The sequence below is a fragment of the Sphaerodactylus townsendi genome, linkage group LG05 (assembly GCF_021028975.2).
Source record: "Sphaerodactylus townsendi isolate TG3544 linkage group LG05, MPM_Stown_v2.3, whole genome shotgun sequence".
Classification (NCBI taxonomy): domain Eukaryota; kingdom Metazoa; phylum Chordata; class Lepidosauria; order Squamata; family Sphaerodactylidae; genus Sphaerodactylus; species Sphaerodactylus townsendi.
In genome coordinates, this window is record NC_059429.1 from 8,024,345 (window position 1) to 8,094,911 (window position 70,567).

The following is a 70,567-nucleotide window of genomic DNA, read 5'->3' on the forward strand; positions in this document are numbered from 1 at the left end:
AGGAGCGGGGAAATAAATCCAGTTTACCAGATGAGAGTCTGCCGCTCATGCGGAGGAGTGGGGGATCGTACCTGGTTTTCCAGATTACAATCCACCTGCTCTTAACCACTACACCAGGTTGGCTCTGCCGCTCCGTGACTAGCTTTTTCACTCGAGCTCATCCACAATCCCATTTTCTAAGACTTTTACCCCCTCGGTTTACCAGTCCAAAATGACACCACCACCCCCTACTGCAGGGGAATCGCCAGACAAAAGGGGAAAACAGGTGGCATTTAAAAATCGCCCAGTTCCACGGGCATCGGAACGCCTGACAAAGGATTCCTCTCTGTGCCAGTTGAAGGGCACCGGCCCCCGCTTGGGGAGAATAAAGGAAGCGTTTCTCCCAGCCACGAAGGAAACAGCCCGGGCATTGTGGGTGCCAAAGAACTCCGTGGTACAGGGCTAGAGTGGGCAGAAGACGGCATAGCAATTACGTGGCGTACTCGGAGGGCAAGTGAGGCCGTGCCATGGTAGATGAAAGGCCGGGCACGGGGGCATCTTGTGTGTTTATCAGTGGAGCATTCACACACGATCTGCAGGATCCTTTCTATCCCGAATCTATTACTGATCAACTTCACTGGGCGCCCCAGGGAGAAAAAGTTGTCTGGGGGGCTTTCCCCACTACAGAAGGGAGCTAAGGTCGACTTGGTTCCCTTCAGTGGGGGGCGATTCCAGGCTGTCTGCACAGCAATTTACTTGGCCCCCTGGAACCAAGCTAAGTGGCCGGGATCATCTTGGTGCCTGTCTCGCTCCTCGATTGTGACTGGAGCTTGTGTTACCACGGGATGCGGGAGCGTTCTTTGCTTTTTTTTTACAGTTTTTACAGTTTACAGTGACATGCCCGCCACGGCTCTCCCATTCTGCGCATGCCACAAAAGCGGCTCCTGATTGGTTGAACGGATGAGCGGCTCCTGATTGGTTGAACGTTTCGATGCGTCCGCACTTCGAAGCTTCGAAGCGGTATCGACCTGGTTCCAGCCAAAAGGTGCAGTTCATAACTGCGACAGGGATGTCGCAGTTCTGAGGGGGGGGGGGGGGAACTGAGACAAAACAACGTTGAGCTCAGTTGCAGTGCAGATACACTGAGGGTTCACTGCGTAATGTTATAAGCCCCTCCCTTCTTAAACATATTTCCCCCCGACCTACCCTACACCTTGCCTCATAGGAAAGGATCTCCAACCCTTTGGACATTTCAGATGCCCACCTCTGTATTTTTTTCCAGCATTGCATTATCTTTTGAGATACAGCAATCAGAACTATACATCGGATTCTGACTAGAGCTTCGCCGCAGATCTACACAAGGGTGTCACGATACTGGCCGTTTTATTTCCCGTCCCTTTCCCGATGATCCCCTTTGGGCCCTCGCCCCAACCCGAGTAGCCGTTCCCATCAGTCTTTCCACTACAGCTCCAAGACCTCTTTCCCTCGCAGTCTCAACCAATTCCAGACTCCGTCAGCATATATTCAATATTAGGATTTTTGTTCTAATGTGTGTCTCAGTGGCGTAGGAGGTTAAGAGCTCGTGTATCTAATCTGGAGGAACCGGGTTTGATTCCCAGCTCTGCCGCCTGAGCTGTGGAGGCTTATCTGGGGATTTCAGATTAGCCTGAACACTCCCACACACGCCAGCTGGGTGATTCTTAGCTAGCTGCCAAGCAGCTCTCGGAGGGAGCAGCAGTGGCGAGGGAGGTTAAGAGCTTATGTATCTAATCTGGAGGAACCGGGTTTGATTCCCAGCTCTGCCGCCTGAGCTGTGGAGGCTTATCTGGGGAATTCAGATTAGCCTGTACACTGCCACACACGCCAGCTGGGTGACCTTGGGCTAGTCACAGCTTCTCAGAGGGAGCAGCAGTGGGGTAGGAGGTTAAGAGCTCATGTATCTAATCTGGAGGAACCGCCTTGATTCCCAGCTCCTGTCCGCTTGAGCTTGGTGGAAGTTTCTCTGGGGGAATTCAGATTAGCCTGTACACTCCTCTACACACGCCTCAGCTGGGAAGTGATCTTTTACTGGGTCACAGCTTCCTTTGGAGGGGAGTAAAGCAGTATGAGGGGAGGTTAAGGAGTCATGTATCTAATCTTGGAGGAACTGGGTTTGATTCCCAGCCTCTGAGCTGTGGAGGCTTATCTGGGAATTCAGATTAGCCTGTACACCTTCTACACACACGCTTGGGGCTGGGTGATCTTGGGCTTGGGGCCACAGCCTCGGAGGGGAGCAGCAGTGGCGTAGGAGGTTAAGAGCTTATGTATCTAATCTGGAGGAACCGGGTTTGATTCCCAGCTCTGCCGCCTGAGCTGTGGAGGCTTATCTGGGGAATTCAGATTAGCCTGTACACTCCCACACACGCCAGCTGGGTGACCTTGGGCTAGTCACAGCTTCTCGGAGGGAGCAGCAGTGGCGTAGGAGGTTAAGAGCTTATGTATCTAATCTGGAGGAACCGGGTTTGATTCCCAGCTCTGCCGCCTGAGCTGTGGAGGCTTATCTGGGGAATTCAGATTAGCCTGTACACTGCCACACACGCCAGCTGGGTGACCTTGGGCTAGTCACAGCTTCTCAGAGGGAGCAGCAGTGGGGTAGGAGGTTAAGAGCTCATGTATCTAATCTGAGGAACTGGTTTGATTCCTGCGCCTCACGCTTTGAGCTGTGGGAGGCTTATCTGGGGAATTCAGATTAGCCTTGGTAGCACCTCCCACACATGCCAGCTGGGTGACCTTTGGGCTAGCTCACAGCCGAGGGAGCAGCAGTGGGCGAGAGGTTAAGAGTCTTCATGTATCTAATCTTGGAGGAACCGGGTTTGATTCCCAGCTCCTGTCATTGAGCTGTGGAGGCTTCTCTGGGGAATTCAGATTAGCCTGTACACTCCCACACATGCCAGCTGGGTGACCTTGGGCTAGTCACAGCTTCTCGGAGCTCTCTCAGCCCCACCTACTTCACAGGGTGTTTGTTGTGAGGGGGGAAGGGCAAGGAGATTGTCAGCCCCTTTGAGTCTCCTGCAGGAGAGAAAGGGGGGATAGAAATCCAAACTCTTCTTCTTCTTCTTTGCATTTGCCTACACTGAAATTTACCGGGGACAGAGGTTAGGATAACTGTCCTGTAGTTTCCTGAACACCATTTTAAAAACTGGTGCAACGTTTGCTATTTCCCAGTCCTCCACAATAGAGGCTGATTTTAGCAGCCAGCTAGATAAACAGCTAAAGCACTCTCGAGTATATTAATTCCAGACTTGGGGGCTAATTTGTTTTCAATTCCCTAGATCTTTCAGAGCTGTATCTCTAGTTACCTCCGCTTGACTTGGCTCTTCGGACACCCTCCCAAAAGCAGCATCTCTGGGGTGGGTTTGCCCCCCACCTTTTCTACAGTAACAACAGGCACACAGAAGTCACACAGCTCCTCTGCCATCTCCCCATCTTCCTTTAGCAATCCTTTTGTTCAATTGTCATTCAGCGGCTAGCTGCTTCTCTGGCCAGTTTCCTACTTCAGATACATTGGAAGGATTATTTGTCTCAAGCGTTTTTAGCAAATCCTCTTTTCACTCGCGTTATCGCCCATTTTTGCATTCCTCCCTGTTCAGCCGAGCTTCACAGCATCGTGTTCGCTGTCCCCCACGGAGTCGAGGATCACTATGCCTCTGGTTTGCCCTCCAACCAAGAGGAGCAGCAGTGGCGTAGTGGCTAAGAGCAGTGGCTAAGAGCAGGTGCCCTCTGATCTGGAGGAACCGGGTTTGATTCCCAGCTCTGCCGCTTGAGTTACGGAGGCTTATCTGGGGAATTCAGATTAGCCGGTGCACTCCCACACACGCCAGCTGGGTGACCTTGGGCTAGTCACAGCTTTTTGGAGTTCTCTCAGCCCCACCCACCTCACAGGGTGTTTGTTGTGAGGGGGGAAGGGCAAGGAGATTGTAAGCCCCTTTGAGTCTCCTGCAGGAGAGAAAGGGGGGATATAAATCCAAACTACTACTCCTCCTCCTCCTCCCCCTCCCCCTCCCCCTCCTCCTCCCCCTCCCGCTCCTCCCCCTCCCGCTCCTCCTCCTCCTCCTCCTCCTCCTTCTTCCAACACACAGTCATTCACAAAATCTAGGAACCTCAGTTGTACAGCACGACTCCAGTGCCTATTTCACCGATCAATATGAGGTTAGCTGAAGTCATTACATTTCTGAAGTATTACGTTTCTGACCTTAATCACTTTATGTTCCTCTCCAGCTCAAGATCAGCCTCCTGGTTTTGATCAACGAGGCGATAAGACACCCCATGTTACAGTAAGCACTAAGGCCCAGTATCTCCAAGAGGAGCAGTTATTTGGGGGAGTTTCTTCCTCATATGCTTCCTACCATTGCAGGGGGTTGGACTTGATGGCCCTTGTGGTCTCTGTTAATGCAGGCCAGCGCCAACCCGCAACACATCCTGTCCTGTCTTGTTTATAGAATTTGTATCCTGGGATAACAATGTCCCAGGCACTGACGTTCCCCATACCGCCAGCTTTCTGAAATGCCCACTATATCTACATCACTGTTCAGCACCAAGCTCTCTAGCTCCCTGACCGTGGGTCAGAGACTTTGGGCCCTGGCATTCAGAACCCTGTTCCTCATTTCTCTTGCTAAGGATCCCCACTTAAGAACATAAGAACAAGCCAGCTGGATCAGACCAGAGTCCATCTAGTCCAGCTCTCTGCTACTCGCAGTGGCCCACCAGGTGCCTTTGGGAGCTCACCTGCCGGATGTGAAAGCAATGGCCTTCTGCGGCTGTTGCTCCCGATCACCTGGTCTGTTAAGGCATTTGCAATCTGAGATCAAGGAGGATCAAGATTGGTAGCCAGAGATCGACTTCTCCTCCATCAATCTGCCCAAGCCCCTTTTAAAGCTATCCAGGTTAGTGGCCATCACCATCTCCTGTGGTTAGTGGCCATCACCACCTCCTGTGGCAGCATATTCCAAACACCAATCACACGTTGCGTGAAGAAGTGTTTCCTTTTATTAGTCCTAATTCTTCCCCCCAGCATTTTCAATGGATGCCCCCTGGTTCTAGTATTGTGAGAAAGAGAGAAAAATGTCTCTCTGTCGGCTACATTTTCTACCCCAAGTGGCATAATTTTATATAGACTTCAATCATAATCCCCCTCAGCCATCTCCTCTCCAAACTAAAGAGTCCCAAACGCTGCAGCCTCTCCTCATAGGGAAGGTGCTCCAGTCCCTCAATCATCCTCGTTGCCCTTCTCTGCACTTTTTCTATCTCTTCAATATCCTTTTTGAGATGTGGCGACCAGAACTGAACACAGGATTCCAAGTGCGGTCGCACCACGGCTTTATAGAAGGGCATGACAATCTTTGCAGTTTTATTCTCAACTCCTTTCCTAATGATCCCCAGCATAGAGTTTGCCTTTTTCACAGCTTCCATGCATTGAGCTGACATTCCCATGGAACTATCAACTGAGACGCCCAAATCCCTTTCCTGGTCTGTGACTGATAGCACTGACCCCTGTAAAGTGTATGTGTCCTTTAAAAGGGGCTTGCACAGATACTTCCCTCAGCCAGTGGCATAGGGGGGCAAAATGGTGCCTCCCCCGCACACTTACCTTAGTTCAGCCAGCTACCAAGAGCAGCCAGCTGAAAAGGCAGTCTGGCTGAGCGAGGCTGGCCCGGCAGTGGCTTCTGCCGAGCCTGGCGGGGCGGGGTGAGGGGGAAAGGGGTATAGGGCCAATTTTCCAGCCCCACATGACCCCAATGACATGTACCCGGGGTGACTTCACCTCAGCCGCCTCCTCCCGCCCTAAGCATGTAGAAGCAATACTTGAGACTGCCCTCAGCCTCCTTCACTCTTTTGTACTGTTTTGCTTTCTTTCTCAGGTTCTACCCTCTTCTCCATTGAAAGATTAAAGTGGGATCAGTTGTGATGCATCGTAACAGGAAATAGTATGCTTCCGCATTAGAAAATAGTCCCGATGGAATATGAGAATGATCGTTCCCTTTTAAACGCTGCCTTTGTCGAAACCATTATTTTGTGCATATTTAAATATGGCTCGGCGGGCAGGGGGAGCAGGAACCCGCTGGGAGGGGAGAATCTTCAGGCGGTCTTGCAGAGGAGGCGGAAGGCAGGGGCAGTGAAGTTCGGCAGGCGGAGAGCAGGAGGACAAGAGGGAGCGCCCAGGAGGTCACGGATGGTCCAATTTGCCCACAGGACAGCAGAGCTGGGCCACACCCCATGCCCAGACTCTTAACGGGGAAGGAGGGAAGGCAAAGGGCAAACAGAGGGGGGAGGGCAGAACGAGGCAGGCACTAGGACTCGAGCGGAGCCTTCTACGACAAAGAAGGTCCGAGCATGAGTGGACGAGTATAAAACTGTACTTTAATCTTTCCGTGGAAAAGAGCATAGTATGATCCTATCACCCTAAGCCAGTGGTGGCGAACCTATGGCACGGGTGCCAGAGTTGGCACTCAGAGCCCTCTCTGTGGGCACGCACAAACAGAGTGCCCCCCCCCGCCCCACATCTAGGCTGGCCTGGGCCGCTGAGCTCTTATTAGCATTAAACCTGAGACCTAGTTTTGGGGAAGTAGTGTAGGTAACCCTGATAAGCGCTGTTAAACCCCACTGATTTTCATGCGAAGAACAAAAGCGCAATCCTTTACCTGGGAGTAAGCTCGGTTGCTGGCAATGGGGCTTGCTTCTGAGCAAACCCTCCTAGGGTTTTGATTCACCCGTTGGAAGAGATGCACAGTTGCTTCAAAGCAAAGCCACCAACTACCCCCAAGCTTACTCCCGAGTAACGCACGCCTCGGAGCCAACCGTTTTTTCTAAACTAAAACCTCAGTATTCAGGTTAAATTGCCGTGTTGGCACTTTGCAATAAATAAGTGGGTTTGGGGTTGCAATTTGGGCACTTGGTTTCAAAAAGGTTCGCCATCACTGGTTTAGATAGAATCTCTTTTCCCGTGCTGTGAATCCGATATGAAGACCCTCAATCTACACAACACCACAGCAGCCTTTAGAACGGGAAGGGGTCTCTGAAGATCTCATCCACGTATCCCTGTCTTGCGGGCTCTCCGGCCGGCATCTCTACCCTCGAGCGGGAACACCTGCTCCCTGAGGGCTTCATGCATCCAGCACATATCTACAGCTTCGGTCCAGAGAGAAAACAAACAGTGGGCAGTCTTAAAAAACACCACTTAATCCCCCCCCCAGCCGCTGGCTTTCTATCCACATAGCTGGCTTGAAGAAGAAGAAGAAGAAGAAGAGTTTGGATTTATATGCCCCCTTTCTCTCCTGCAGGAGCCTCAAAGGGGCTGACAATCTCCTTGCCCTTCCCCCCTCACAACAAACACCCTGTGAGGTGGGTGGGGCTGAGAGAGCTCCGAGAAGCTGTGACTAGCCCAAGGTCACCCAGCTGGCGTGTTTGGGAGTGTACAGGCTAATCTGAATTCCCCAGATAAGCCTCCACAGCTCAGACGGCAGAGCTGGGAATCAAACCGGCTTCCTCCAGATTAGATACACGAGCTCTTAACCTCCTACGCCACTGGTGCTCCTTGGTTGTTCAAAGGGCAAGAAAGATGGTTACCTGGGCTATGCATAGTTTCGGTCAGCGGTTCCCAAATTGCGTGAGTCCAAAAGTGACTCAGGGCCGTTGCACGGAAGTTACAAGATCAGGAGAGAAGATCAGGTTGAGTTGAGAGAGGAAATGTTTGGGGCCCCGAAAGCCAATTTTGTATCATGTGCAAAATAAGATGTAAAAGACAGTTCAGTCATGCCATAAAGGTGTATAAAGACTAATCAGGTGTGATCAAAGGTAAGGTACTCGATGCTATATTACAGTGATGGCGAACCTTTTCGAGACCGAGTGCCCAAATTCCAACCCCAAACCCACTTATTTATCGCAAAGTGCCAACACGGCAATTTAACCTGAATACTGAGGTTTTAGTTTAGAAAAAGCAGTTGGCTCCGAGGCGTACGTTACTCGGGAGTAAGCTTGGTGGTAGTCGGTGGCTTTGCTTTGAAGCAACCATGCGACTCTTCCAACTGAATCACGACTCTAGGAGGGTTTACTCAGAAGCAAGCCCCATTGCCAGCAACCGAGCTTACTCCCAGGTAAACGATCGCGCTTTAGTTCTTCGCATGAAAATCAGTGGGGTTTAACAGTGCTTAACGGGGGTTTAACAGCGCATGAAAATCAGTGGGGTTTAACAGCGCTTAACTACACTGCTTCCCCAAAACTAGGTCTTAGGTTTAATGCTAATAATTGAGCCCAGCGGCCCAGGCCAGCCTAGATGTGGGGGGGGGGGGTGCACTCTGTTTGCATGTGCCCACAGAAAGGGCTCTGAGTGCCACCTCTGACACCCGAGCCATAGGTTCGCCACCACTGTTATATTAGGTGAGATCCCTGCATTTGATATTGGGGGAGGGATGTGAAAACGACACAGGGGTGCTTCACAATTTGATCTGGGAATCCAATAATACGTTTAGAACCACCGCCTTACACTAATGATCAGTGCAGTTCAATTCTATGCAGGTTTACTCAGGAGAAAGGACTGCTGAATTTTCTGAGACTTTCCCCCAAGTCAACAGAGAACAGAGGAATGCTTGCTGCATTTGTGAGCCTGCCTTATAAGATATACTGTTCCCGGGAAGTCCGCATCAGCCTAGCAGCTTGGCTCTGGCTCTGGCACATCTGAGCTCTTGCAAAGTTTACTGGATTGCCTCTGCATCTGAGCTCTTGCAAAGTTTACTGGATTGCCTCTGCATCTGAGCTCTTGCAAAGTTTACTTTTCTCCTCCGGCAGGCAGAAAAAACCCCGCTCAAGTTGGCAGGAGACATCGGATCACGTAGATGTGAAAACCAATCAGATGGCGCAGGGAAAGATGTCTTTCGCAGACCCGGCTGGGTTTCCACGGCCGGCGAAAGGCACAAAACCAGGCAGGGTTTACAAACGCTCCTGGAGGAAGCCGTGGTCCTTTCCTACCGCTTGGGTCCCGATCCTGCTGCATCCTTTACCGAATCCTCGCCGCCTAACCTTGGAGCGGTGGAGCTAAGGTCATCCTTGCTGCAGATCTCCTCTGGCTTTTGATGGGGGGCCGGCTCTGCGGAGCATCCCAGCCGGGCAAAGGGGGCTGGAGGGACCCCCCCCCCCTGCCTGCCCCCCATCCCTCCCCAGGCCCTGCGGTTTGCAGTCCTGCGGAATCCAGAGCTTGGATCAACCGGCGGGTCCTTTGGCTTTCTCAAGGCGCCCCCCCCCCCTTGCTTTGTGCAACCCCAATGCCAATGCCCGGAGGGGGGGGGCACAGCCTAGCCAGAAGGACCTCCCATCCATAGGGGCCCCACCGCCGGCTCTTCAGCCCTGCAATCTGCTAGCCCCCCCCCCTATAGCCCCAAGCCCGACTCTGCAGCCCCCCCCGCCCCCACCCCTTGGGGCATCCCCGGGTGGGGGGGGGCTCCGCAGTGGCGTGCAGGGCAGGCGCTCCCCCACCGCGCCTCCCCGGGCGCACAAACGGGGCACGGGCCGCTGCTGCTGCTGCTGCCGTCGAGCGTCCGAGGCGGGGGGGGGGGGTCCCGGGGCCGGCCCAGCGCCCCCTCCCGGAGACCCACTCGGGGACCCACTCACCCAGCATGCCGGGCGCCGCCGCCGCCTCGCCCTCCGCCGGCCCCGCCGCGCCGCTCTCGGGCATGGTGCGCCGCCGCCTCCGATCACGCCCGATGCTGCCGCTGCTGCCGCTGCTGTCGCCGGCCCCGCGCCCAGCACCGCAGCATTGCAGGCGGGGCCGCTCCCGCTCCTGGGCCGGGCCCGGACGCCCCCCGGCCAGCCGGCCAGCCAGGCCCCCCACCCACCCACCCCCGGCCGCAGCGGCAGCGGCTCACCAGGAGCCCGGGCGGAGCAGCGGCAGCGGCAGCAGCCGGGGAGCCATCGCGCCAGCCGCCGGGCCAGCCGCGCCTCCGGAGCCAGCGAGGGAGGGAGGGACAAAGCCGGGAGTGGCCTCCCCCCTCCCCCGACACCGGCGCCCGCCAGACCCTGGTTGCCGTCGCCGCCCCAGCGCCGCCGCCGCCCGGAAAGGGGGGAGGGGGGGTGCAGAGGGCTGGTCGGGGCCGTCATCACCATCCTTCTTCTTCTTCTTCTTCTTCTTCTTCTTCTTCTTCTTCTTCATTATTATTATTATTATTATTATTATTATTATTATTATTATTATTATTATTATTATTATTATTATTATTATTGATACAAAACAGTAATACACGGCAAATAAGATCCGTATGCTGGAGTTTGTATCAAATCACACGTCGGACACTTCCCAAGCGTCTAGGATATTATTATTATTATAATACACATAACAACACAGCACAAGTGTCTGGAATTCATCTCTGAATATCGAGTCCTTCCCAAGGACCTAGGATATTAGAGGTATTTGCGTAGAATGTGTGCAGTTCCCAGAAGTGCTGCTTTCTGCAGCAGGTGGACTGATGTTCTGTCCAAGTTTAGGCTTTCCAGATGTTTTTCAAGATTTCTTGGGATTCCTCCTAGAGCACCGACTACTAGTGGGATTACTGTTGTTCTTTTTTGCCACAATTATTATTATTATTATTATTATTATTATTATTATTATTATTATTATTATTATTATTATTATTATTATTATTCACATAACAACACAGCACAAGTGTCTGGAATTTATCTCTGAATATCGAGTCCTTCCCAAGGACCTAGGATATTAGAGGTATTTGCGTAGAATATGTGCAGTTACTAGAAGTGCTGCTTTCTGCAGCAGGTGGACTGATGTTCTGTCCAAGTTTAGGCTTTCCAGATGTTTTTCAAGATTTCTTGGGATTCCTCCTAGAGCACCGACTACTAGTGGGATTACTGTTGTTCTTTTTTGCCACAATTATTATTATTATTATTATTATTATTATTATTATTATTATTATTATTATCAATTGATACAAAATCAGTAATACACAGCAAACAAGATCAATATGCTGGAGTTTGTATCAAATCACACATCGGATACTTCCCAAGCATCTAGGATATTATTATTATTATTATTATTATTATTATTATTATTATTATTATTATTAAATATCACAGCTGCCGGTTCTTTATTTTTAACATCACCATCGTTATTATTATTATATTTTATTTAATATCACAGCTGCCAGTTCTTTATTTTTATCGTCACCATCATCATCATTATTATTATACAGTAGAAACTCGGTTTTCATTGCTTTCGGTTTTCATCGGTTTTGGTTTTCATCGATTTTTTCAGTGAAAAATTTATCTCGGTTTTCATCGATTTGCAGTAGGGTGCAGGGGTTTGTGGAGAAAAATCACCCGGACAAAGCTGTTGCAGGCCGTGTCTGCAACTTGTTTAATGACAATGTCTTGCCCCATTTCAGACAAATCTTAAAGAGGCGTCAGAAACAGACCTCTTTGGACAGCTTTCTGGTGCGACATTGGCCCACTGGCTCTAAAGCTGGTCCTAGTGTTATTGTTTGCTACTGTTTTCAGCATTAAACGTTATGTTTATTCCCCCAAAATGTGTTTTTGTTATGTTTTCTGGAGTGCCTAGAACGGATGAATTGGATTTACATTGATTCCTATGGAAAAGTTTGCCTCGGTTTTCATCGGTTTCGGTTTTCATTGATTCTTTTCGGACGGATTACCAACGAAAACCGTGGTTCCGCTGTATTTCATTTAATATCACAGCTGCCAGTTCTTTATTTTTATCGTCACCATCGTAATACTTGTTATTTAATTTTGTTTTAATATCACAGCCGCCAGTTCTTTGATTTTGATTTGATGTTGATTTGAGTTTTAATTTGTACCTCGCCCTGCCGCGAAGGGTGGTGAACAGCATCAAAAATCTAATACATCATAACATAATACAGTACATAACACTATAATGCAATAACAAAGCTAATTAACCCAACAACTGTAAACAGTTTCAGTGGATCCTTAACAGCATAGCAATGAAATTAACAAAATCAAATTAACAATACATAACATGTTTGTATCATCATCATTACCATTATTTAATTTTGTTTAATATCACAGCTGCCGGCTCTTTAACTGGTTGTTCATTGTTGTGGTTGTTATCATTATTATTATTATCATTATCTGCTAGCCACAGTCTTCACTTGCCCCTGCTCGATATTATCCAGCTTCAAAATGCCCAGATATTTATAGGCTTCCTTTTATTATTGTTGTTATCATTTATTATTATATATTATTTTTATTTGATTTATTTGATTTAATACCCTGCCCTCCGTGGCTAACACACATTTTTTAATTCGCCACCTTAAAACTCCACACCCATAAAATAAATAATTAAAAACATTCCCATATATTAATTACCCAGATTTGATCACGCACAACCCACATATCTATCCCAACTCTCACTCAAATGTTATAAAAACTTACATAAGAACATAAGAACAAGCCAGCTGGATCAGACCAGAGTCCATCTAGTCCAGCTCTCTGCTACTTGCAGTCGCCCACCAGGTGCCTTCGGGAGCTCACGTGCAGGATGTGAAAGCAATGGCCTTCTGTGGCTGTTGCTCCCGATCACCTGGACTGTTAAGGCATTTGCAATCTCAGATCAAAGAGGATCAAGATTGGTAACCATAAATCGACTTCTCCTCCATAAATCTGTCCAAGCCCCTTTTAAAGCTATCCAGGTTAGTGGCCATCACCACCTCCTGTGGCAGCATATTCCAAACACCAATCACACGTTGCGTGAAGAAGTGTTTCCTTTTATTAGTCCTAATTCTTCCCCCCAGCATTTTCAATGTATGCCCCCTGGTTCTAGTATTGTGAGGAAGAGAGAAAAATGTCTCTCTGTCAACATTTTCTACCCCATGCATAATTTTATAGACTTCGATCATATCCCCCCTCAGACGTCTCCTCTCCAAACTAAAGAGTCCTAAATGCTACAGCCTCTCCTCATAAGGAAGGTGCTCCAGTCCCTCAGTCATCCTCGTTGCCCTTCTCTGCACCTTTTCTATCTCTTCAATATCCTTTTTGAGATGTGGCGACCAGAACTGAACACAGAACTCCAAGTGCGGTCGCACCACTGCTTTATATAAGGGCATGACAATCTTTGCAGTTTTATTCTCAATTCCTTTCCTAATGATCCCCAGCATAGAGTTTGCCTTTTTCACAGCTAGTCCTAAAATTAGGACTAATAAAAGGAAACACTTCTTCACGCAACGTGTGATTGGTGTTTGGAATATGCTGCCACAGGAGGTGGTGATGGCCACTATCCTGGATAGCTTTAAAAGGGGCTTGGACAGATTTATGGAGAAGTCTGTTTATGGCTACCAGTCTTGATCCTCCTTGATCTGAGATTGCAAATGCCTTAGCAGACCAGGTGCTCGGGAGCAACAGCCGCAGAAGGCCCTTGCTTTCACATCCTGCAGGTGAGCTCCCAAAGGCACCTGGTGGGCCACTGCGAGTAGCAGAGAGCTGGACTAGATGGACTCTGGTCTGATCCAGCTGGCTTGTTCTTATGTTCTTAACTGGTCAAGAGCTATTGCAACAGAGAAGATCTGCTTTTCAAAAATATGTATACATTGATTTTGGGAAAATGGAGTGGGTAGTAATGGATGGGACAGTTCACCGCTAGGTTTGTCAGCAGCCCCAACGGAGGGCAGGTTCCCACAGCACAGGACAGAAGTGAACGGGTATCAGTTCTTAAATAAAAAGCCCCCCTCTTTCCAAAGCTTTGGGGGACAACGTCCGCCGCAGGAGCTCTGAGTTCCAGAAGGCCTCTATTAATTCCATGCCAGTTTTCAGACAGGGAGCCGTTTCATCCAGCCCCGTTTGCTTTGCAAAACCACTTCCGCCCCTCGAGAAGAGACCCCTTTCTTTCCTCCTACCGCAGAACAAGAAGCTTCTCTGGAACGGAGAGGCCAGCTTGGCTAGCTCTGGGCTCTGTGCTGCGCGCGGCACCAGGTGCGGCTCCATCTTTGCCCCGCCGCTGCCTTGACCTCAGATTCCTCCTTGGCCCCGAAGGTCAAGTTGTTATTTCTAGACCCAGGATGGGAGCAGAGATGCCAGCCTGTAATTTGACCCGGGAAACGGGCTCGCAAGCTCGTTGCCGGAGAGGGTCTGCGGTGCCTCCGAGCGGGGGTGGTGGATGCCAACTTCAGCGTGGGAAATTCCTGGAGTGTTGTGGGTGCAGCCCAAAGAGGGTGGGCTATTCGGAGAAGAGGGGGCTCGGCAGGGATTTGATACCCTACGGCTCACCCTTCAAAGGAGCCATTTTCTCCGAGGGAACTCTGACCTCTGGTCTGCAGATCGATTGTAACTCCGGGTTCTTCCTGGAGGTTGGCAGCCAGGGGTGGGATTCAGCCGGTTCGCACCACTTTGGCAGAACCAGTTGTTAAAATGGTGCTTGTAAAGAAGAAGAAGAAGAAGAAGAAGAAGAAGAAGAAGAAGAAGAAGAAGAAGAAGAAGAAGAAGAAGAAGAAGAAGAAGAGGCGGAGGAGGAGGAGGAGGAGGAGGAGCAGCTTGTATTTATATCCCCTCTTTCTCTCCTGTAGGAGACTCAAAGCCACTATGCCACTTAGCCACTATGCCACCAGTTGTTAAATTTTTTGAATCCCACCACCGGAACCAGGTGTTAAATTATTTGAATTCTATCACTGTTGGCAGCCCTGGTGTTTTCGGGTGGGGTTTGCAGCGTTGAAAGGAAGAAGCTTTTTGGCACGGACCTCCTTACAAAGATGGGGCAACATTATGCAGATTTTATTCAGGATTTTCTCCTTCACTGACAGGAGTAACTCAGCCTGTTTAGCTATGGGAGAGAGCTCTACTATGTACCTTCAACATCAAGAATATGAAACAAGGAACATTGGGAAGGGGTTTTTTGCAAAAAGAAAGAAAGAAAGAAAGAAAGAAAGAAAGAAAGAAAGAAAGAAAGAAAGAAAGAAAGAAAGAAAGAAAGAAAGAAAGAAAGAAAGAAAGAAAGAAAGAAAGAAAAAGGTTGAAGAATTCCTAATCAGTTCAGAGTGCTTTCAACTTAACAGAGAGCAGGTGCACTCTAATCTGGAGGAACTGGGTTTGATACCCCGCTCTACCACTTGAGCTGCGGAGGCTTATCTGGGGAATTCAGATTAGCCTGTGCACTCCCACACACGCCAGCTGGGTGACCTTGGGCTAGTCACAGAGCTTTGGAGCTCTTTCAGCCCCACCCACCTCACAGGGTGTTTGTTGTGCAGGGGGAAGGGCAAGGAGATTGTGAGCCCCTTTGAGTTTCCTACAGCAGAGAAAGGGGGGATATAAATCCAAACTCTTCCTCCTCCTCCTCCTCTCCAGGGCTTGTGACAAACCAAGATGCCAACTGTCCCCATATTCATGCTGACAACACAGACCCTTGACCTAAAAGCTCCAGCCAGGCCATTTTTGGCTTATTCTCTCATTCATCTTTCAACCTTATATACACCATCAAATATTAGCACTGCTTTTTTTTACTTGTCAGAGCCAGCGTGGCTTACTGGTTAAGAGCATGAACTCTAATCTGGAGAACTGGATTTGTTTCCCCGCTCCTCCACATGAGCAGCAGATTCTAATCCGGTGAACAGGGCTTGATTCCCCACTCCTTCATTTGAGCAGCGGACGTTTATCTGGTAAACTGGATTCGTTTCCCTGCTCCTTCACATTGTTACCGCAGACCAAGCTGCATTTCGTCGTCAACATGATGCCTGCTGGGTGACCTAGGCTAGTCACAGTCCTCTCAGAACTCTCTCAGCCCCACCTGCCTCACAAGATGTCTGTTGTGGGGAGAGGAAGGGAAAGGAGTTTGCAAACCACCCTTGAGATTCCATACAGGGGAGAAAGGTGGGGGTATAAATCCAAACTCCTCCTCCTCCTCTTTCTCCTCCTCCTCTTTTTCCCACCTCAAACAAACAGATCAGTCCCTAAGTAAGAGAATAAACAGACATAAATCCAGCGCTACAAACCACAACACTCAAAAACCAGTTGGAGAAATCTTAATCTTCCAGAAGTCCCCCTTGGTGGCAGTCCTCAAACACAGTAGCTTGAAGGAGAGTTTGCAACATAAGACAGCTGCACTTTGAGTTGTACCTGAGCACCCCAAGGTACTTCTCTGACACCCACCTCCCCCCTTTAGCTGAGGGATCTGCATTCTAGCTCTTTCTGACAGCTCACACCCAAAAAAGCTCGGTGTGTGTGTGTGTGTGTGTCTCAAATCTGATCATCCCTGCCAACTTCCTGCCGCTTTAAAATTGGGATCAGGTAAAAGGGTTTTCTTTTTGGATCCCAACCAAGTGACCCAAGACTTGCTGCTCAATATCTCACAATACTAGAACCAGGGGGCATCCATTGAAAATGCTGGGGGGAAGAATTAGGACTAATAAAAGGAAACACTTCTTCACGCAACGTGTGATTGGTGTTTGGAATATGCTGCCACAGGAGGTGGTGATGGCCGCTAACCTGGATAGCTTTAAAAGGGGCTTGGACAGATTTATGGAGGAGAAGTCGATTTATGGCTACCAATCTTGATCCTCTTTGATCTGAGGTGGCAAATGCCTTAACAGTCCAGGTGCTCGGGAGCAACAGCCGCAGAAGGCCATTGCTTTCACATCCTGCAGGTGAGCTCCCAAAGGCACCTGGTGGGCCACTGCGAGTAGCAGAGAGCTGGACTAGATGGACTCTGGTCTGATCCAGCTGGCGTGTTCTTGTGTTCTTAAGTTCTTATCCTAATTTTAAAAGAAGGATCTTTGTGCTGCAGCCTCCTAAACGAGCATCAGACAGGACGTCTCTGGCGTAAATGTCACTTCTGCCATGAATTGCACGCCCTAAGCCCGTCGCTTCAAGACCAGTCATTGCCTTTGTTTGCTTTCATGTACTGCCCTGGGGGTGACTTGGGTTCATCCTGTGAAACCTGTTGGCACTGCCAGCCACACCACATCGGAATATACATAGAGTGCAATTCCTTTGGGCCTCGAACAGGAGCTTGGGACCAGAGGTGCTCAAACAAACAAAAAACTTCAATTTGAAAAGCTCCGCATCTGCCACCAGCTCACTTTGTGTCCTGGGGTAAGCCACAGCGTCGCCTTTTTTCAATGGGGAGTGTGCTAGTGCTACCGCGACTTGCCAGGTAACAATAAGTGATTTCAGCTCAGCAACTTAATGAGGCGCAGGAAGCAGGCATTCTTCAAGCAAAAGGATTTTATTGCAGGTGGTGGTCACAGCTCGATCAGGAGAGAATCGCCCTCTTGCAACGCAGTGCAAGAACTTTTATTCCCAAACTTCAAAAGGGGGCAAAGGGGAGGTGAGGGGGCGAGTCCCTCACCCAAAACACCAATCATGAAACAAAACAGTTTACAAACCAGATACAGTTACATTTTTCTGAATGGGAAACCCAAATCTCGCTGTCAGGCGTCTTCCTGCGGGATCTTGCAATGGTCCTGAATGGAAAGCAGATAGTGTCTATTGTCCGCGAAATCCAGATGGGCTTACCGCCGCACCCAGCTATCTCCTATCAGGTGGCTGCACCTTTCATTTCAGTGATGCCCTAAGGCTCCCGCCTTGCTTTGCTGTAACAAAAGGAAAGTTCAAACTGTCCAATGGTGGTTCCTGCACGTCTTCCAACGGCTGGGTGACCCTTGGGTGCTGGCAGCAGATTCAATTTGTAACTCCAAAGAGGGTCGTTGTCCTTATCAAAAGGTCGGCTGGGCGTTGGTCTAAGCTGCATTCCAGAGCCAACTTCCTTGTTCCTTAATATCAGACCTGGACTGGCTATTGCTTTTACTGACAGACAGAAATTTCAAAAATAACATTTCGAACTTAAACATTAGGGAAACCTTAAAGGATAACTCATGTACCTATACTTATAGGCAAGACTTCACAAATACTTATTGGCATGGCTTTCTTAAATCTAACAAGAACAAAACCTTAAGCTAACTGAAGAACCTAACTAACACTAACATCCTAAGCTGCAGGCACATCCTAATTTCAACTTAAAAGAGGCATTTATTACATCCTAAATGACACAAACACAAGGGAAACCATATAGTATTGGCACAAACATACATATGTGTTCTCTGTGAACCTTATGGAGGCTTCTGAACTACACAGGTCTCCGCATCCGGACATGGAGCCAGTGTAGCCAGGCAACCTGACTTCAGGAAAATATTCTGTTTATTTTCCTGGCGGTAACACTAGTGACCTACCATGTAGGGCTATTGCCAGAATGTGTGGACTGGTGCACACCAACAGCATTGAAAACAGTGGCTCCCAAAAGCATGGGCCAGAGCACTGGGGGTATGCAAAAAAAAAAATACATAATGGGTTTGCTAATATTATTATTATTCTTTTATTATTTATTAAATTTAATAGACCGCCCTACCCCCGAAGGGCTCAGGGCGGTGTACAACAAAAACACCGGGGTACAGTTTTAGGGAATATGTAGCAAAGGGGGATGTGAGTGAAAAAAAAAGGTTGGGAACCATGGCTGTAAAAGATCAGTGTCCCACATATTTCCACATTTCTGCCCTGATTGGGCTGTTACTCAGCACGCTGCATATGTATATGCTTATTGGGGTGTGTGCGTGTGCATGCATTAATAAAGACACACACACACACACACAGAGATGCATTCCCCTCTTCCAATAGCTAATCGCCCTAGATTCCAGGGTATCACTATATATACGGGCAGGGACTCCAGGAGGGGCAACCAGCCCTCCCCAGACGCTGTTTCAGAAGAGCCCCAGTCTTCTACCAAGCACACAAAGAGAGAGAGAGAGGAGAGAGATGCCAGATAAATTCTGTGTTGCACAGACATATGTACGGTGCGGGAGGGAGATTTTGCCGGCTCCGTTTGCGCAGCAGAAAGGGATCCGGGCTGCCCAGGGCGCGAGCGTGGGTTGCTTCAAGGAAGGATCCAGACCCTAATGTCGGTTCAAGGAAAGGATTGCTGCTGCTGTTGTTCTTAAACACCCTCCAGAGTCGTCTTCACATCCTTGCTCCAAGGGCCAGCGGGTTCTTGTGTTAAGTCTGCCGGCGGGGGAGAATTTGACATCCCTCTTCCGTTTGGGCGGGCGAGCCTACCGCACCCTCCCCGCGGCATAACGTGCGCCGGGCTCAATCCCCCAACCGGTTTGCGCGACCAGCCACGGTGCCTCTGAGCATACGCCGAGTGCAACTCGCGCTTCCCGTTCCCGTGTTAGGTCAGGAACGGCCTTTAGCAAGTCAACGTGGTCAATTCAGCTTTGCTGTTGGGATGCTGGCCAGTCACCCCCGTGCCCTTCTCCTCCAGATGTGCTCCTGTCTGCATGCCCGGACCAAGAGGAGCAGCTGCGCGTGGAAAGCCAAGCCTCAGCTGGCAGACTGGCATTGCCGCCCACCCCTCCCCCCCGCTATGTCTGGCAAAAGGGGGGGGGAGCTTTTAACGGCACCTTCATTGCTTGTATTGCATTATTCATTATTATAGTATATGCATTACTATATTACATTCATCATTTCATAAGGCATATTATTATTTCATCATGTCCATACTTTCCTTGTTTCGTTCATTAGATCACTTATTATTATTGCTGTTTCATTGTTTGTACTACTGATTATTATTCATTATTGTTTATATTTATTAATATATTTACATTAGTTCACTATTTACTCACTACCCTCTGCAAACGGCCCTCCCCCCCACCCCCACCCCCACGGCATCTCCGGGGCTCACAGACGCACCCCCCCCCCCAAAACCGTTCTTCCCCGCCCCTTTCTTGTTTCGACCAATCCCATTGCACGACGGCACGTTGCCCACAGTTGAAGCCGAAAGTCTGCGTCACGGAGAACTGGCGAGAGAGTGGGCGGAGCTGAAGGACGTTCGCCTCTCCTGGTTCTTCCGGGGTCCATGTGGCTTCTTCGGGGGTTGGGGTTCCCGGCTGCCAGGAGTTGCTTGGCGGGAAGAACCTGGGCGCTTGGCAGGTGCGTGCATGGGCGGGGGTGCTGGGTGGTGGTTGGTGCTCGGTGATGGCTTCTTGGTGCTTGGTGGATGAACATATGTCGGGAGCGCTTTGATTGTATGTTCCTGCATTGCAGGGGGTTAGACTTGATGGCCCTTGGGGGTCTCTTCCAACTCTGTGATTCTATGGCGCTGGTTGGTTAGTCCTGGTTTTGCCTGTCTTGATCCCAAGGGACGGGAGGTTTCAGTAAACACATACAATAACACAAGACTATAAATATATGTAAGATAGCCCAAACTGACTATCTCGAACGTCACAACAGGCTAGCAGCAATGGTGCACTGGAACCTTTGCAAAAAGTACGGCCTGCCCTGTAGCAAGACCTGGTACGAGCACAAGCCAGAGAAGACCACAGAAAATGAAGAAGCAAAAATACTGTGGGGCTTTAGAATACAGAGCTGTGGAGGCTTATCTGGGGAATTCAGATTAGCCTGTACACTCCCACACACGCTGGCTGGGTGACCTTGGGCTAGTCACAGCTCTTCTGAGCTCTCTCAGCCCCACCCACCTCACAAGGTGTTTGTTGTGAGGGGGGAAGGGCAAGGAGATTGTCAGCCCCTTTGAGTCTCCTGCAGGAGAGAAAGGGGGGATATAAATCCAAACTCCTCTTCTTCTTCCTCTTCCTCCTCCTCCTCCTCGGCTACAGACTTCTTTGTGACTCACATGCCAGGCTACTCTATTCAGAGGGCCTCACCTTGTGACCTCACAGTATATATACTCCACTTGCTTTCCATTCCTACCATCAGATCCTCTGAAGATGCCAGCCACAGAGGCAGGCGAAACGTCAGGAGAGAATGCTGCCAGAACACGGCCAGACAGCCCGGAAACCACACAGCACCCCAATAAATGTTTTACTGCTTAAACAAATAACCGAAGTGCATCAGCTGCGGTTGTCCTGGGGCACGGGAGCGGTTATTTCTCTGGAATAATGCACTAAACCAGGGGTCTGCAACCTGCGGCTCTCCAGATGTTCACGGACTACAATTCCCATCAGCCCCTGCCACCATGCACTAAACCACCTTGAGGGGCTCCAGCAATTGGGGGCCTCCTTCAGAATCCCCATCTCGGCCAGCCCATGAAACACGCTCTCTCTCTCCTTGTTCTTATTGCAGGTGGTACAGTCAGGCTGCCGAGAGGAAAACCATATTTGCCTTGTCTTCTGGCCGAGGGAAATGTGGCGTGGCTGTGATTCGAACCAGCGGCCCAGCCAGCGGTACAGCTGTCCTCCGCCTGACGGGGACGAAGGAGCTGCCGGTCCCACGCTCTGCTGCCTTGCGGCGGATCTATGACCCAGAGTCAATGGAAATGCTGGATCGGGGTCTTGTTGTGTGGTTCCCAGGTTAGAAGGCCAAAACCTCTATGCTCTTGTGCTCTGTGCGTTGGGCAAGGTTTTGGGGAAGAGCCGGAGCTAAGTGATGAAGCATCTGCTTGCGATGCAGAAGGGCCCCGGTTCAATTCTGGGCGTCTTCAGTTAAAAGGCATCAGGTGATGTGGAAGGCTTTTCTCTGCTTTGGATTCTGGACAGCTGCTGCCATTCTGAATATCTCCAGGCTGGATCACTGTAATTCGTTCTACAATGGCCCACCCTTGAGACTGTTCCAGAAACTACAGCTGGTCCAGAATGCAGTGATGAGAGATCCTACTGGGTCACTAGTAAGAATTAGACCTGTTGCCTTGGTTGCAATTGAATTCCGGATCATGTTCAACGCCTCAGTTTTAACCTCTCTCTCTCTCTCTCTTCCACCCACCCACCCACCCATCCACCCACTCCTCCCTCCCATCCATCCATCCATCCATCCATCCATCCATCCATCCATCCATCCATCCATCCATCCATCCATCCATCCATCCATCCATCCATCCATCCATCCATCCATCCATCCATCCATCCATCCATCCATCCATCCATCCATCCATCCATCCATCCATCCATCTAATTTTATATTTAAAGGAAAACAACCCATAATATAACTATAAATATAATAACATATAACTGAATAAACCATCGTAGATGTAAATGACAAAACTTACCAGATATATTTATAAAAGGAGTCTTGACTTTTGTCATTTTCTATATTGTGTAAAGCCATTCTTAACTTCCATTCTTCAGGAATAACAATACTGTCAAGATTGGCCTTTAAAGATCAGGATAGCTGAAATATCTGCTGCACGTTAATTATATTAGCTACAAATCAAGCAGTTGTCCTTCTTCTCAAAAACATTTTGAGAAGACCTTGAGCAGTCTAGGACCTTCATATCTTCAGTGGGCCACTGCGAGTAGCAGAGTGCTGGACTAGATGGACTCTGGTCTGATCCAGAGTCCATGGAGGGCATTTTTCTCTCCCGACTGTAACCTTCTGGTGGCCCCTGACCCCAAGGACATTTAGCTGGCCTCAACCAGAGTCAGGGCCTTTTTGGCACTGGCCCAGAGGTGGGATCCAGCAGGTTCTCACCAGTTCCCGAGAGTGGGTTACTAATTATTTGTGGGTGCCAAGAGGGGGTTACTAATTGGGTCTGCTTTTCCATTAAAAATTCCATTAGGTCCAAAAATCATCAAGTCCTGTTGTTTCTTATGTGGCTGGTTAGCGAAGGTAGAAAACGGGATCATTCTCCCTGTTGGGCTGTTTTAAAAACGTGTTTTAGAAATAGGGTAAAGTTCCTTGTTTAAGGAAAGTCTCCTTTTGATTTCTAGAAACAAAATTAAGTAATTGAAAGTATCAAGTATTTGACAGGCAGTCAATTAGAGGAGAAGTGGTTGTTTCTGTTGGCAGTAGACGATAGGACTTGCTATATTGAGTTTAAATTATGGACAGAAAGATACCAGCTGGAAATTAGGAACTTTTTTTCCCAGTAAGAGTTTTTTACAGTAACCAAGAAATTATTCCTGGGATTTTTCTTGCTCCTTTTCAGGGCCAGGCAGTTTCACGGGGGAAGATGTTGCTGAATTCCATGTTCACGGCGGGCCAGCTGTGGTGACGGGAGTCTTGACCACTCTGGGTAGGTTTTCTTTTCAATACGTCGGGCGGTTCTAATTACAAAAAAAATGTTGTTATGCAGAAGCCATAGTTAAATGGTGGAACTGGCTGCCACGGGACATGGGGTTTGTCATGATGTATGAAAAATAGTAAAAGTTCACAAGAAGGTCATTTTCTAAGTTAGCAGGAGTTTGCAAAACCCAGAGGATGGAGACAGTCAGTCTAGGGCACAGGTGTCAAACTTGCAGCCCTCCAGATGTTATGGACTACACTTCCCATAATCCCCTGCCAGCATCATGGGAACTGTAGGGATGATGGGATGATGGGAACTGTAGTCCATAACATCTGGAGGGCCGCATGTTTGACACCTATGGTCTAGGGGCAAAAGTAGCAAAGATTGACCTTTAACATGATTGGTTGGTTCAACTGTGATTCTGGACCAATGAGAAGCTGTTGCGTGGGCGGGGAAAAGTATCCCTGATGTATGTATTGTATATGCTATGCTGAATTGAGATAGAGATAGAGTCTGAGTTAAGTTCTGTATGTGTTCAACTTTGTCATAGCTGAAGAGTTCTGTATAGCTTTATAGTCTTGTATAGCACAGACTTGTGTAACCTTGCAACTGCCAAAGTAAAACCTTCCTATGGAAAGAACATCTTGAGTGGAGAGTATTCTTTTCCAAGTGTGATAGAAGGTTGCAGTGAGTGCAAGAAGACTACTAAAGACTTCTCATCTTACCAGAGTGACTCCGCTTTACACTCTGCTGATAGGGTTGGCAACCAAGGACTTTAAAAGGGAACTGGATACGTTCATGGAGGGTGAGAGCTATCGTTGGCTACTCCTCATGATGGATGCCTGCTCTCCTACCAGCTGCTGTGTGAGCAGAATGAAGAAGAGCAAGAGTTTGGATTTAAATCCTGCCTTTCTCTCCTGTAAGGAGACTCAATAATACAATACAATAAATCTTTTAGAAGAAGAGTGAATTTATATCTTCCCCTTCTCTCCTATAGGAGACTCAAAGGGGCTTACAATCTCCTTGCCCTTCCCCCCTCACAACAAACACCCTGTGAAGTAGGTGGGACTGAGAGAACTCCAAAGAACTGAGGGTATTTGTTGTGAGGAGGGAAGGGCAAGGAGATTGTAAGCCCCTTTGTGTCTCCTTACAGGAGAGAAAGCGGGGATATAAATCCAAAATCATCTTCCTCCTCCTCTTCTTCCTCCTCCTCCTCCTCTTCTTCCTCCTCTTCTTCCTCCTCCTCTCTTCCTCCTCCTCTTCCTCCTCCTCTTCTTCCTCCTCCTCTTCTTCCTCTTCTTCCTCTTCTTCCTCTTCTTCCTCTTCTTCCTCTTTTTCCTCTTCCTCTTCTTCTTCTTCTTCTTCTTCTTCTTCTTCTTCTTCTTCTTCCTCCTCCTCCTCCTCCTCCTCCTCCTTTTCTTCCTCTTCTTCTTCTTCCTCCTCCTCTTCTTCTTCCTCCTCTTCCTCCTCCTCCTCCTCCTCCTCCTCCTCCCCCCCCTCCTCCTCCGGGCTGATCCAGTGTGGCTCTACTTCCATCCTTGTGTTCATATTCTTATTTTCCTCTGGCACTGGAGGGGCTTGAGGTATCCACCTTTTCCCTTCTTCAGGATCCCTCCCTCAACTGCGTCCTGCAGACCCTGGAGAATTTACTAAACGGGCTTTCCAGAACGGGAAACTTGACCTGACGGAGGCCGAGGGGCTGGGGGACCTGATCCATGCGGAGACTGAAGGGCAGCGCAGGCAGGCCTTGCGCCAGATGGATGGTGATCTGGGCCGGCTCTACCAGCGCTGGAGCGATGCTCTCACCAAGGCAAGTGGGGACCCAAAGCAGGTTACGCTGTTCTCCGTGTAATCCTCACAACATCCCTGTGAGGTAGGTTAGATGGAGAGAGGGAGAAAGAGAGTGGCTGGGCCAACAAACTTTAGCAGTGGAGTAGGGTGTATTGTGTATTGGGCACAGTTCTGGACACTACAATTCAAGAAGGATATTGACAGGCTGGAACGGGTCCAGAGGAAGGCAACCTAAATGGTAAAAGGTCTGGAGTCCATGCCCTATGTCAGTGGTGGCGAACCTTCGGCACTCCAGATGTTATGGACTACAATTCCCATCAGCCCCTGCCAGCATGACCAATTGGCCATGCTGGCAGGGGCTGATGGGTATTATAGTCCGTAACATCTGGAGTGCCAAAGGTTCGCCACCACGGCCCTATGTAAACATAGGAACTGAGTATGTTTAGTTTGGTGAAGAAGAAGAGAAGAGGAGTTTGGATTTATATCCCCCCTTTCTCTCCTGTAGGAGACTCAAAGGGGCTTAACAATCTCCTTGCTCTTCCCCCCTCTCAACAAACACTCTGTGAGGTGGGTGGGGCTGAGAGAGCTCCGAAGAGCTGTGACTACCCCAAGGTCACCCAGCTGGCATGTGTGGGAGTGTACAGGCTAATCTGAATCCCCCAGATAAGCCTCGACAGCTCAAGCAGCAGAGCGGGGAATCAAACCCGGTTCCTCCAGATAAGAGTGCACCTACTCTTACCCACTACGCCACCGCTGCTCTCTTAACCTCTTAAGAGAAGGTTAAGAGGTGACACGATAGCCATGTTTAGATATTTGAAGGGATGTCATGTTATGGGAGCAAGCTTGTTTTCTGCATATCCTGGGACCAGGAGTAATGGGTTCAAGGTGAAGGAAAAGCGATTCCACCTAAACATCAGGAAAAACTCCCTGACACTAAGGGCTGTACGACAGTGGAATGCACTACCTAGGAGTGTGGTGGAGTCTCCTTCTTGGGAGGTTTTAAAAGAGAGGCTGGGCGGCCATCTGTCAGGAGTGCTTTGATTGTATGTTCCTGCATGGCAGGGGGTTGGACTGGATGGCCCTTCCGTCTCTTCCAACTCTATGATTCCTCCAGATCCCAGACAGTCCCACACACAACTGCTCCTCTTTCTCCCCTTTACACTAATGGAGGTTTAGAAAAAACGATACCTGACCATAGAGACATGGTTCAATGTCTGTCTGTTAGGTCTGCTGAATCTCCAGTTTCATTTGTTGAACCCCAAAGGATTGCGAAGAGCTCCGAGCGGACCTCTATAAATTAGGTAAGTGGGCTAAGAAATGGCAAATGCAGTTCAGTGTAGCAAAATGGGCCCTCCACGTCAGACCGCAACAGATCTCTCAGTCAAAAGGGTGTGTGTATGTGCACATGCGGAAGTTCGCACTTTGGCCTAAAGCGGTGAAGCGTTGGGTTCAAGTCTTCCCTCTGCCGTGGGAGCTTGCATGACCTTGAGCCAGACACTCTGTCTCAGTCTCACCTACCTCACAGGGCTGTTGTGAGAGTAAGGAAAAGATGGGACTGGGGGGGGGATAAAAATAAGCTAGGATTCACGAGACCCAAGGTCCTGTTTTTGCCACGGCAGAGTGATATGACCATGGCGTAGGAGGTTAAGAGCTCGTGTATCTAATCTGAAGGAATTGAATTTGATTCCCAGCTTTGCCGCCTGAGCTGTGGAGGCTTATCTGGGGAATTCAGATTAGCCTGTGCACTCCCACACACGCCAGCTGGGTGACCTTGGGCTAGTCACAGTTCTTTGGAGTTCTCTCAGTCCCACCTACCTCACAGGGTGTTTGTTGTGAGGGGGGAAGGGCAAGGAGATTGTGAGCCCCTTTGAGTCTCCTGCAGGAGAGAAAGGGGGGATATAAATCCAAACTCCTCCTCCTTCTCCTCCTCCTCCTTCTTCTTCTTCTTCTTCGTCTTCTTCGTCTTCTTCTTCGTCTTCTTCGTCTTCTTCGTCTTCTTCTTCGTCGTCTTCGTCTTCTTCGTCGTCTTCGTCTTCGTTGTCTTCTTCTTCCGGAATTCTGTCTTTTTGTCCCGTCTGTGGTGTGACCGAAGATTCCTGGGTGGGGTTATGCAAAGTCAGGCTTGCTCAGTTTTCCATGGCTCCTCTGTTCTATTGGATTCGGTTGGCTACTTTTTGGGGGGACAGCAGAGGGGAATCAGAATCATAGAGTTGGAAGAGACCCCAAGGGTCATCCAGTCCATCCCCTTGTCATGCAGGAACACACAATCAAAGCAGTCCCGATATATGATCATCCATCCTCTAGGTGGGAGTGGCCCAGACTGCCGGCCCCACACAGTCTACCCTTCTCTGAATGCTTTATGCAAAAAAGTGTGTGTGTGTTTGTGAATGAACTTGTGCGAAAGAGAGGGAGAAACAGGGTGTCCTCCAGACCTGTGTTAACCCTTTCCTCCCTGCTGAACCAGCTACATTAAGCCTTTCTTCCCTGCAGGCCCTGGTCCACGTTGAAGCATACATTGACTTCAGTGAAGATGACAACATTGAAGAGGGCGTCCTTTCCCAAGGTGAGCAGCAGTGGCGTAAGAGGTTAAGAGCACGTGTGTCTAATCTGGAGGAACCGGGTTTGATTCCCAGCTCTGCCGCCTGAGCTGTGGAGGCTTATCTGAGGAATTCAGATTAGTCTGTACACTCCCACACACGCCAGCTGGGTGACCTTGGGCTAGTCACAGCTTCTCGGAGCTCTCTCAGCCCCACCTACTCACAGGGTGTTTGTTGTGAGGGGGGAAGGGCAAGGAGGTTGTAAGCCCCTTTGAGTCTCCTGCAGTAGAGAAAGGGGGGATATAAATCCAAAACTCTACTCTACTCTACTCTTCTCTTCTCTTCTCTTCTCTTCTCTTCTCTTCTCTTCTCTTCTCTTCTCTTCTCTTCTCTTCTCTTCTCTTCTCTTCTCTTCTCTTCTCTTCTCTTCTCTTCTCTTCTCTTCTCTTCTCTTCTCTGTTTTTGATTCTTTTCCCTCTCCTTCAGTCTGTTATTAAACATCGGCTCCGGGGCAGCGCCAGCTTCTTCATTTCTAAAAAAATATCCCCTGAATGTTAGCTGAACAAAAACAACGGTTCAGCAGAATCTTGGCACTGCAATTCGGGTGCTTAGAAAAAGAATAAGTTGCTAGTTGTAATGGTTATTGTCTTCTGAAATGTTCATTAGTTAATAATGGAGGGGGTTTGGGAAGTTAAGTGTACAATGGCTATATTCACCCTTTCTAAGCCCGCCGCAGTCAAAAGTGCCCAACTAGCTGTGGAGGAAAAGTTGGGGGAGGATGAAAAACGTGGAGATTTCTCATCTTTCCTTGCAGTGGAGGCCACGGTAGAGAGTCTGGAGGAAGAACTGAGGGGACACTTGCAAGATGGCCGGCGCGGGGAGAGGCTCAGGGATGGAGTCCGTGTCGTGATCGCCGGGCCGACCAATGCCGGGAAGAGCAGCCTTCTCAACCAATTGTGTGAGTGAGGAGCGGCGTGAGGCGTCAGGTTTTGCTAAACTCGGGGCTCAGTTGGCGGGAGGCCTTCGGCGCGGCATGACTTCCCTCCTGGCCGCTGCGGTGGGTTCCCACCCACAATAGTTTGCTCTGTCTTAACAGGGCAATTTTATCTGCACCTCCTGGGCACGTGCAGCATTAAGGACTTCATTGGCTGCGGCCAGAAGGTTTATTTTGTGTGCTGTAACCTCGGCTCGTTCCCCTCAATGGCCACCAGGTGGCAGCACAAGGCTGTCCGTGCTTTGGTGCGGTCTGTTGGCTGCTGTACCCTGTTCCTCAAAAAGATGATAGTTCAGACAGTTGAGGTACAGCGGTCGATAAAATTTCTATTTATTTATTTATTTATTTACTTACTTACTTACTTACTTACTTACTTACTTACTTACTTACTTACTTACTTATGGGATTTTTATACCGCCCAACCGCCAAAGGGCTCTGGGTGGTGCACAACACAAACTTCATATAACATATACAAGCAAACCCCATTGTATGCTTCCTCATTAGAATATTGTCCCGAATAAATATGAGAATTATCATTCATTTTTATGCACCACCTTTGTCCAAACCATTATTTTGTGTATTGTTGAAAGGGTATTTTGGAACGAGAACATTGATGCCAAAATGTATTTTTCAACTGGAATGCGGCATCTGGGGGACGGGGCGTCAGGGGAAAAGTTTGCCTGTATTCATTCTGCTTACTTTTGTTTTCTTATCTGTGTGTGGCTTTGGCTAGGCATGGTTCTTATGGAACAACCTTCACAGGAGAACTTCAGAGTGGTTATCCGAGACTTATGGGGGGTGCACAGCTCTACCAAACCTGAGAAGAACCGTTGCTGGCTAACTGGGATTGGTAGGAGGGACTGAGATTGCCTTTACTAGGATTTTTGTGCCCGTTTTCAGATTGGACAGTGCTGCGTGCAACTCTTATGATTGTCAATAAACTGGATTTCATTTACAACGGCTTCACTGGGAAATCTAGAGAAAACTACAAAAAGGAATGAAAGAAGCCTGCACAGTATTGATACAAAACATATCGACAATCATGTTTAAAGGGTTTTTAAAAGCCACAAAAGGCAACTTTCGAGATTGGCTTTTGACAGGGGAGCAACCCGGAAGTGGGGCAGGCAAGCACACAAGCCGCGTGGCAGGTAGTGGGGCATCTCCTCGTGTGTAAACGAGGCACTGTGAAGCTAGGAGTGTCACAGAAAGTTTTCCAGGGATAATGGGCCCAGGACTGGAAGGGGGTGGGATTTCAATGGGGGGAAATCCATCTCTTCCCCTGCATGCAGAGATTTCTGAGTTTCTTGTCCCTGGTATGTCTGGTTCATCTTATAACTCAGTGATGGCGAACCTTTTCAAGACTGAGTGCCCAAATTGCAACCCAAAACCCACTTATTTATCGCAAAGTGCCAACATGGCAATTTAACCTAAATACTGAGGTTTTAGTTTAGAAAAAAACGGTTGGCTCCGAGGCATGCATTACTTGGGAGTAAGCTTCCTGGTAGTTGGTGTCTCTGCTTTGAAGCAACCGTTCAACTCTTCAAACGGGAGAATCACAACCCTAGGAGGGTTTACTCAGAAGCAAGCCCCATTGCCAGCAACCGAGCTTACGCCCAGGTAAAGGATCGCGCTTTAGTTCTTCACATGAAAATCAGTGGGGTTTAACAGCGCTTATCAGGGTTACCTACACTGCTTCCCCAAAACTAGGTCTTAGGTTTAATGCTAATAATCAAGCCCAGCGACTCAGGCCAGCCTAGATGCGGGGGGAGGGGGGGAGGGACTCTGTTTGCACGTGCCCACAGAGAGGGCTCTGAGTGCCACCTCTGGCACCCGTGCCATAGGTTCGCCACGACTGTTATAACTAATTAAGAAAAATATCTTGCCCTTTTCCTCCCTTCTTTCCTGAAATGCAAAGGCGTCTTCCCCCTCTACGCGATCTTACTAAAGCAAATCTGCCACTCACGAAATTTCCTGTTTTGTTTTAGTTTCAACAAACTAATGGGGAACCCAGATGTGTAACCCGGGGGGGGGGGCGGGTTTCTGGAATTAGGATTTAGTCACTGCGGAAGTATAACATGTAATAATGTACACAGAGGTGGGATCCAGCAGGTTCTCACAGGTTCCCGAGAGTAGGCTACTAATTATTTGTGTGTGCCGAGAGGGGGTTACTAATTGGTGATTTTGCCACGTGATTTTTGCCTTAGTTTCGCCCCTCCTCTCAGCAGTAGCACGCAGAACTTGAAGCAGTCTAGCAGGAGGTGCGCCGGTGTGCGTGGCAGCCTGCGCCTGCGTGCATTTGTTTCCTGCCCAAGGACTGGCGCAGTGGCTGCGTCCTTGCCACAGCCCCACCCAGCAATGCCCCGCCCCGGAATGCCCGGCCACGCCCCCATCGCGCCCCGCCCAGCCCCATTGGCGCTACGCCACAGTTTGAATCCCACCACCATGGGAACCTGTTACTAAAATTTTTGGATCCCACCACTGAATGTACGGTTTTATATAGTAATGCACAGCTATAGAGAATGACTATTCCTTTGGAAAGATGTTGTCTTTGCATAGTATACAAATATATGTGTGTTGTTCAAGTGTAACTATTTTTGTCTACAATCAATATGCCATAATGCGTAGTAATCATAATAATACACTAGAAAATTTAACTAGATATCAATTTAATTCTACTATGATTGCATGAAACGGTGTCTAAATCATGCACTTTCGTTGGTTTACAACAAAGTTTGTGTTTTCTGTATTGAAATACTGTTTTTCCTACTTTTTTTTTTACAAAAATGAAGATAAATGTGCTGCGACAGCATAGAATCCAGCAGTTTGTAATTTTCTCTAAATATTAGATACATTTGCAATATGGCTTGTGGGAAACTATGACATTTAGAAGAAGAAGAGAAGAGTTTTGGATTTATATCCCCCCTTTCTCTCCTGTAGGAGACTCAAAGGGGCTGACAATCTCCTTGCCCTTCCCCCCTCACAACAAATACCCTGTGAGGTAGGTGGGGCTGAGAGAGCTCTGAAAAGCTGTGACTAGCCCAAGGTCACCCAGCTGGCGTGTGTGGGAGTGTACAGACTAATCTGAATTCCCCAGATAAGCCTCCACAGCTCAGGCGGCAGAGCGGGGAATCAAACCCGGTTCCTCCAGATTAGATACACGAGCTCTTAACCTCCTACGCCACTGCTGCTCCTTTACACTTCGAAATATCACGAGTGTGCCGAGAATTACAATTTAACATGCTAATTGAACTGTGAAGAAAACATTTTATGGGGCATCTGCACAATCAATTTAGACTTGGTAAGGAGGGCACGTATTTAAGTGTTCCGCAAACTTCCCTCTTGGCGTCAACATTTCTGGAAATGTCACGTCTCTTCCCCGCTTCAGCTTTTATCTTGCTCAACGCTCAACACTTTTGTTCTTGGCAGGGTATGTTTGTGATCGTCCCCCACCCACTTCGTACACTCCTCTTGACCTCGTCCTCTTCTTCTAGGTCAGAAGCCGGTGGTCATTGTTTCCCCCGTGGCAGGGACAACTCGAGACGTGGTGGAGGCGGCGCTGAACATTGGGGGGTTCCCGGTGGTGCTGAGCGACACAGCGGGCCTGCGGGACACTGACGATACCATTGAGAAGGAGGGCGTGAGCCGAGCTCGCGAGAGGTGAAAGGGGTGGAGAAACATCTGAGGTGAAAGGGGCGGAGAAACGTTTTATTCTCTGTCACTCCTCTTTCCCAGTGCTTTCCGATTAGTTCTCTTCTCCCCTGCTGTTGGGTACTCTGTGGCGTAGTGGTTAAGAGCAGGTGGATTCTAATTTGGAGAACCAGGTTTGATTCCCCACTCCTCCACCTGAGTGGCAGAGGCTTATCTGGTGAACCGGATGTGTTTCCACACTCCTGCATTCCTGCTGGGTGGCCTTGGGCTGGTCACAGTTCTCTCTGAACTCTTTCAGCCTCACCTGCCTGACAAGGTGTCTGTTGTGGGAAGAGGAGGGGAAAGGAGCTTGTAAACCAGCGGTTCTCAACCTGTGGGTCGGGACCCATTTGGGGGTCGAACGACCCTTTCACGGGGGTCGCCTAAGACTCTCTGCATCAGTGTTCTCCATCTGTAAAATGGATCAATGTTAGGGTTGGGGGTCCCCACAACATGAGGAAACTGTATTAAAGGGTCGCGGCATTAGGAAGGTTGAGAACCACTGTTGTAAATCACCTTGAGTCTCCTTACAAGAGATAAAGGGGGGGGCTATAAATCCAAACTACCCACACATGCCAGCTGGGTGACCTTGGGCTAGTCACAGCTTCTCGGAGCTCTCTCAGCCCCACCCACCTCACAGGGTGTTTGTTGTGAGGGGGGAAGGGCAAGGAGATTGTAAGTCCCTTTGAGTTTCCTGCAGGAGAGAAAGGGGGGATATAAATCCAAACTCTTCTTCTCCTTCTCCTTCTCCTCCTTCTCCTTCTTCTCCTCCTCCTCCTTCTTCTCCTTCTCCTCCTTCTCCTTCCCCTTCTCCTTCTTCTCCTTCTTCTCCTTCTTCTCCTCCTTCTCCTTTTCATTCTCCTTCCCCTTCTTCTTCTCCTTCTTCTCCTTCTCCTCCTTCTCCTTCTTCTCCTTCTCCTTCTTCCCCTTCCCCTTCCCCTTCCCCTTCCCCTTCTCCTTCTCCTCCCCTTCTCCTCCTTCTTCTCCTCCTCCTCCTCCTTCTCCTTCTCCTCCTTCTCCTTCTTCTTCTCCTTCTCCTCCTCCTCCTTCTTCTCCTTCTCCTCCTCCTCCTTCTTCTCCTCCTCCTTCTCCTTCTCCTTCTTCTTCTCCTCCTCCTCCTTCTCCTTCTCCTTCTCCTCCTTCTCCTTCTTCTTCTCCTCCTTCTCCTCCTTCTCCTTCTTCTTCTTCTTCTTCTTCTCCTTCTCCTTCTCCTTCTCCTTCTCCTTCTCCTTCTTCTCCTTCTTCTTCTCCTTCTCCTTCTCCTTCTCCTTCTCCTCCTCCTCCTCTTTCTCCTTCTTCTTCTCCTTCTTCTCCTTCCTCTTCTTCTTCCTCTTCTCCTCCTCCTCCTCCTCCTTCTCATCCTTCTTCTTCTTCTCCTCTTCCTCCTCCTCCTCCTCCTCCTCCTCCATTGAAGCACCCAGACATCCCTACCTGTGACCTTCATGTCCACTCAGTGGGCTTCCTGGAGGCATCATGATCAGCCATCGTGGGAATGAGGAGGCTGAGCTAGATTGGGTCAGATGAGAACGGGGCTCTTTTGTGTTCTTTTATGTGGAGGCAAGTGTGACGTAGTGTGTAAGAGCGGCGGACTCTTATCTGGCAAACTGGATTTGTTTCTTCACTCTTCCACGCGAATCCTGCTGGTTGAACCTTGGGCCAGTCACAGTTCTCTCAGAACTCTCTCTCAGCCCCATTTACCTCATGAGGTGTCTGTGGTGAGGAGAGGAAGGGAAAAGGAGTTTGTAAGCCCCTTTGAGTCGCCTTACAGCAGAGAAAAGTTGGGGTATAAAAATCAACTCTTCTTGTTCTGTCTGTCCAGCTGTGGAGACAGGCGTGACCCCCTCCCGCATAAACAGCCAGGCCTGCTACAGAGCAACGAAATGAAACAAAATAAAATCTGGCTGTTCTGCAGGGGCTCAAAGAGTCGTTTGAGTCCCCTTCAGGCTGTCTGATCAATGGCATTAGAACCAAAATGGCGGAAAAATATGGACAAAAACGCTGGTAAAACCAAGGGGAGGGGGGAGTGCGGGGCCACAGCCAAAGAGGTTCTGTCACTGATAATTACCCTCCTTCTTTCTGTGCCCTAAATGGGGATCCTGAGGAAGAACCCAGTTGGGGGACAGGTTCAGTGGTGGGATCCAAAAATTTTAGTAACAGGTTCCCTTGGTGGTGGGATTCAAACAGTGGTGTAGCGCCAATGGGGCTGGGCGGGGCACGACGGGGGCGTGGCCGGGCATTCCGGGGGCGGGGCATTAATAATTTCTCTGTTACTGTAAAAAACTCTTACTGTAAAAAAAGTTCCAATTTCCAGCTGGTATCTTTCTGTCCATAATTTAAACTCATTATAGCAAGTCCTATCGTCTACTGCCAACAGAAACAACTACTTCTCCTCTAATTGACTGCCTGTCAAATACTTCATATACTTTCAAATACTTAATGTTGTTTCTAGAAATCAAAAGAAGGAGACTTTTCTTAAACAAGGGACTTTACCATATTTCTAAAACATGTTTTTAAAACAGCCCAACAGGGAGAATGATCCCGTTTTCTACCTTCGTTAGACAGCCACATAGGAAACAACAGGACTTGATGATTTTTGGACCTAATGGAATTTCTAACGGAAAAGCGGACCCAATTAGTAACCCCCTCTCGGCACACACAAATAATTAGTAACCCACTCTCGGGAACTGGTGAGAACCTGCTGGATCCCACCTCTGGACAGGTTCATATGTAAGTAGCTATATGTGAAACACCAGTATTGATTATGACGGCATAAATAGAACCTCCATCTTAAGAGGCAACCTATCTTTGAATGTCAGGTGCTGAAGGGCAAGGGTGGTGAGGCCCTTCTGCCTTCTTGGTGCAGTGTGGGGCTTTGCGGGGAACAAGATGCTGGGTCAGGTGAGCTTTTGGGGCAGATCCCACAAGGCAGTTCTGAGGTCCCAACGAGGCATCTCGTGAGCTTTGGAAATTAGTCGAGGGCAGAATCCACCTCTGTTGGGACTCAGGCCATTTCTGCACGGGCTGAAAACAGTGCCCTTGGGGACAGTTAAAACATCAATTTGTACAGCTGCTGCTGCTGCATTGCATCACCATGCCAACCTCACCCAAAACAGTGGGGAAACGCCGCTTTTAAAACTTGCTCCCTGAGCGAGTTTTTTAAAAAGCAGTGTCTTTCTGCCGGCACCAGGTGAAGCACGCTGACATGAGTGCGCCGCTTTTGGCCTTTCCGGTGTCTTTCGTTCACCTACCTCTCTTCCCTGCGCAGCTCTGGACGGCTGGAGGGATATGCCCACGCTGCCCTCTGACCCCCGGAGGTCGGAGGGCAACGTGAGAGTGTCCCTCCAGCCGTTCAGAGCTGCGCAGGGAGGAGAGGTAGGCGAACGGGAAAATGCCGGTGGATAAGAAGAAGAAGAAGAGTTTGGATTTATATCCCCCCTTTCTCTCCTGCGGGAGACTCAAAGGGGCTTACAATCTCCTTTCCCTTCCCCCCTCACAACAAACACCCTGTGAGGTAGGTGGGGCTGAGAGAGCTCCGAGAAGCTGTGACTAGCCCAAGGTCACCCAGCTGGCGTGTGTGGGAGTGCACAGGCTAATCTGAATTCCCCAGATCAGCCTCCACAGCTCAGGCGGCAGAGCTGGGAATCAAACCCGGTTCCTCCAGATTAGATACACGAGCTCTTAACCTCCTACGCCACTGCTTCTGCCGCCTCCTGCGCCACTGCTTCTGCTGCTTCTGCCGCCTCAGATTAGAGACAGTGGCGGTGATTGGGGTGGGAGATGGGTGGGACAAATCCTTGATTTTTTTTCCTTTGCTTCTCCTCAGAGTCCGTAGCGCCGACCTCATCCTGGCCGTGCTCGATGCAGCAGAAGTGGCCCAGCAGCTCAGCCGTCTTTCGGTCCTCCTGCAGGACATCTTGCCACCCGCCCGGCCGGACGGGGCCCAGCCGAGTCTGCTAGTGCTGAACAAATCTGACCTGCTCGGAAAGCAGGGCGCAGCTGAGCTCCTAGGGGCCTGTGACCGGCCGGGGTTCCCTCCTGCTTGCCTGCTGTCTTGCAAAACCGGAGAAGGGGTGCCCGGTTTCCTGGACACCTTTGAGAAGCAACTGAACCGCATGTGAGAACGGGGAGGAAAATGCGGGCGGCTGGTCGCTGGCACTCAAAACCTGGCAGCGTGGGTGGCTTATTTTATTTATCGGGCTTGCTTCCCCGCCCTTTCCTGGCCAGTTTAATTAAAACATTCATTTCCTGCGTTTCCTTTTTGGTTCAAGGCAGCTCACAATAATAGTCAAAAGCGTCTTCAGGTTGAAACCAGAAATAACATGGCAAGACCCAAATTCCCAACCCCTTTAAAAGTGGCCTGCTAGCAGAGCAGTGTACCAAAACGATTGAAGGTTGCAGTGCAGACAGAAGCATAAACAACAGGAAGAAACCGCCTGTAACAATATGGGCTGAAATAATTAAGGAGGTTAAGAGCTCGTGTATCTAATCTGGAGGAACCGGGTTTGATTCCCAGCTCTGCCGCCTGAGCTGTGGAGGCTTCTCTGGGGAATTCAGATTAGCCTGTGCACTCCCACACACGCCAGCTGGGTGACCTTGGGCTAGTCACAGCTTCTCGGAGCTCTCTCAGCCCCACCTACCTGACAGGGTGTTTGTTGTGAGGGGGGGAAGGGCAAGGAGATTGTAAGCCCCTTTGAGTCTCCTACAGGAGAGAAAGGGGGGATATAAACTTCTTCTTCTTCTTCTTCTTGCCCAGATACTTCTTCTTAATAATACACTTGACGCCAGGAATCGCAGTTACAAACAACCCAAATGGGATGTGGTCACAAGAGTAACGTTTTTGTACAAAATGAGCTTCTGACAGTCTAATGGGGGAGACTTGTGGTCGATAGTCACTTACACCTTTTTATCAATTAAGTAACGACAGGAGCTACGTTTTACACAAAATGTGCTCGTAACAATCTTGTTTCCAGAAGCTTGTAATCAGTAACCACTTGCAGCTGGTTAGCAGAAACCCACAGATAAACAAAGACATAAGCTTTCCAATCTATCTCGTGCCGGCTCCTTTAGTATAGAAACATTTCCTCAAGACTCCACCAGGAAATATCCAGGAATTTTCCAGCAAACCTGGCCCCAATGAGTCCTCCATCAAAGACCAAAATAGGAGACTCAAAGGGGCTTACAATCTCCTTGCCCTTCCCCCCTCACAACAAACACCCTGTGAGGTAGGTGGGGCTGAGAGAGCTCCGAAAAGCTGTGACTAGCCCAAGGTCACCCAGCTGGCGTGTGTGGGAGTGCACAGGCTAATCTGAACTCCCCAGATAAGCCTCCACAGCTCAGGTGGCAGAGCGGGGAATCAAACCCGGTTCCTCCAGATTAGAGTGCACCTGCTCTTAACCACTACGCCACTGCTTCTCCTAGGTTTGGAAAGGACCCTGCCCCTTCCCCCTTTCTTTTTACCAGTCACGTACCTACCACGGGGAAGGAGGGGCGCCTTTGCAGCCGGCTAAACTAAGGTAAGTGGGTGGGGGGGCAGGGCTCACACACCCCTCCTTCTTCCCCCCCCCCCCCCCAGCCTGGCAGAAACCTGGACAGGAATGTATTTCACTTGCAGCAGTGGCGTAGGAGGTTAAGAGCTCGTGTATCTAATCTGGAGGAACTGGGTTTGATTCCCAGCTCTGCCGCCTGAGCTGTGGAGGCTTATCTGGGGAATTCAGATTAGCCTGTGCACTCCCACACACGCCAGCTGGGTGACCTTGGGCTAGTCACAGCTTCTCGGAGCTCTGTCAGCCCCACCCACCTCACAGGGTGTTTGTTGTGAGGGGGGAAGGGAAAGGAGATTGTCAGCCCCTTTGAGTCTCCTACAGGAGAGAAAGGGGGGATATAAATCCAAACTCCTCCTCCTCCTCCTCCTCCTCCTTCTTCTTCTTCTTCTTCTTCTTCTTTTCTTCTTCTTCTTCTCGGAGCTCTCTCAGCCCCACCCACCTCACAGGGTGTTTGTTGTGAGGGGGGAAGGGCAAGGAGATTGTCAGCCCCTTTGAGTCTCCTGCAGGAGAGAAAGGGGGGATATAAATCCAAACTTCTTCTTCTTCTTCTTCTTCTTGCCCAGATACAATCAAGCTCCATTGGTTGAAGAACGCGCCTCAATCAACTATGTGCCACCCCTGATACCTGCGCGACTCTCTCTTTTCTCCCTCTAGGTGCGGCGACCCGCTTTTGGGTTCCCCCAGCCCTACGCAAGCACGACACCGACTCAGCCTAACCAAGTGCTTGGGGGCGCTAAGCCTGTTTAGCCAGCACCGGGACCTGGATTTGGCACTGGCGGCCGAGGACCTGCGCCAGGCTCGCCGGCTCCTCGGGCAGCTGACTGGGCAGGTGGGGGCCGAAGAGATCCTGACTCTCATCTTCAAGGACTTCTGCATCGGAAAGTGAGAAAGACAGGCGGCTGGCGGGCAGCAAATCTTCCAGCCAAGTGGCAGGCAGTTCCAAAGACTCGGTGGGGACCTGTGGAAGATGCAAATGAGCCTGGTTGTGTGTGTTTTGTTTGTTTTAAAGCACGGGACAGTGGCCGAGTTGTGTGCTGCCGACGGGGAGACGGACTGGCTGCCCATCGCAAAGGTGGTCTGAAACACTTTCGAGATGTTGATTGTCCAGGTTCTCTGTTGGGGGCTTTTTGGTTTGGCATAAAAGAGAACGGGGTGGTGCGACCACACTTGGAGCACTGTGTTCAGTTCTGGTCGCCACATCTCAACAAGGATATCGAAGAGATAGAAAAAGTGCAGAGAAGGGCAACGAGGATGATTGAGGGACTGGAGCACCTTCCTTCTGAGGAGAGGCTGCAGCGTTTGGGACTCTTTTGTTTGGAGAGGAGACGGCTGAGGGGGGATATGATTGAAGTCTATAAAATTATGCATGGGATAGAAAACGTCGACAGAGAGAAATTTTTCTCTCTTTCTCACAATACTAGAACCAGGGGGCATCCATTGAAAATGCTGGGGGGAAGAGTTAGGACTAATAAAAGGAAACACTTCTTCACGCAACGTGGGATTGGTGTTTGGAATATGCTGCCACAGGAGGGGGTGATGGCCACTCACCTGGATAGCTTTAAAAGGGGCTTGGATAGATCTATGGAGGAGAAGTCGATTTATGGCTACCAATCTTGATCCTCTTTGATCTGAGATTGCAAATGCCTTAACAGACCAGGTGCTTGGGAGCAGCAGCCGCAGAAGGCCATTGCTTTCACCTCCTGCAGGTGAGCTCCCAATGGCACCTGGTGGGCCACTGCGAGTAGCAGAGTGCTGGACTAGATGGACTCTGGTCTGATCCAGCTGGCGTGTTCTTATGTTTTTATATGGTGCTCAGTAATATGACTGGTAATATGCTCAAGACCAATAGCTGGAGGAAAGGCCTCCGCCAGTCTCAGGAGGTTGGATGTGGTCACAAGGTTAGACAAATCATGAGGATATATATACTAAGGGTGGCCAACCTACGGTGCTCCAGATGTTCATGGACTACATGCTGGCAGGGGCCGATGGGAACTGTATTCCATGGACATCTGGAGCACCATAGGTTGGCCCCCCCTGCTGTATACCTATCATGGCGGCTCAATGGAACGTCCATGTTGAGATGCAGTCTACCTCTAAACGTCAGTCGTCGTCAGCAGAGTCTCTAGTCTCAGTGCTTTGCTTCGGGGCTTCTTGGAGGCTTTTCACCCTTGCAAAAAAAAGATCCCGCCCTCCACAAAACCCGCGGACCCTTCCGAAAAGCCCCCCAACCCGGGGGCAGCATTGCCACCGACCACAGGCGTTCTATGGCTGCAGAGATTGGGCGAGGGCTTCTGGCCTGTTGGGCAAGGGGGGCTTCGGGGCACGGTCGGGGCGAGCCTCGGCAATGTGTTTGCTTCCCCTCCCCCGCTCCAGGGACTCCCAAGTTGCTCGTCCGGGAAGGTGGGAAACTGGCCTTTGTAAATCTCTATTGTGCCTGTCCAAATGCCAGGAAAACAGGAGTGTTTCCTCTGCAGGCGCTGAGAAGGAGCTGAAGACAGGAACTTGGGGGGGGGGATCGGGGGGGGGGGGAGGCTTCCTTTTGCAGGCATCTCCCAGCCCATCCATCAATGGGAAGCAGACGTTTCCTTGGGAGAGACGGCAAGTCCACGCACTCTGGCCCTCCCTCTCCCATTAATGAGAACAGAACCGGGAAGACGGGCCTTGGAAAGGACCCAGCCCTGGCCAGTGGGTAGCGTGACAGCCTAGGATGACAGGGGGACATCTTGAGTTCAAATTACGGTTGCCAAGTGTGGCTTAGGAAATCCCTGGAGGTGTGAGAGCAGGGCCTGGAGAGTTTCTCCTAGACTCTGTGGTATATCATAGAGCCGTGGTGGCGAGCCTTTTTGAGACCGAGTGCCCAAACTGCAACCCAAACCCCACCTATTTATTGCAAAGTGCCAACCCGGCAATTGAACCTGAATGCTGAGGTTGTCGTTTAGACGGTTGGCTCCCTCTTCCTCCGCCCCACCCGCTCGAGCAGGGGCCAGCCTGCTCTAGCCTCCAGCCAGTCCCGCGGGCACGGCTCTTCGCCTCTCTAGCATCTCTGGAGGAGGAGGATTTATATCCCCGCCCCCTTTCTCTCCTGCAGGAGACTCAAAGGGGCTGACAATCTCCTTGCCCTTCCCCTTTCACAACAAACACCCTGTGAGGGAGGTGGGGCTGAGAGAGCTCCGAGAAGCTGTGACTAGCCCAAGGTCACCCAGAGAAGCCTCCACAGCTCAGGCGGCAGAGCTGGGAATCAAACCCGGTTCCTCCAGATTAGATACACGAGCTCTTAACCTCCTACACCTCTGCCTCCTCTGTGCCCCCCCCACCCCCAGGCAGCAGCCACCCAGAGCACAGGTACCAGGCCTGCCAGCCGAGTCCTCCCTGCTCACCGGCGTGCACGCACATTGTGCTCAGTGGCCAAGGCCAGCCACAGGCGTAGCTACCATGGGGACATCCGGGGACAAGCGCCCCGGGCGCCACCTTGTGGTGGGCGGAAAAATTGCAGGTTCGTTTGAAGCTTTCTGTATTTTTTACTGTTTTTTCCAATTTTGGTCTGCAGGAGGCACAGTTTTTAGGCTAGTGGCACCAAAATTTCAGGCTATCGTCAGGTGACTCTCCTGATGATATCAGCCAAGTTTGGTGAAGTTTGGTTCAGGGGGGTCCAAAGTTATGGACCCCCAAAGGGGGTGACCCCATCCTCCATTGTTTCCAATGGGAGCTAATAGCAGATGGGGCTATCATTTTGAGGGTCCATAACTTTGGGATGACCCTCTGAATCAAACTTCACTAAACCTAGGTGGTATCATATAGGATTAAGTTCTCCTTCTGATACCACCAAGGTTTGGGTGAAGGTTGGTTCAGGGGGTCCAAAGTTATGAAAAGGACCCCTGTGCAAAAGGAGATGCTCCATCCCCCATTGTTTCCAATGGGAGATAATGGTAGATAGGGGCTACCCTTTTGAGAGGTCCATAACTTTGGGACCCCCCCCCTGAACCAAACTCTCACTGAAACCTGGGTTGGTATAATCAGAGATGAGTCTCCCTAAGCATAGCCTAAAATTTTGGTACTGTTATGCTTAAACGCATTGCTCTCCTGACGAAGCACTCCTCAAAATTTTCCCTCGAGTTCTCTCTTTAAATCCACCCCTTTGGAGTGGATTTAAAAGGGAAGAATCTGGGTTCCCTAGATTAAAAAAAACATTGAAAGTATTGTTGAAGGCCATTTCACAACCAGATATTCAACTGATTGTTGTGGGTTTTACAGGCTGTGTGGCCATGGTCTGGTAGATCTTGTTCCTAACGTTTCACCTGCCTCTGTGGCTGGCATCTTCAGAGGTGTATCACAGGGAGGAGAGTCTGTTACATAAGAGAAGTCTGGACACAGTGTATAACAGACTTCTCTCTGTGATACACCTCTGAAGATACCAGCCACTCTGTGATACACCTCTGAGAGATTACCAGCCACAAGATCTACCAGACCACAGCCGGATGCAGCTTTAGAAAACCCACAACAACCAACTTCTGACACAATAATGGTGCTGTTTGGAAGGGTGGATGGGTGGGAAATCTACCCTGAAACAGCATCACTTTCAATGTTGTTTAAACTAGAGAGCCCAGAGTCTCTCTTTAAGGTGAATTTAAAAGGAGAATCTGGGCTCTCTAGTTTAAACAACATTAAAAGTGATGCTGTTTCAGGGTGGATTCCCCTTCAAAAATAGCATCACTTTCAATGTTGTTTAAACTAGGGAGCACTGGGTGTGTTCAGATTCATGTGTTGGGGCATGTTCTATAATGTGATGGTGTTTGGTCATGGTGGGGAAGGGAGAGGGGCGCTGCCCATATGCGGCCGGGGCGCAAAACTCAGATTTTGTCCCGGGCTCAATTTTCCCTAGCTACGCCACTGAGGCCAGCCTAGATGTATGTTTGTGCGTGTGTGTGTGGGGGTGTGTGTGTGATTTTCCACCCCCCACATGATGAACTCTGTGCGCGCGTGCCCACAGAGAGGGCTCCAAGTGCCACCTCTGGCACCCGTGCCATAGGTTCGTCATCACTGTCATAGAGTCTACCCCATGAAGCTGACATTTCCTCTAGGGCAGGGGTCGGCAACCTTTGCCACCCAAAGAGCCATTTGGACCCGTTGTCCACGGCCCCGAAGATCTACCGAGCCGGAGAGGCGGCTGCGCACAGAGCCGCCTCCGGTTCGGCCCCTCCGCTCACCTTTCCTTCCAGCGCCATCCTGGAGGGACACATACACGCCACTCCCTCCGACTCCTCCAGGCCATGCGCGGAGTCAAGCACTTGGTATAAGGTCTGAAAGAGTCAGCGAATTTGCTGGATCCCTGCTCTAGTGCAGTGGTGGCGAACCTCTGGCACGGGTGCCAGAGGTGGCACTCAGAGCCCTCTCTGTGGGCACGCACAAACAGAGTTGCCCCCCCCCCCCCACACACACATCTAGGCTGGCCTGAGCCGCTGGGCTCGATGATTAGCATTAAACCTTAGACCTAGTTTTGGGGAAGCAGTGTAGGTAACCCTGTTAAGCACTGTTAAACCCCACTGATTTTCATGCGAAGAACTAAGGCGCGATCCTTTCCCTGGGAGTAAACTCTGTTGCTGGCAATGGGGCTTGCTTCTGAGTAAACCCTCCTAGGGTCGTGATTCACCCGTTGGAGGAGTTGCACGGTTGCTTCAAAGCAAAGCCACCGACGACCACCAAGCTTACTCCCGAGTAACGCACGCCTCGGAGCCAACCGGTTTTTCTAAACTAAAACCTCAGTATTCAGGTTAAATTGCCGTGTTGGCACCTTGCGATAAATAAGTGGGTTTTGGGTTGCAGTTTGGGCACTCAGTCTCAAAAAGGTTCGCCATCACTGCTCTAGTGGTTACTGTTTGATGTAGCAGGGAGATCAGTTGTAATTTCAGAAGTCTAACCATCCCCCCCCCTCGAGATTGCTAACCCTAGTTCCAGCGCCCACCCTATCATCATCACACTTGCTTATCCAGTGAGAGTGCAGAATCCAACCAAACCCCGAGGCTGTTTACAGAGTCTACAGCTATCAGCTGGAAACCATAGAGTCTCAGGAATGGTCCTCCAGTGAGTATCTCTCGTCTTTCCCAGCCAAATCACCTCCATCTTGGATGGATTCAACTTCAAACGATCAGCACAAACATAGAAGGAGGAAGAGGAGGTGTTTGGATTTATACCCCTCCCTTTCTCTCCTGTAAGGAGACTCAAAGGGGCTTATAATCTCCTTTCCCTCCCCCTCGCAACAGCAAACACCCTGTGAGGTCGGTGGGGCTGAGAGAGCTCCGAAAAGCTGTGACTAGCCCAAGGTCACCTAGCTGGTGTGTGTTGGAGTGCACAGGCTAATCTAGTTCCCCAGATAAGCTTCCACAGCTCAAGTGGCAGAGCGGGGAATCCAGCCCAGTTCTCCAGATTAGAATGCACCTGCTCTTAACCACTACGCCACTGCTGCTCTTCTCCTCCTCAACAGCAAACCTCTGAGAACATCCCTGGAGGAATGAGGAGAACCAGCTAATGGCATATCACTTCATCCCTCAGTGTGGAAAAGGTGGCTGATCAGTACCAAATAGTCCAGCTTTATCAAAGGTCACTGATAACACAGGCTAATCTAGTTCCCCAGATAAGCCTCCACAGCTCAAGTGGCAGAGTGGGGAATCAAACCCTCAAATTCTCCAGATTAGAGTGCACCTGCTCTTAACCAGTATGCCACTTCTGCTATAGGTAAAGTGCAACCACAAAGCAATCAAAAGCTGGGGATCATTAGAAAAGGAATTGATAATAAAACTGCAAAGATTGTCATACCCTTATATAAAGCAGTGGTGCGACGGCACTTGGAGTACTGTGTTCAGTTCTGGTCGCCACATCTCAGAAAGGATATTGAAGAGATAGAAAAAGTGCAGAGAAGGGCAACGAGGATGATTGAGGGACTGGAGCACCTTCCTTATGAGGAGAGGCTGCAGCGTTTGGGACTCTTTAGTTTGGAGAGGAGACGTCTGAGGGGGGATATGATTGAAGTCTATAAAATTATGCATGGGGTAGAAAATGTTGACAGAGATAAATTTTTCTCTCTTTCTCACAATACTAGAATCAGGGGGCATTCATTGAAAATGCTGGGGGGAAGAATTAGGACTAATAAAAGGAAACACGCAACGTGGGATTGGTGTTTGGAATATGCTGCCACAGGAGGTGGTGATGGCCACTAACCTGGATAGCTTTAAAAAGGGCTTGGACAGATTTATGGAGGAGAAGTCGATCTGTGGCTACCAATCTTGATCCTCCTTGATCCGAGATTGCAAATGCCTTAACAGTCCAGGTGCTCGGGAGCAACAGCAGCAGAAGGCCATTGCTTTCACCTCCTGCCTGTGAGCTGCCAAAGGCACCTGGTGGGCCACTGCAAGTAGCAGAGAGCTGGACTAGATGGACTCTGGTCTGATCCAGCTGGCTTGTTCTTCTGTTCTTAGCTCTGCTCAACAGGGGCCCTGGCTTTCCAGATTGCCAGTGTTATTGCCACTGTGGGCCATTATCAGGTCATGTGGTTGGGAGAGAGTCTCCAACCCTATAGCTAGGGAAACCAAAGCATGCTCAACCAGTCGTGTAGCTGCCATGGGGGGTGAGGAGTGCTGCGCCCTGAGCATGTGCCATTGGGGCCACGTGGAGGGCAGAAAATTGCCAGCACACCTCCCCCCCCCACTCTGCCCCTCCAGGCTCGGCAGAAGCTTTTCAGTCAGTTGCAAAGGCACTAAAGCCAGCTGAACGAAGGTAAGCGGGCAGGGGGTGGGGGGGGGGGGTGGGGAAACAGGGCACCACGGGAGACAGGGCCTGGGCACTATTTTGCCCCCCTACACCTCTTCTCACAACACTAAGGCTCCTTCCGCACATGCAGACGGATGCACTTTCAGTCTACTTCCACAATTGTTCGCAAGTGGATTTTGCTATTTCGCAGAGTAAAATTCAGCTGCAAAGTGGGTTGGAAGTGCATCGTTCTGCAGGCGCGGAAGGACCTGGAGTGCGGGTGGTCCTCGTTTCATCCTGTGAACTGTCCACCTGGAAATCCTGAGCCAGACGGTGGCCTCGTTCTGTCACCTGGGGTCCAAAAAAGAGCCCTCCGAATGTTGTGAACTGTGTGATGCTTTTGACCACTGACTATCCTTGAAAACCTGTGGTTTGTCGAATTTGTTTTAGCTTCGATTTCAGCCTTTCCTTTTGGATTGGATTCATGGACTTTTTTGGCCCACCTTTTCTGAGCAAAAAAAGGAGCAGCGGTGGCGTAGTGGAGAAGAGCAGGTGCATTCTGATCTGGAGGAACCGGGTTTGATTCCCCGCTCTGCCGCTTGAGCTGTGGAGGCTTATCTGGGGAATTCAGATTAGCCTGTGCACTCCCGCACACGCCAGCTGGGTGACCTTGGGCTAGTCACAGCTTCTCGGAGCTCTCTCAGCCCCACCTGCCTCACGGGGTGTTTGTTGCGAGGGGGGAAGGGCAAGGAGATTGTCAGCCCCTTTGAGTCTCCTACAGGAGAGGAAGGGGGGATATAAATCCAAACTCTTCTTCTTCACAGCAAGCAAGAGCAACACTGTTTTTATTTCACGAAACGAGTATATATCTGGAAACTCGTTCTGTATTGGATGTTCTACCACACACTTTGGACTGTTGTGCCCTCCCGACTGAGAGACTCTGTTTGGACACTGGGAAGGGCTTATTGTTGCTGGCGCTTTCTGTCTCACTTGTATGTTTACATGCTTTGAAAATGTATTTAGAATTGGGTAACTTGTGATTGTTTCGCAGCCGAGGTTTAGGGCCTTCGGATTCAATTTCAACCAGCTGCTGCTTAGCTGGCATACTTCTGAACACTGAGACAGTGCCGGGAGCCCTTACCCAGCAAGAGGGAGAGCTATTATCGGCAAATTAATGGCACCCTACACCAACCCTCTGGATAAACTGAGCAAGAAGGTGCATGTAACACCAGAGAGAGGCTCGAACCCTGTAGGACCCCACAATCAGAGGTGGGACCCAGCAGGTTCTCGCAGGTTCCCGAGAGTAGGTTACTAATTATTGGTGTGTGCCGAGAGGGGGTTACTAATGGGTGATTTTGCCACGTGATTTTGGCCCTAGTTACGCCCCTCCTCTCAGCAGTAGCGTGCAGAACTTGAAGCAGTCTAGCAGGAGGTGCACCGGCGTGCGTGGCAGCCTGCGCCTGCGTGCATTCGTTTCCCGCCCAAGGACCGGCGCAGCGGCTGCGTCCTTGCCACAGCCCCGCCCAGGAATGCACCGCCTCCGGAATGCCCGGCCATGCCCCTGTGGTGCCCCGCCCAGCCCCATTGGCGCTACGCCACAGTTTGAATCCCACCACCATGGGAACCTGTTACTAAAATTTTTGGATCCCCCCGCTACCCACAATTCAGGTCTTGACAGGAGGAGGAGGAGTGTTTGTTATGGGGTGGGGGAAGGAACAGGAGTTTGTAAGTCTCCTTACAGGAGAGAAAGGGGCTGCTTCAGCTGGCTGCTAGCACTCACACAAAGACTGCGAACCTGCGCTTAAACCTGATAAACCCAAGTGTGGCCCTTTGGAAAAACTGGCTGTGTTTTACCGAAACCCTCTTAACTTGGCAACTGAAGAGGAGGAACTGTTTGTGTGTCCTCCCCCCCCCCCACTTGCCAGATCAGGAAAACAAGCCTGTAAAAATGATTTAAAATGACAGAAGGAAATCTGCCAGCACTGAGAATACACCCCCACCCCCCTTTTAAGAAAACCTCTCCTGTCTTTTGTGCGTCCCATTAAATACATCCTGGCCTTGCGGGGGGGGGGGGGGGGGTTTATTCAAGCCAGCCCCAAGAGGGAAAGTCTGGAAATATGACAATTAGTCATTCCAAGGAGGGAGGGGCACTCCGTGGAATACATCGAAAATGTTAAAGCAAGAACTCAGGAGCGAAAATAAAGTCCCCGAAGTCACGCACTAAGGGCCACGGGTGACTTTGACGTTTGCAAGATGGAGATGCCGAATCTCTGCCAAACAGCAAATAGTTCATGACAGGTTTTGTGCTGGGGGTGGGGGTGGGGGGTGGGGGGGAAAGTGTTCCGTTTTGTAATTCTTCAGGGCATATGAATTGCACCGGCGGGATCTGCCAAAATGTTTGTCCAGCATCCTGTTTGTGGCAGGAGGCGGCCAGATGGTTTTGAGAAGCCGACCCCGGTGGGACAGGAAAGCCCCACCTGACGTCTTGTTTGCCTAGACAGAGATAGACTGCACATGGTCATGGGGGTATCGAGGGAACTCCTGGATGGAGCCAGGCTAGTGTTTGCTGAGAGTTTGCGGAGAGTTTGCTTCCGCTGTCCCTCTCCCCACGCCCCATGGAGCACTCAAAGGAACTAGTTTCAGCAAACTCTTGTTTGTACACCTCGCCTCCCCCCCCCCCATCTCTCCTAGGTCTGGATGGCTCATGGGGGCCAAAGTTATGGACCCTCAAATGTGTAGCCCCCATCTCCTATTAGCTCCCATTGGAAACAATGGGGGGTGGGGGCACCCTCTTTGGGAATTCATAGCTTTGGACTCCCTGGGCCAAACTTCACCAAACCTGGGTGGTATCGGTAGGAGACCCTCCTGACGATACCACCCAGGTTTGGTGAAGTTTAGTTCATGGGGGCCAAAGTTATGGACCCTCAAATGTGTAGCCCCATCTCCTATTAGCTCCCATTGGAAACAATGGGGGGCGTGGGGGCACCCTCTTTGGGAGTCCATAGCTTTGGGCTCCCTGGACCAAACTTCACCAAACCTGGGTGGTATCGGTAGGAGACCCTCCTGACGATGCCACCCAGGTTTGGTGAAGTTTGGTGTATGGGGGCCAAAGTGATGGACCCTCAAATGTGTAGCCCCCATCTCCTATTAGCTCCCATTAGAGTGTTTTTTTCCCCAAAAAAGGTGCATATACAAGCAGGTCCAGGAAAATCCCATGATTGGGGGGCGGGGGGGGGGGGAGGGCCAGAAACGGGACTGATCTGTGTTCTGTGGTTTAGCAGTGGGGAGATTGCGAGGGAACCTGGGTATTTTGGGTGACTATCCCAGGATTAATCGCTAGTGGGAAATCGCCCTAAGTGTACTTTAGCAGTGGAATTGGCTGCTCAAGCAGTCTTCGAGCAGCATGAGAGTCAGCGTGGTGCAGTGGTTAAGAGCAGGTGAATTCTAATCTGGAGAACCAGGTTTGATTCTCCACTCCTCGGCCTGAGTGGCAGAGGCTTATCTGGTGAACCAGATGTGTTTCTGCACTCCTACATTCCTGCTGGGTGACCTGGGGCTAGTCCCAGTTCTCTCCGACCTCTTTTAGCCTCAACTACTTCACAAGATGTCTGTTGTGGGGAGAGGAAGGGAAAGAAGTTCATAGGCCACTTTGGGTCTCCTTACAGGAGAGAAAGGTGAGATATAAATCCAAACTGTTCTCCTTGGACTTGTCTGGGATGCTCTAGGCTGGACTTGTCTGGGATGCTCTAGGCCAGTGGTGGCGAACCTTTGGCACTCCAGATGTTATGGACTACAATTCCCATCAGCCCCTGCCAGCATGGCCAATTGGCCATGTTGGCAGGGGCTGATGGGAATTGTAGTCCATGAACATCTGGAGAGCCACAGGTTGCAGACCCCTGACCTAGAGAGTGCTACACCTGACTTGGATTCCTCAGGTTAGGCAAATCTCAGACGCAAAAGCAGGGAGGATTGGCCCCGAATCGTAGTTGGATGGCAGACCACCCAGGAAGTCCGGGTTTGTTCTGCAACGGCAGGCGATTGCAAACCACCTCCACTCATAGCCCTTGCGTTGAAAACCCCACGAGGGGTCGGCAGGAGTGCGCCGCGACTTGACGGGACTTTCCGTCAGCCCCGTGGAACGCTAGGAAGTCAAAGGGTATTGTTCCCCCTGCGTCGTGGTTGCAAGAAGGGACATATTTTGGAATGCGGGGGGGGGGGGGGGGAGGGATGTTGCTTATCTGTTTGTAACATCGGGTCCTCCTATAAAGTGAGAACAATGCGAGTCACCTTCCGAGTTGGCCAGCGCTTCTGCCAGAACCGAGTCTTCACACACGTCTTGACCTTCTTGAGTGAGGTTGGGGCGGGTGGGGTGCGGGGAACTTATTCCTTTGTGACTCACACCAGCTCCTGGGCTCTCCGAGGGTGAATTGTACAGTTAGAAATCTCTTTTCTCCAGGCAAATAATTTTTTTCATTACACCCTCCCAACCGCCCTAACCAGACTGAGCTGATGCATTTTCACTTCGTAGAATATTTTGATCAGGATTCAGCCTCCTGAAACTTGCCCTGGAGGGGGGGAGGAAGGGGGGAGGTCAGTCCTATCGCCATTTGTTTTTACGCTGCTATAGAAATTTAAGGGTTTTAATGTTATATTGATGTCTACTGTTATTTTATTGCCTACATGGCCTTGTACACCGCTCAGAGCCCCTCGGGGGTTGAGCGGTCTATTAAGTTTAATCAATAGTGGGGTGCTGTGTGGTTTCCGGGCTGTATGGCCGTGTTCTAGCAGCATTCTCTCCTGACGTTTTGCCTGCATCTGTGGCCGGCATCTTCACAGGATCTGTGTTTCTGAAGATGCCAGCCACAGATGCAGGCGAAACGTCAGGAGAGAATGCTGCTAGAACACGGCCATGCAGCCCGGAAACCACACAGCACCCCAGTGATTCCGGCCGTGAAAGCCTTCGACAATACATTAATAAATAATAATAATGATGATGATGAAGTACATTTTTAAGCTGGAAAAAGAGAGAGTGAGATTTAAAATCATTTTCTGGGGTGACTTTCGTAGCATGCGGGCGGGGCGGAAAATGGCGCTGGTGAAGAATCACCACAAGTGTGTGGGAAATAGGAAGAGGGGATTTGGGGGCCAGCTTCGTTGGCCAACTGGATTGAAGTTCAGTGGCTCCTTACCGACCAACCAGATTTGGGGGGTATAAGTCAAAGCTGTCTTGGAGAATATGGAGAACAGGAGAGGTCCCAGTGGACTGGAGGAGGGCTAACGTTATCCCCATCTTCAAAAAGGGGAATAAGGAGAACCCTAATAATTGCCGTCCAGTCAGCCCGGCATCAATACCAGGGAAGATTCTGGAGCAGATCATTAGACAGATGGTCTGCCAGCACTTAGAAGGGAACACTGTGATCACAAAAAGTCAGCAAGGATTTCTGAAAAACAAGTCATGCCAGACTAATCTTTTCTCCTTTTTTGATACAGTGACAAGCTTGGTAGATGAAGGAGGTAGCATCCCTTGATTTTAGTAAAGCTTTTGACAGAGTGCCCCATGATATTCTTGCAAGTAAGCTAGTGGAATGTGGACTAGACAATGCTACTATCAGATGGATTTCCAACTGGTTGACTGACTGAACTCAAAGGGTGATTATCAATGGCACATCTTCATCCTGGAGAGAAGTGACGAGAGGGGTGCCACGGTATTCTGTCCTGGGCCCAGTGCTATTCAATATTTTTATCAACAACTTGGATGATGGTATAGAGCACAGGTGTCAAACTCGCGGCCCTCCAGATGTTATGGACTACAGTTCCCATAATCCCTTCCAGCATGATGCTGGCAGATGATGGGAACTGTAGTCCATGACATCTGGAGGGCCGCGAGTTTGACACCTATGGTATAGAGGGCACAATAATCAAATTTGCAGATGACACCAAATCAGGAGGGGTAGCTAATACCCCGGAGTCAGAATTCAAAATAACCTGGACAGATTAGGGAGCTGGGGCCAAAACAAACAAAATTGTTGAAGAGATAATGTAAGATTCTACACTTAGGCAGAAAAAAAATGAAATGCACAAATATAGGATGGGTGACACCTGGCTTGACAACACTACATGCGAAAGGGATCTGGAACCTTAGTAGACCAAAAACTGAACACAGCAGTGTGATGCGGCGGCCAAGAAATCTAATGCTGTTCTGGGCTGTATCAATAGGAGTATAGTGTCAAGATCGAGGGATGTAATTGTACCTCTCTATTCTGAATTGGTTAGACCTCACCTGGAATACTGTGTACAGTTCCGGGCACCGCAGTTCAGGAAGGATCTTGACAAGCTGGAACGGGTCCAGAGGAGGGCAACCAAAATGGTAAAAGGTCTGGAGTCCATACCCTACGAGGAGAGACTTCCTGTTCCCGAATCTTCCCAAGTTCATGTGGAGGAGTGGGGAATCAAACTCGGTTCTCCAGATTAGTTTCCACCTGCTCTTAACCACTACATCACAATGGTTCTTTGCAAATGCCACAGGGAGAGCCGCGGGAATAGGAATGACCCAAGTTCCAACGCAGGTCACTCCTATTCCTGAATTTTCTCAGGTTCCAACCCCAGGTCCCTCCTATTCCCGAATCTTCCCAAGTTCTGACCCCAGGTCCCCCCATTCCTGAATCTTCCCAGGTTCTGACCTCAGGTCCCCCCTATTCTTGAATCTTCCCAGTATCTGACCCCCCTATTCCCGAATCTTCCCAGGCTCTGACCCCAGGTCCTCCTATTCCCGAATCTTGCTAGGTTCCAACCCAGGTCATTCCTATTCCTGAATCTTCTCGGGTTCCGATCCCAGGTCCCCCCTATTCCCAAATCTTCCCAGGTACCAATCCCAGGTCCCCCCTATTCCCGAATTTTCCCAGGTTCCAATCCCAGGTCCCCCCTATTCCCGAATCTTCCCAGGTTTTGACCCCATGTCCCTCCATTCCTGAATCTTCCCAGGTCTGACCCCAGGTCCCCCCATTCCTGAATCTTCCCAGGTCCCCCCATTCCTGAATCTTCCCAGGTTCTGACCTCAGGTCCCCCCTATTCTTGAATCTTCCCAGTATCTGACCCCCCTATTCCTGAATCTTCCCAGGTTCCAACCCCATGTCCCTGCTATTCCTGTGGCTGCCTGGGTTCCTCTTCATGAATCAGTGCATTTGCAAAGAGCCATTGTGGTGTAGTGGTTAAGAGCAGGTGGACTCTAATCTGGAGAACCAAGTTCGATTCCCCACTCCTCCACATAAAGCCTGCTGAGTAACCTTGGGCCAGTCACAGTTCTTCAGAACTTTCTCAGCCCCACCTACCTCGCAAGATGTCTGTCGTGGGGAGCGAAAGGGAAGGAGTCTGTAAGCTCCCTCGAGTCTCCTTACAGGAGAGAAAGGTGGGGTATAAATTCAAACTCCCTATCCCCCCACCCTTTTAAAAAAGCAAACCCAAAAGTCCAATCAAGAGCAGTTCTGGGCCATGTTTTCATAGAGCATTTATTGGTCATGGATTCAGGCCTGAGGTTCGATGGCGTACCCCTCCACATCTGTTAATTCAAAGATAACAAGGCTCTGCAAAACAGCGGTGCTATTTTTTCGGCAAGAATTCCAGATCAGAAAAGGAGCCGCTCAGATGCCTCCTGAACTCCAAGAGTGGAGCAGGGCACCTCTAAGATGGAATCTGTCCCTGGGTCCCTCTTGTCTTCTCTGACTGGCAGCAGGGTCTGCCAGACAGAGGAAGTCCTTTCCTAACAATCTGGGGCCTTCTGCACCCTAAACGGTGACAGAGAACTCCCTTTTCGTTTGTTCCAAAGCCTCTGAGAATTGGGGACGTTTTGCTATCCTATCCATCAGCAGACAGGAGGGAAAGCAATTAAATGGCTTAATAACCTGCTGTTACATAAACCTATACCTAAAAGTGTACATCATGCATATACAGTACATTAAATATAACACTGTGTCTTAAACATATGGCAGCAGGAATTCCTATCTTGGCGAAGCCAGCTTCTAACTGGATTCCTCTTTCAAATTTTGAAAACATCACGTCCAAGGTCTCCGCATCGTTTCTTTCCTGAGTGCGTCGCAGCTGCAGGACTTGGAATATATATGGTCTCCATGCTTTATTGCATCTTTTCTCCACAGAGTCCGGGGCTTTTGATGTGGGAGACGTCTCAATTTTAGCTCCCAACAACCCTGCCGGGTAGGTCGGTCTGCAGGACTATCAGTGCCCCGGTGGAGTCAGGCAGCACATATTGCGTCTGCTGGTGATGGGGAGGCTCTTCAAGAGGGGAGGGGCTATCAAAGCAGAGCAATGATGCCTTAAGTAATACTTATGTACAGGAATTGTGCTAGAGATGAGAGATCCAAGGTACGCAAGGCCAAGAGATGCCAACTTGGCGTGGCCATTCCAGAGAGCTCTGCAGGCCTCGTCTTCTCTCTTGCCTGCCTGAAGTGCATGTCCAGCATGGAGATTTTCCCGTCAAGGACTCTTACAGGCTCTCGCAACATTGCTTCACAATTCACCAGGCCAGGAGCCGTTTCCAGTTGGCATTCTCTGCTGACCCCATTAACTGCTGGAATGGGAAAGGAAATGCAAACAGGGCATGACGGAAACGGTCAAACAGGTGAAAAAGCAAGATTTTCCTCCAAAAAACTGAACATGATCGTGTTTGGAAGTGATGCAAATTAAAGACATCCTGATATGGACATATAGTTTATGATGTTTTAAGCCATTGTATTTAATCATACAAGTTATATGAGAGTAATTCACTGGGTACCAAGCACTTCAAAAACTTACTTTCGTTGGAAGAAATGAAACTCATAGAGCAGCCTGACACTGAGCTTTGATTTGGGAAAACAGGGCCCACCAAGGAGATAAGGAATTAGCAGAAGCTCACAAACACAGATAAGGGCGAAGTACTGTAGCAACCAAGATCTCTGAACGGGGCAAGATGACATAAAGAATACGCGCCCAATTGTGGAAAGCAAGGTGGGCTTTGGAGAGGAGTGGAGATTCAAATGGCAATGTGTACGTATTCCAAATCTCGCCAATGGTCAGAAGACAAGGAGGGATGTTTGTAAGAGGGTATACATTATGTTACACAAGCAACAGCCGCTTTTGGATGGTTATTTTTGTGGACAGGGCCTTGCCCTGTGCCTATCAATCCTTTTCTCCCCTCTTTATGTTTTCCTCCTCGGGTTTTTCTGCACAATTGTCTGCCTTTTCAAATTCAAATTAATTCCCGATGATTCATGTGAAGAAGAAGAAGAAGAAGAGTTTGGATTTATATCCCCCCTTTCTCTCCTGCAGGAGACTCAAAGGGGCTGACAATCTCCTTGCCCTTCCCCCCTCACAACAAACACCCTGTGAGGTGGGTGGGGCTGAGAGAGCTCCAAGAAGCTGTGACTAGCCCAAGGTCACCCAGCTGGCGTGTGTGGGAGTGCCCAGGCTAATCTGAATTCCCCAGAGAAGCCTCCACAGCTCAGGCGGCAGAGCTGGGAATCAAACCCGGTTCTTCCAGGTTAGATACATGAGCTCTTAACCTCCTATGCCACTGCTGCTCCTAGAAAGCAAACAGCAGTCAATCAAGGAGAGGCAAAATACTTCTTTCTGATCTGTTGTGTTGAAATTAGATTAGGGAACTCACCGCCACTAGATATGTATCTTTGGCTGGTAGCTTTAAAAGGGGATTAGATTAATGCCAGGCCCTTTCCACACAAAACTTTTAAAATATTTTGAGGCAGGAAATAAAGCGTTTCCTCCATGGAAGGAAATAAGGCGTTTGAGGCAGGAAATAAAGCGTTTCACGTGGTTTCCCACCCCCAAACGTTTTTTTTCCAGCCTCAAAACGTTTTAAATGAATCCCCTTTTGAAGCAATTCTCTGGCTGAAGCGTTTTGAAAACGTCTTCAGTCCCCGTGCAATCTATCGACGACGTTTCGCACGCTTCTCTGTTTCCCCGAACCACCTCCTTGGCGCCATTTTCTGAGCTCACTCCATTCTTTCTTGCCTGTTTATTTGCAGCATTTAGCTGTTTGTTCTTTTATGCGGGGGGGGGGGGGACGTTCGAAGCATTGATTATAGGAGGAGTATACAATCCAGCTGCAAAGCACTGAAGCATCGATTCAACACAGAACTTTAAAAAAATTGGGGGGGGGGGGATCACAAAATGGTGGCCAGGAATCGTTTCAAGGTGGTGCATGCTAACAAAAGGCGAGGACTGCAAACGTTTTAAGATACTTGCGCAGAAAGGGCCGAGTGCAAACGTTTGTAAGCATTTCACACTGAAGGAGCAGCAGTGGCGCAGGAGGTTAAGAGCTCGTGTATCTAATCTGGAGGAACCGGGTTTGATTCCCAGCTCTGGGGAATTCAGATTAGCCAGTACACTCCCACACTCGCCAGCTGGGTGACCTTGGGCTAGTCACAGCTTCTCAGAGCTCTCTCAGCCCCACCTACCTCACAGGGTGTTTGTTGTGAGGGGGGAAGGGCAAGGAGATTGTCAGCCCCTTTGAGTTTGATATAAATCCAAACTCTTCTTCTTCTTCTTCTGAAGAATCCTCACTCCTTCAGTTTCTCTGTTTTGTCCCTTTGGCAACTTTTGATCACAGGCATAACATTCGGCAGCAGTCCCCTCATTGGGAGGTGCCCACAATTGCAGCTCGCACACAGAACTGAATGCGGCTTGAACAGAGGCGTGGGGGTAGGGGGAAATGGCAACACCTGCCGTGGCTGCCCCCCTGCCATCATGTCCCACTTACCTTAGCCAGCGGGAGCCTGCCACGGGCCACCCCTCGGCCCAGCTCCACCAGACTGCTCTTTCAGCCGGCAGAGGCTCCACCGGTTAAAGGAGCAGTCTGGTGGAATGGCCGAGGGGAAGAGTTTGAAGAGTTTGGATTTATATCCCCGCCCCCTTTCTCTCCTGCAGGAGACTCAAAGGGGCTGACAATTTCCTTGCCCTCCCCCCCTCACAACAAACACCCTGTGAGGTAGGTGGGGCTGAGGGAGCTCCGAGAAGCTGTGACTAGCCCAAGGTCACCCAGCTGGCGTGTGTGGGAGTGCACAGGCTAATCTGAATTCCCCAGATAAGCCTCCACAGCTCAGGCGGCAGAGCTGGGAATCAAACCCGGTTCCTCCAGATTAGATACACGAGCTCTTAACCTCCTACACCACTGCTGGTGTGTGGGGCAATTCTCCGCCCCCCCCAGGCGACCAGCTGGCATGCGCCCAGGGACATGTGACCTGACATGTCCCGGTGAGTGCTCCGCCTCTTCGCTTGAATGAAGCAAGGTTGCACTTGCTGGGCAGATCTGGTCTTGCAACGCTTCCCAAGCATCTGGGGCAGCCCCAGTCATGGGGGAGGAGGGAGTGCCAGGGGTGCCGTGATGGGCAAACCCATCAGGTGCAAAGGACCACCGTGATCTGCCCCAAATTCAAGCCCTGCCCTGACCAGTCAGGCCCCACCCCTGGCCCCACCCACTGAGCTGGCTTTTCACAATCACAAGCTGTCAAGAGCACCTGGGCTGTCCAGCAGGCTTCGGCGGGAACTGGTAGGGAGGAATGACGGCCCTCGCAGGCTTCTTGCCCTCTTCCGGCTTGGCGTGGCCTAAGCAAGAAGCGAAACGTAGGTAAGCGTGTTGGACAGAAGAACACGTGTTTCTCCTGACGAGTAAAATGTTCTGCCCTGACACACGGGCCTACGACTCATGGGGCCCACAGTCCCATGTCCTATCTCTGATTGAGAGAGCTCTACCCCTCACAGAAGGACCCCAGAGTGGGTGGGCCTCGACCAGATGATGGGCGGAGTGAGGGGGAACTGTGCCTGGGGCATGCGTGCGCTTGTGCCCCTGCCGTGCCCCCGCCTGCCCCTCCACGCCCCTACAGGGGTGCACATCCAATGTGTTGTGCCCCTCCTGTCCCCTTGGTGCTACGCCACTGCCCTCTACCACTCCTAAGCTTCCTCTCACACCTCCTCCCTCCTTCCATCAGGGTGGGAGGGCCATGACCAGATGACGGCCCCCCTCCCATTCCTAACCCACTCCTCCCTTCTCTCCCCAGGGTGGGTGGGGCATGGCTAGATGATGGATCCCTTTCCCCCTACTACGCTTCCCCCCAGTGTGGGTGGACCTTGACCAGATGACAGCCCCCTCCCCCTCCTATCCCTCCCTCCAGGGTGGGTGGGTCAAGACCAGATCATGGGCCTCTTCCCCCCTCCCTATCCTTCCCCCCAGTATGAGTGGGCCTCGACCAGATGACAGCCCCCCTTCCCCTCCTCTCTCCGACCAGGGTGGGCAGGCCTTGGCCAGATGATGGGCCGCCTTTCCCCTCTCCCTTCTTAATCCCCTCCTTCCCCCTCCTTCCCCCTGATCCATGTTCTGTCCCTAAACTGGGGACCCAAGGCCCCCTGACCCACACTCTGCCCTGAATTGGGGATCCACAGTCCCTTAACCCATGCTTTACCCATTACTCAAGGACCTACGGGACCCCGACCCAAACTCTACATTGACCCAGGTAGGGCTATGAAGGCTAGTCTTGGGAAATAGGAACACCATGACTCCCTCCTCCTCGAGTTGGGGCCCCTGAGTTTCCAGATTAATGGTTGCCAATCCCAGCCTGCCAAATTCTTGGAGATCTGGGGGCAGTGTCTGCAGAGAGAAGAATTTGTGGAGGGATTTCAACCAGGATCTATGGCATATCATAGAGCAGTGGTGGCGAACCTGTGGCACGGGTGCCAGAGGTGGCACAGAGTCCTCTCTGTGGGCACGTGCAAACAGTCCCCCCACAGACATCTAGACTGGCCTGGGCCACTGGGCTGGATTATTAGCATTAAACCTAAGTTTTTGGGGAAGCTGTGTAGGTAACCCTGTTAAGCGCTGTTAAACCCCACTGATTTTCACGCAAAGAACTAAAGCGCGATCCTTTACCTGGGAGTAAGCTCGGTTTGCTGGTAATGGGGCTTGCTTCTGAGTAAACCCTCCTAGGGCCTTGATTCACCCATTGGAAGAGTTGAATGGTTGCTTCAAAGCAAAGCCACCGACTACCACCAAGCTTACTCCCGAGTAACGCATGCCTCGGAGCCAACCGTTTTTTCTAAACTAAAACTTCAGTATTCAGGTTCAATTGCCGTGTTGGCACTTTGAGATAAATAAGTGGGTTTTGGGTTGCAGTTTTTGCCATCACTGTCATAGAGTTTGCCCTCCAGAGCTGCTGTTTTCTCCGGGAGAACCGGTATCTGCAGTGGGTAGATCAGCAGCGATTCTGGCAGAACTCCGGGTCTCCCCTGGGGCTTGGCAACCGTACTCCAGACCCTAACAGAGGCCACCCTTTGGGTTCTGTCCATCTTGTTTTTCTGCACCAGTGGCCTTTTTCGCACACACGGTTTGTTCCAGATTTAATAGGTGAGGTCGTCACTGTTTCTGGCTTTTTTCCGCACACGCTTGAGCCGTAATGTGTGCCGCCCCCCAATCTGTACCTCATTTCAGCCTTTGTCCCACATTTTTCCTGTCGCTCGATAATTGTGCAACTTTCTTGGATAAAACGGATTCCCCCCCCACAATCTCGCGCCTAGGTGCAAAACACAACTGGAGCAAGCGACTGCTAGGGGTCACGCCCACCGTGTGATGCGATTTTCTGCAACCAATCAGGATGTGATTGAGCTTGCCAGTTGGACCCTGGACGGCACAACAGCCAATCGGAATCGTCGTTTGCACCGCTGAGCCCTTCGGGGGAGGGCGGTTTATAAATATAATAAATAATAATAATAATATTAATTCCAGGGCGATGCAAAAAAACAGGAGTTGCGAAACAACCGGAAGATCCGTAACAACCTGGTGATGTGTGAATGCTATCGAGCGACGAAACAGCAACAAAAAGGTCAGGATGTCGATGCAGATTGCTTTAATTCTAGAACAAACCGTGTGTGCGAAAAAGGCCAGTGCGCCTCCCAAGCCTCTTATCAGCCTTATCAGGTCTCTGTAGTGCATCAAGTGCCCGAGAGTGGCAGACTCACCGGTGTGGCCGGAAGTTCTGTGTGGGCTGATATTCCCCAGTGGTGCGAAATTCCGTGGAGCAGGTGGGTTCCCTTGGGGCCCCAGGTTCCCAAAAGCGCTAGGTGGGGCATTCAGTCCTCCAGTCCTTGGCCAAGGTTGGTTGAAACTGCTAGATGCTCCCATTGGATTGAAATTCCCTGGGATGCCGGGAAAGGGATTTGCACCACCTGACGCCCCAGGCACGCCCATGCCTTGAGGGGGAACCTATAGAATAACAATAATAATAATAATAATAATAATAATAATAATAATAATAATAATAATAATAATAATAATAATAATAATGATGATGATGATGATAATGATGATAATGCTGCTGATGATGATAATGATGATAATAATGATGATAATGATAATGATAATGATAATGATAATGATAACGATAACGATAACGATAACGATAACGATAACGATAATGATAATGATGATAATAATAATAATAATAATAATAATAATAATAATAATAATAATAGTTTGGATTTATATCCCCCCTTTCTCTCCTGCAGGAGACTCAAAGGGGCTGACAATCTCCTTGCCCTTCCCCCCCTCACAACAAACACCCTGTGAGGTAGGTGGGGCTGAGAGAGCTCCGAAGAACTGTGACTAGCCCAAGGTCACCAGGCTGGGAGTGCACAGGCTAATCTGAATTCCCCAGATAAGCCTCCACAGCTCAGGCGGCAGAGCAGGGAATCAAACCCGGTTCCTCCAGATTAGATACACGAGCTCTTAACCTCCTACGCCACTGCTGCTCCAGGATCTATGACATATCATAGAGTTTGCCCTCCAGAGCTGCTCTTTTCTCCAGGAGAACCGGTATCTGCAGTGGGTAGTTGTGTATTATGTGTGTGTGTATGCAAAAATATGACAAACTTGACTGACATAGGAGTGGCAGCATGAACCTATAGTTTACATATTTTTGATTGGGGGGGGGGGATTACTGCTACAGATCTTTGAATTGTAATGTTCTTGCAAAAACCAAGACCCTCTTAGTTTTCTGAATGTCCTCCCCTCCTTCAAAGAACTAAGAGTTGCAAAGAAACAGTTTATATCAACGACCATTATCAAAAGCGAATATAAACTATCTCTGTCTACATAAAATACCAAATCAGAAACGCCCAGTCAACAAAAGATCTCAAAGAAGGCAAAATATCAAAACAGATCAGAAAGGCATGACCAGATGTTTCGGTAACGTCTTCTGCACTGGTCAACGCATTAAAACAAATATAACGCAATGAAACTTTACTAGGAAACAAGAAATACGTTCTGCGCAAAGAGCCAGGATTGCTCTAGGCAATTGCAACATGCAAACCTTAAAAATAAAGAAAATTAATACACATACACATTATACATAGACACACCCACACATTTTTATTTTTACCAATTAAATACATGTCCATACAATCAATCAAATTAGAATGTAATCATTATCTTCTCCCGGAAGCAATGTTAATCTATCAGATTGCCTCCAGAGGGGGGAAAAACCCTTCATGTTATAACATCCTAAAAGTTAAAACCAATTTAATTAAAAATAATTGCCATGTCTTTTATCCGGCAAGAAAAAAAAGCAACTGTGCATTTTTGGAGCCAGGCTTTTCTTTTTATCTTTGTTTTCAATTAAATTGTTTTAAATCTAGTTTAGTATGTTATAAACAAGAAGGATTTTTTTCTTCCGGTGGAGGCAATTTATTATATTAACATTGCTTCCAGGATGAGGTAATTGATTAACTTCTTTATTTGTTTGATGGTAAATGTATTTTGTTGGCAAAAATAAATTTTGCTGTTTAGGGCTGCATACGGCTATACAGAGCAATCCCAGCTCTTTACTCAAAACATATTTCTTGTATCTTAGTATGTTCCACGGTTTGTATTTGTTGACCAGTGAAGAAGATATTGTCAAAACGTGTCTGGCCGTGCATTTCTGATGTATTTTGATGTGATGCTTCGTGTTTGTTGAGACATTTTGTTCAATTTGCATTCCTGATTTGTTTTTCTTGGTATATGATGTAGATGGAGATCATTTGTGCTCCCTTTTGATAATATTCATTTATATTTACTGTTTTTCGGCAACTTCTTGTTCTCGATCTTTGGCTTTGATTTCCATCTTTCCCCCCCCCCCCCCTTTAATTCCCTCTGTCATCCCCAGTGTTAAATATTGCTGGGATTTCCCCACATCTGTATTCACCAGTGACGCAGACAAGCTTACGAATGCGGCAGAAACACTATTTGCTATCTCAGCAGTGGCGTAGGAGGTTAAGAGCTCGTGTATCTAATCTGGAGGAACCGGGTTTGATTCCCTGCTCTGCCGCCTGAGCTGTGGAGGCTTATCTGGGGAATTCAGATTAGCCTGTGCACTCCCACACATGCCAGCTGGGGGACCTTGGGCTAGTCACAGCTTCTCGGAGCTCTCTCAGCCCCACCTACCTCACAGGGTGTTTGTTGTGAGGGGGGAAGGGCAAGGAGATTGTCAGCCCCTTTGAGTCTCCTGCAGGAGAGAAAGGGGGATATAAATCCAAACTCTTCTTCTGGGGAATTCAGATTAGCCTCTACACTCCCACACACGCCAGCTGGGTGACCTTGGGCTAGTCACAGCTTCTCGGAGCTCTCTCAGCTCCACCTACCTCACAGGGTGTTTGTTGTGAGGGGGGAAGGTCAAGGAGATTGTAAGCCCCTTTTGTTAGCACTGAAAGTATAATTGCATTTAATCACATTTAGTCATATTTAGTGGCATTTATTACTCACTTATATTCAATAATTATGATATGCTTATTCCTATGTTATACTAGCTATTTTGAGTTGCTCATTGTGGAAAGGCCTTCAGCTCTCAACTTGAGCTGGATGGCGGAGAGCTAGACAACATGGATAAAATTCACACTTTCTGCTGACTTCAGCAGACTCTAAAAGACATAGGTAAAACATAGCCTAAAAGTGAAGCCCCTAAACACATAACAAAAGGAGGGCCTTTGAGGGTACACCAGCCAAAGCGTTCCTCAGCAGTGCAATCCTCCTCCTTGACTGAACCAAGGTCGGAGAAAGGGAACTGGGTTAAAGGGGACACATATTATTAGTTAGGAATACACTTGCCTCTCTCAGTGCATTCCTCCTGTCAGATTCTGTGTTTTGCCATCTATCTAAAGGGTGAAGGTAGGGGCACTGGGATGGTGCCGAGGGTCGAGAAGCTTGGGGAGAAAGTTGTTTTAATGAAGTGGAAAATTGTTTAAGGATTGTCCTGTAATTGACCCTGAGTTTAACAAGGCAATAGGATGAACATGTAATAAAGAAACGATCAATCTATGGGACATACGTCTCAGAGATGGCAAAAGAAAACATCTCTGTGTCAGAAGAATCATTAGCCTGGCAAAAACATGTCCTTCAGTTTTGTATGTTATCCCGTCAAGAACTCTGTGATATATAGGAATTTAATGACTTAGCATGTGATGCTTTTCTATAAAAGGGACGGTCCCCAAAGCCGAAGTTGAGTCTTTCCTCCCAGGGTGCTATTGCAACCTGTTCCTTTCTAATAAACTTACTAACTTCTTGAAATCATTTTCTTTGTCTGTCTCTTTGATTCTCTAAATCTGAATTGGGTAACTTATCCTGTTCCCTCTATCTGGGGTAACACTTTGAGTCTCCTGCAGGAGAGAAAGGGGGGATATAAATCCAAACTCTTCTTCTGGGGGATTCAGATTAGCCTGTACACCCCTACACACGCCAGCTGGGTGACCTTGGGCTAGTCACAGCTTCTCGGAGCTCTCTCAGCCCCACCCACCTCACAGGGTGTTTGTTGAGAGGGGGGAAGGGCAAGGAGATTGTCAGCCCCTTTGAGTCTCCTGCAGGAGAGAAAGGGGGGATATAAATCCAAACTCTTCTTCTTCTTCTCTTCTATTAACAGGTCCGACCGATATAAACAGGATCCAAACTCAGTGATATACCTTTGCCAGATGGGCAGTGATAAACCTTTGCCAGATGGGCAAATTCATATTCTTTTGCCAGGTGCATAGTTCAACACAGATGGTTTGACTTTCCCCCTTTGGGTATCTGGAAAAGAGGGGGAAAGTCAAACCGTCTGTGTTGAACTATTGTCTGCCTTTTCAAATCCAGCAATTCTTAATTCCCAATGATTCATGTTAAGACAGCAAATAGCAGTCAATTAAGGAGGGGCAAAATACTTCTTTCTGATCTGCTGTGTTGAAATTAGATTAGGGAACTCACCACCACTAGATATATCTTTGGCTGGCAGCTTTAGAAGGGGATTAGACCGATTAATGCCAGGCCCTTTCTGCACAAAAACGTTTTGAAGCAGGAAATAAAAAGTTTCCTCCATGGTGTTTCACATTATTTTTCCCCCTTACGTCCTGAAAACATTTTCTTTCCAGCCTCAAAACGTTTTAAATGAATCCCCTTTTAAATCGATTCTTTAGCCTAAAACATTTTCAAAACGTCTTCACTCGCTGTGCAATCTGTTTACTATGCTTTCCATGCCTCTGTTCCCTCCCCAAACTTCCTTCTGTGCGCCATTTCATCACGTTCCTGAGCTCACTCCGTTCCCCCTCACCTGTGTATTACTATCATTTCTGTGTCATTTCTGTGTGTTTTTGGTGCTACGGAGAATTTCAGCTAGAAGCACTGAAGCATCAATTCAACAAATAACTCAAAAAGGGGAGAAAACTCCTCCTGATGGCCATGATCTGTTTTGTGGAGATGAGGTCGGACAAATGTTGTGGCAGAGGTGGGATCCAGCAGGTTCTCACAGGTTCCCGAGAGTAGGTTCCTAATTATTTGTGTGTGCCGAGAGGGGGTTACTAATGGGTGATTTTGCCACGTGATTTTTGCCTTAGTTACGCCCCTCCTCTCAGCAGCAGCCAAGAGAACTTGGGTAGCCAGGCCTGAAGGCGGTGCACCGGCGTAAGCGCAGGCAGTCACGCCGCAGCCTTCCTGCACTCGCTTCCCGCCGGCTTCAAGGACCGGGCGTGTGTGTAATGGCTGCATCCTTGCCACAGCCCCGCCCAAGAATGCCCCGCCCCCAGAATGCCCGGCCACGCCCCTGTTGTGCCCCACCCAGCCCCATTGGCGCTACGCCACAGTTTGAATCCCACCACCATGGGAACCTGTTACTAAAATTTTTGGATCCCACCACTGAATATAGGTCTGCCTCTGGTTTCTGTAGGGCGGCTTCAAGCTCTAACTGTGAGCCTTCAGAGTAGGTTGCCAACCTACAGGTGAGGTCAGGAGATTCCCTCAAAGTTTATGACTGATCTCCAGACTACAGAGATCACGTCCCCTGGAGAAAATGGATATTTCAGAGCGTAAAGTCTGTGGCATTATACCTTTCGGAGGTCCTCCCTAATCCGAATGCCACACCTACTTCTGAGACATCTGAGTTTTTTCCCCCCTTCTGTGTCCTCTGCATTCCTCTCCAGGCCTTGCCCAACAAACTTCAGGGGGTGGTCTGGGGCAGTGGTGGCGAACCTTTGGCACTCCAGATGTTATGGACTACAATTCCCATCAGCCCCTGCCAATAGGGCATGCTGGCAGGGGCTGATGGGATTTGTAGTCCATAACATCTGGAGTGCCAAAGGTTCGCCACCACGGGTCTGGGGCTTATGAGAAAATGGCCTCAATAGCCTTTGGAAAATAAAGCTCTTCAGAGTTTGGAGAGGGAGAGGCAGAAACACAGACAGAAGGAACATGAAACCGGGATCCTTCAGTGGCACGTCAAAGACCAACAGAACTGATTCCAGCATAGCTTTTGGTGAGATTAAATGAGCTTTACCTCACAGAAGCTTTTGTTGAAATAAGTTCGGTTTCTCCTGAAGGGCTCCCGTCTGTTTTGGCACCAATGGACTAACCCCTCCCATGCCAAACTATCATCACAGAGAAGAAGTTTTTTGTGGTTTGGCCTTTATAGGCAGAGGGGCTCCACGTGAGTGACAGACTCTTATCTGGTAAACTGGATTTGTTTCCCCGTTCCTACACATGAAGCCTGCTGGGTGACCGTGGGCCAGCCACAGTTCTCTCAGAACTCTCTCAGTCCTACCTGCCTCACAAAGGGATTGTTGTGGGGAGAGGAAGGGGAAAGGAGTTTGTAAGCCACCTTGAGACTCTTTGCAGGAGAGAAAGGCAGGATATAAACCCAAACTCTTCACCTTCTTCTTCTGTGATGTTTTCCTGAGCTTAAACAGCCATGATGGGGTCAATGAATCAGCCCAGGAGTTCATATTGTATATATATTTTGCTTCTTTTTTAAAAAAGTACACTCCTTTGAGTCCCGAGTGGGGAGAAAAGTAACATTATTATGGGAAGGTATTGGAAATGTCAGGCCCGCTTATCTGCAACTGTTGATCTTCTCATCAAGGGGCGCAGAGGCGTAGCGCCCAGGGGACAGGGTGGGGCATGACGCCCCGGGCTTGCACTGGAGCGTGGACGTGGGCGTTCTGGGGTGTGATGTGGCTGGGACAGGTGGGGGTATGGCAGGGGCGCAGGGCAAACATGCGCCCCGGGCACAGTTCCCCTTCGCTCCCTGAAGGGGAGCGTTTGAGAAGCTTCTGTGCAAATCCAGAGCATCTGAGAAACAGACAGCAGAATTTTGCCTCAAGATGGTCTGACCGGCTGCCTACTGAGGCAGCCCTCAAAGAAAATTAGGCAAATTCACAGAAGAAGGGTCCAGTGGTGGGATCCAAAATTTTTAGTAACAGGTTCCCATGGTGGTGGGATTCAAACTGTGGCGTAGCGCCAATGGGGCTGGGCGGGGCATGACGGGGGCGTGGCCGGGCATTCTGGGAGCGGGGCATTCCTGGCCAGGGCTGTGGCAAGGACGCAACCGCTGCGCCAGTCCTTGGGCAGGAAACGAACACACGCAGGCGCAGGCTGCCACGCACGCCGGTGCACCTCCTGCTAGACTGCTTCCAGTTCTGCGCGCTACTGCTGAGAGGAGGGGCGTAACGAAGGCAAAAATCACGTGGCAAAATCACCCATTAGTAACCCCCTCTCGGCACACACAAATAATTAGTAACCTACTCTCGGGAACCTGTGAGAACCTGCTGGATCCCACCTCTGGAAGGGTCCTAACCTAGCTATAATAGCTGAATGGAGCCCCCATGTCCAGTAGTTGTCTACCTCTGAACACCAGGTGGCCCAAAACAGGGTATGGCTTTCCTGCCCAGAAATACCACCCCGGCGACAGGCAGGTTCGAAGCCACCCTCTGACCTGAAGGGACCCTATGTGAAATCAGTGTCAATAAATACCCAGCATTTCTGTTTGATCCCGTCCAGTTCTCGCCGCAAGGCTTCCCTTTCGTTTAAGGTTTTCTGCTGGTCGACCAAGATGACGGCCTTCTCTTTGCTGCAGGCCAGCTGGAGGGCGTCTCTGTCCTGCGTCGCCTGCTGCTCTTGTGCCGTCAGTTTGCTGCTCAGCGCCTGCCGGTCTTGGGAGCAGGCCGCCTTCTCTTTCTGCAGCCCGCCGTTCTCCTTGGCCACGTCGTTGACCTTGCCTTCCAGTTTCTGGAGCAAGGTGGTCACGGTGCCTTCCAGGTACTTGGACAGGCTGTTGCATTTCGTCTGCAGGGTTTGGATCTCCTCCGTGCTGCAGCTCCAGATGTACTGGCTGGGCAGAACCCTCTCCACCGTGGATTTGAGGTTCTGGCTGGCGGCCTGTATCTCGCTCATCACCTGGGCCTCCAGCTCCCCGGTCTTCTGCACCTGCGTCCTGATCTGCAGCAACTCCAGCTGGCAGTCTGCCTCCTCCTTCTCGGCCCTCTTGAGTAGGGCCTGCAGGCGCTGGTTCTCTTTGGTCAAGTTTTCCTTTTCCAGCTCCGAGTGCAAAGTCTGCACGGTCAGTTGCGCTTCGAGAGTGCTCACTTTCCCTGTGGAAGACCAGCCAAGCACAGAGGGCAGGGAGGTATTTATTGGCTTGCTTATTTTACTTCATATACACCACCCTCACAACAACCCTGCAAGGTAGGTCCGCCGGAGCGTGTGTGGCTGGGCCAAAGACACCCATCAGCTTCCATAACCCAGGGAGGATTCAAGCCTGCACCTCCCAGACTGTAATCTGAAATTCTGACCACTGCGCCACACTGCCTCTCCTTGCCCTCCAAGTTCCAAAAGTTCGTCTTCTCCTTAATTCTGGTTTAAGATGAAGACCTTTTGAAATTGATGCCGTAACTGGAGCATGTAGTGCAGGGGTGGACAACCTATGGTGCTCCAAATGTTCATGGACTACAATTCCCATCAGCCCCTGCCAGCATGGTCAGTTGGCCATGCTGGCAGGGGCTGATGGGAATTGTAGTCCATGAACACCTGGAGCACCATAGGTTGGCCACCCCTGATGTAGTGCAAGCTGCACCCTTTCCAACTTTCTGTGTTTCAATAAAACAGGTCACAAGAGATGGGTAGTTGAGAGACAGTGTGGTTTAGTGGTTACAGTGTTGGACAGAGGCATAGCAAGGGGGGAAAGCACCCAGTGCACTGGTGCGTCCTTCACCCCGCCCCGCCCCAGAACACCCCCGGAACGTCCTCGCCACACCCACACAGGGGCGAGCGCCCGGTGCGTCATGCACCCCCCTGTCCCCTTGGAGCTACACCTCTGGTGTTGGACTAGGGAGACCCAAGTTGAAATCCCCACTTGTGCACGGAAACCCACTGGGTGACCTGGGGCCAGCCACACACTCTCAGCCCAACCTACCTCACAGGGTTGCTGTGAGGATAAAATGGAGGAAAAGAACCTAAGTCCCTACGTCAGTGATGGCGAACCTTTTCAAGACCGAGTGCCCAAATTGCAACCCAAAACCCACTTATTTATTGCAAAGTGCCAACGCGGCAATTTAGCCTGAATAACCCCCTCGAGCAGGGGCTAGCCTCCAGCAAGTCCCACATGCGCCACTTGGTGCCTCTCTAGCATCTCTGTTGCCTCTGCCCGCCCCCACCCCCCACCCCCGGGCAGCAGCCACCTGGAGCACAGGCACCAGGCCCGCCAGCCGAGTCCTCCCTGCTCACTGAGGTGCATGCACATCAAGTCCAGCGGCCCAGGCCAGGCCAGCCTAGATGTGTGTGTGTGTGTGGGGGGGAAGATTCCCCCCACATGACAAACTCTGCACGCGTGCCCACAGAGAGGGCTCTGAGTGCCACCTCTGGCACCCATGCCATAGGTTCGCCACCACTGCCCTACATTTTCCTCCCAGGAACGCCATTGCAACTGAAGAGCAAAGACTGAAATCATTGAAAAGGCATGGCAGGCTTTCCACACCCTAGTCAAAACTAAAACTGTGGTGCCCATCCAACCACACAGGTACATGGACATAACGAAATGTCAGCTGGCTTACCTGGGGAGTCTCACTGAACAGAGAAGGACTTCCTTGAGTAGACATGATAGATAAGCATACGAGGAATGCTCGTTTCAGTCGTACTCTGCCCTTCACCCTAGACCTCCGGGAATGCCCGTGGCGTTGTAAACCTTTGGTGCCCGCAACTCTGGTGCCCCAGGCAGTCCCTGTCATTTTGTTTTATTTGGTGTCAAGTCCCCATTGACGTCATTTATTTATTTCTGAGATTTATCCATCACCCTTCCTCAAAAGGCTCAGGGTGATGTGCGACCTCGGTCAAAACAACACCCTTCCCAATAAATACTTCTAAAGCTCCTTCTCTAAAAACGCATCTGAATCTAAAACCTGTGACTGAAACGATCACAGCCGATGGACAGCAAACGCCTGAGTCGCTCCCTCGGCCACCAGGTCATGTCATTTAGGTGAAACCCTTTGCAGAAGAATCAGCAAAGCAAGGGAGGGGAAAGGGATGGAAAAAAGAAAACTCAGGAAGGGGAGGGGGGAGAGGCAGAAGGGAAAAAATAAGGGTGAGGGACTTGATTTATCATTGTAATTGCCCCAACTCTATGCCTGCTGGAACAGCTGTCTTACAGGCCCTGCGGAATTGCATTAAATCCCACAGAGCCCTGGCCTCGCAGGGGTTGTATGTATGTATGTATGTATGTATGTATGTATGTATGTATGTATGTATGTATGTATGTATGTATGTATGTATGTATGCAGAGGTGGGATCCAGCAGGTTCTCACCAGTTCCCGAGAGTGGGTTACTAATTATTTGTGTGTGCCGAGAGGGGGTTACTCATTGGGTCCGCTTTTCCATCTCCACGCCCTCGCCTCCCCGAGAGGCATCCTGCCTTTGAACGTGAAGGTTCCGTATAGCAATTGCGACTAATAACGTAACTCCCTGAACTGGGTTAATCCCCTTCAGGTCCTGCAATTCATGGATTCTCAGCCTTTTGTACCTTTTATCTCACCAGTCTCTATCAAAGAACCTGTGTGTTTCACCATTGCTGGGTTCAGATTTGTGACCTGGGGCATTTTCTATAATGGGATGATGATTTAGAAATGACCAGGTGCAAAAAAATTTTTGGGGGTCGTGGTGGGGTGGCTGCCCATGGGGCAGGCGGCATCTAACTCAGGTTTTGCCCAGGGCTCAGGTTTGCCCAGGTATGCCTCTGCCCCCTTTGCTGAGGGGGGGGGCTGGCGAGGGAACCTGTTACTAAAATTTTTGGATCCCACCACTGTATGTATGTATGTATGTATGTATGTATGTATGTATGTATGTATGTATGTATGTATGTGGCATAGGAGGTTAAGAGCTTGTGTATCTAATCTGGAGGAACTGGGTTTGATTCCCAGCTCTGCCGCCTGAGCTGTGGAGGCTTATCTGGGGAATTCAGATTAGCCTGTACACTCCCACGCATGCCAGCTGGGTGACATTGGTCTAGTCACAGCTTTTCGGAGCTCTCTCAGTCCCACCCACCTCACAGGGTGTTTGTTGTGAGGGGGGAAGGGCAAGGAGATTGTCAGCCCCTTTGAGTCTCCTGCAGGAGAGAAAGGGGGGGATATAAATCCAAACTCCTCCTCCTCCTCCTCCTCCTCTTCTTCTTCTTCTTCTTCTTCTTCTTCGTATGTATGTATGTATGTATGTATGTATGTATGTATGTATGTATGTATGTATGTATGTATGTATGTATGTATGTATGCATGCATGCATGCATGCATTTATGTACGTACGTACGTATGTATGTATGTATTTCCCGCCCTATCCTTGCAGGGCTTACAACAATTACTACAATTCATTAAAAATAAATATAAATAAATAAAAATAAAACCATACAAAAATTAAAACTCCCAACCACTCCCGATCCCTGCATTGCCCTCACTCAGTGGCCCTGTGTTCTCAGCCTGTCCTCGGACAGAGGAG

General features: G+C 49.8%; 2 protein-coding genes across 3 annotated transcripts in view; one reads left to right on the forward strand and one right to left on the reverse strand.

The window, feature by feature from the left end:
* Positions 1-19,831: 19,831 nt before the first annotated feature.
* GTPBP3 (GTP binding protein 3, mitochondrial) lies at positions 19,832-38,796 on the forward strand. Its single transcript, XM_048495849.1, has 9 exons — positions 19,832-19,953; positions 21,103-21,329; positions 22,901-22,987; positions 24,586-24,788; positions 27,260-27,332; positions 28,121-28,264; positions 31,792-31,957; positions 35,811-36,101; positions 38,185-38,796. Exons 1-9 carry the CDS (start codon positions 19,880-19,882, stop codon positions 38,414-38,416), a joined length of 1,497 nt encoding a protein of 498 aa, XP_048351806.1. The 5' UTR covers positions 19,832-19,879; the 3' UTR covers positions 38,417-38,796.
* A 13,961-nt stretch (positions 38,797-52,757) lies between these two features.
* LOC125433927 (plasmalemma vesicle associated protein) overlaps positions 52,758-70,567 on the reverse strand; it is a 21,348-nt gene continuing 3,538 nt past the window's right edge. The window contains exons 3-6 of one of the 2 annotated variants that reach the window (XM_048498866.1): positions 66,566-67,182; positions 59,284-59,527; positions 56,793-56,880; positions 52,758-53,848 (exon numbers count right to left, since the gene is read on the reverse strand). In XM_048498866.1, the coding sequence (XP_048354823.1) occupies positions 53,845-53,848; positions 56,793-56,880; positions 59,284-59,527; positions 66,566-67,182 (953 nt within the window). In that variant the 3' untranslated portion in view covers positions 52,758-53,844. Of the gene's footprint in view, positions 53,852-56,792; positions 56,881-59,283; positions 59,528-66,565; positions 67,183-70,567 lie in introns of both variants that reach the window. The other variant, XM_048498865.1, reaches the window with a different exon arrangement.

Excerpts from the sequence above, each read along its gene's own strand:
- GTPBP3 (XM_048495849.1), top strand. The coding sequence starts at position 19,880 with ATGTGGCTTCTTCGGGGGTTGGGGTTCCCGGCTGCCAGGAGTTGCTTG. Across the intron at positions 21,330-22,900 it reads TCTTGTTGTGTGGTTCCCAG|GGCCAGGCAGTTTCACGGGG; the intron begins GTTAGAAGGCCA and ends GCTCCTTTTCAG. Across the intron at positions 28,265-31,791 it reads CAGCCTTCTCAACCAATTGT|GTCAGAAGCCGGTGGTCATT; the intron begins GTGAGTGAGGAG and ends CTCTTCTTCTAG.